At 44.4% G+C, this 72089-nt stretch overlaps 2 protein-coding genes across 2 annotated transcripts; both read left to right on the forward strand.

The window, feature by feature from the left end:
- The first annotated feature begins 1539 nt into the window (after positions 1–1539).
- Positions 1540–38342, forward strand: nphs1 (NPHS1 adhesion molecule, nephrin). Its single transcript, XM_029260099.1, has 29 exons — positions 1540–1684; positions 10950–11144; positions 11934–12056; positions 17055–17177; positions 17878–17959; positions 18794–18897; positions 19539–19660; positions 21396–21567; positions 22204–22361; positions 24471–24612; positions 26317–26441; positions 26795–26963; positions 27239–27368; positions 27728–27900; positions 28245–28385; positions 28844–28978; positions 29451–29572; positions 29934–30096; positions 30186–30342; positions 30604–30755; positions 33110–33221; positions 33748–33929; positions 34103–34153; positions 34255–34377; positions 34910–34955; positions 37357–37480; positions 37709–37790; positions 37895–38064; positions 38182–38342. Exons 1-29 carry the CDS (start codon positions 1540–1542, stop codon positions 38314–38316), a joined length of 3858 nt encoding a protein of 1285 aa, XP_029115932.1. The 3' UTR covers positions 38317–38342.
- A 3471-nt stretch (positions 38343–41813) lies between these two features.
- Positions 41814–50948, forward strand: fxyd5 (FXYD domain containing ion transport regulator 5). Its single transcript, XM_018745496.2, has 10 exons — positions 41814–41975; positions 43891–43936; positions 44944–45042; positions 45414–45521; positions 45634–45687; positions 46373–46435; positions 47266–47295; positions 47456–47530; positions 49761–49806; positions 50261–50948. Exons 1-10 carry the CDS (start codon positions 41892–41894, stop codon positions 50283–50285), a joined length of 630 nt encoding a protein of 209 aa, XP_018601012.2. The 5' UTR covers positions 41814–41891; the 3' UTR covers positions 50286–50948.
- Positions 50949–72089: the final 21141 nt, after the last annotated feature.

A 72089-nucleotide genomic window follows, 5' to 3' on the forward strand; every position in this document is an offset into this window, starting at 1 on the left:
CCTGCAGAGTCATTTAAATAACCTTGATTGCTTTATTCCTTTTCAGGCACGCAGGCACTTAGTGGCGAGGCAACTGTTTGTTTCCACGGTTTTAATTTCTGCAAATGATGGCTCTGTGTGCGGGCCTGTCTGTTTATTATAATAGCCCAAGTAATGAATGGCACCATTAGACCGGTGAGTGCAGGATTGCACACTTGCCGAACAACACTGATTGTCTATTGAAGTTTCCCCTCTTGATTTTTTTTCTTGTCCTGCCTTTTTTTTTTTAAGACGCAACCTCTAATTATTTTTTGTTACTCTGTCTAATTCAAAGACACCAATCACCCAGGCCTGGATTGCTGCTCCTGTTTCTTGTTTCCTCTGGGGGCATATACGCTGAGAAGGATCGCCATTTACCCAGTCTGCCGTGTTTACCTTTTCAAAGCCATGCAAGAATGTCCATGATTAGTACCGCATTCCTCTTACAGCCAGCACACCGCCACGTGAAATGCCAGTCAAAAGCTGGACTAGAGGCCCAGCGCTTTCTGGGGTGGCTTAACTAGTCCCTGCATGGAGTCCAGTAAATTGGATAAGTCTTTTTTCCCCCCACGCCAGTATTTTAAGTCCTTTAAAGATTATTATTTCAAGGCTGCCGCTTTAGATCCACAGCAAGGCTCGCACCTTGGTCTGATGAGCTTGTGTTTGATTTCAAGGCATAAGACCATTTCATGGACTGCAGACGTGATACTTTTAATTCGCAAATCTTCTACAGTTACAGAGTGAATAACCTCAGCAGCTGCCAGGTAAGCTGGAATCATGTTTGAAGTTAACTCACCCTCCTTCCACCCTTTCCCTCCAGCTCTGCGTTCCCCTAATTTAAATACACACATACCATCCACGCATTCCGCACCATACTGGAGCCTCTGAGTTTATACTACGCTATAGAATGTAAACAAAACCTGCTTAATTAGAAACGTGGCAGTTTATTAGTGTTTGACTCACACACTCCTGGTTCTTTGCATGGAGACTAGTGTTATTTAATGATGAGGCTGTGCTCTCAACAAAGGATACTTGAGCTGCTTTGAGTTGAAAGGAGGGATGTACGTGTGCCTTAGGTGGGTGGGGTGGCGGGGGGGGGGGTTGGTTAAGTAGACTGGTTCTGCCAAAACACCAGCATTCCGCAACCATCCCCTTTTTGTTTGGATCAACAAAGAGCACATTGGAAAATGCAATAAAGGGAACTAGCCACCCCTAACACACACACACACACACAAACTCAGACAAAAGTGTCCTGAAAGTCTTCTGATCAGCTTTTTTTTTCCTGACAGCTTTGGCAAACACCAATTGAAGCCCACCCCTGTTGTCATGGAGACCCCTGGAGGAGTGTGGGCTGCAGGGGTCAAGAAGGGGGATGTGTTTTGGCAAAGGCAGCACGGTTCATTAAGCCTTTGGTGTGGGGTTCATTAAAAGCACGGATTACACATTCCAGGGGACTCTATTGAGCGGCTCCCTTTCCTGACTCCCTGTCAAGCCAGCGAGACTCCAGCATCATCCATAACCATGCCCACGCTGCCCCTTCATGTCACCCTGATTGCAGACAATAAGCCCCATCTGCCTCCCTGCTCGACCTTCCCCGGCCGCCCCCTGAGCAGCGTGACTGGGTGCGGGCGGAAGGGTTACAGTGCACCCATCACGTGGTATGGGGGTGTGGAGGGAGGGCACGCTGCAGGCAGTGGGATGGGGACACAGCATAACCGGTTTATGCGGCCACTGCTGAAAACGTGTGTGCGAATCTGTGGATCTGATTAGAGCCGAATAATGGGCGCACACTCGCGCTCCTGCTTGATCTACAGCGGTGCTACTCACAGCTGCACACTGGAGCCTGGCAAGCAAAGCCTATAAGTCATGCTACATAAACCACACACACACCGTCCTCTCTGGTGCACCCGGTATTCCGCGTCTGAGTGTCCATGTATGTCTTTAGATAGGGACAGTGAGCACACATACAGTGCTTTGGGGTGAAGAAGTAAAAGAGACAGCTGTGTGAGCGTGTGTGTTTGTGTGGTGTGTGTGGGAGAGAGAAAGAGACAGAGGTAGAAGGATGATAATAGACCGCAGGGATTATGTTATTAAACCATCATTTTACAACTTAATCTCTCCTGTTTTAAGTTTCGCTGGATCCTTTTCGTATCACTTTTGTGTGTTTCCTTTATGCATTCCTGAGAGCCCTTTGTGGATTTCGTTTGGTGCTTTTCCTAATCTGCTTCCCCCTCGGAAACTAAAATAGCGGCAGACTTTATTGCGCTGCCCCCTTAGTAACCCAGTGTGAAATGTACAAACTGTTTATACCTACCCTATTTTTACTCAACAAAAAAGTGCAAATCTGTTTGGCATTATAAATGCGACCGTCATGCGAGCTGCACAGTGTTGCATGTTTTCACTCTCAAGATAGGTTGGTGGCATTGGGCTTGTAAATCCAAAAATAGGACACACAAGGCTTGGCATAATAGCTGCCTGTTTGACCTGGAATTCCAGTGTAAATCTCTCTATTCCCCACCACCGCTGCTTCATTCTGATAAATGGGGAGCTGGAGTTGAGGCGTAAAACTTTGTCGGCTGCTGTTGCCCGTGGAAATCGCGAGTGTGAAATAAGCGCCCGAAGGATGAATGTAGGAAAGTGCTGAAGTGAAAATCCCAGTTTTGCTCAGTTCTACAAGGATGAAAAAATACCTACCTGTACAGACACAGGCCTTGAAAAACTATCATGTACAATGTCATTTGACAAACAGCATGAATGACAGGCTTTATTGCATAAAATCTTATAATACTCCGTTTGCTGCCCAAAGGAATGCTCTGCATTGCATCAGATGTGCCGAATGGCAAGAAAGTTGACAGCATCCCTCCGGTTCGCACACTAATGGATTTTTTTAGCATCTAAATAAACGCAATAAATAGGCATTATTTACTTTTTGCTAGTGACGAGTTAAATGGAACAGATTTGGGTTTAAACCCTCCAATCTGGTCGCCACATCTGGTGCCCCTCACATATCCCCCTTCCCCTCGAGATGCTATCTGTGTCAGATGGGACGGAGTGGAGAGTGGGTGTAGTTCCAGCGAACTCTGGTGCCCAAATCCGCCTTAACCTAGATCAGCCCCTGTCCACCTGCTCCAACATGCTGTATTGCCAAGGGACGTCACCCATCCTTGATCCTGCTGGCCTCACATAGTCCCGAGGGTATGTCAACTTTTTTGGGTCTTCGGTCTCTTTTGACGTCTGTGGCTGCAAGAATTACTTTTATGTTTTTTACATGGGGCACTTTAGGTTTGATTATCCAGTTTTCAGAGGTGGTGCGGTGGTGCGGTCGTGCTATGTCGTGGGTCTGGGCTTCAATTCCTGCTTGGGGTGCCTTGCGGTGGACTGGCAACCCATCCTGGATGTGTCCCCTTGGACTTGTGCCCTGTGTTGCTGGGTTAGGCTCCAGTTTGCCATGACCCCCATTTAGGACAAGTGGTTTCAGACAGTGTATGTGTGTCTGTATCCAATTTTCATTGCATTCTGTCTTTTCCAAAAGTGTGGCTCGATGAACGTTGCGCTCAGTGCCGAATAAAATATGTTGACTTGTTTGGTGGTTTAAAACGGGAGACTCAGATATTTAAGCTCGGTACCGTGCAAGTCTGACTTCATGTCCATTAATGAGCACTATATTTGCTTTAAATTGTTCAGGACTGGGATGATGATGATCACTCTCTGAGACTGCATCTCCTTAGTGCCAGTTCCAACTCCTTGACCTTTTTTAAGGTTGTTGGGGTTGTCTTTTTCATTAAATGTATTCTATTAAAACTCTTGCTCTGGAAGAGTTAAGTCCCCAACTGGTATAGATCAGATGAGGAAACATCTCCCTGCCACGTGCACTCCATTAAGCTGCTAACCCCAAGCTGCCATTCCCATTTTATAATTAAACTCCCCCCTTTTTTGCCGTGACAAGGAGCACGTTACATGCTGTCATGTTCCCGACACTGATCCAAACTTGGATCCAAATCCTCTCCTCCCACTCATCTTTCCATGCTTGACAGTCTCCTCTGACCCCCCACTTTATTCACTGCCCTTCTCTCCTCTCTGTCAGTGTTTGGATTTTTTCCCTCTTCCCTCTGCTTCCTTCATCACATTCCTTTTCATCCAGCTCCCTTTGTTTCTGCCTTTTTGGTGCAACAGTTTTTGTTTTTACCATTCTTTTTTATTGTGACTCCTTTCTATCAAGCCTTTGTTACTGCCTTCTCTCTTTCTTTGTGTGACTACTTTCCCTTCTTCCCTTCATTCATATTTTTGTTCCTCCTTTGCCCTCACTTTTTTAAATGTCTTTTCTCATTTTCGTTTTTTTGTTTGTTTACAAACAGTCATTTTTTCCCCTCTTAAAATGCTTCTCTTCCCGTTCAGCATCTGATTTTATTGCTTCCCTGATGCCCCCTCTCACCTTGCCTCTCTCATCTTCTCCTCATCTCCTCCTGCCCTGAATTTAGGGGCAACTGTTCATTTTCTCCAGCTGCTGACAACTTTGTTCATAAGTGCATAGCTCTGCCCACACCTCCATCCCCACCCCCCCGTACAAGGGGAATTAACCTTTTAGCTCTTCGCCGTTGTGCTTAATGGCTGTCAGCAGTCCGGCTAGAACAACAACATCCAGCTGTTAGCATCTGTCTCCCCCGCACGCACTCGCTACCCTCAGTGTTTACAGCATTCTTGTGATCAGGTTGTGCTTATTTATGATCCGACCTGCTGTCTGTGAACCTCTGGAGCGTTAAAACATATCCATACCTCCTGTGATGCTCGGTCGCCGTGCATAATTATGCGTGCGGAACGCAATTTTTCGAATGTCTATACACACACATTATGTGCGGTATATTTTCATACGCTGCCTTTTCTCGGCTCAGTTTAAGCATAATGAGATCTGTATTCACATCGGACTAATAAGCTTGAGTCAACTTTTCCTTTTCCAGTGAAATTATTGACAAATGAAGACATTACATTGGTTTTTGCAATTGAGCTGGCGAGAAGGAACTGATGCAAGTGCTTGTTTATCACACTCTTTGGTACGAGGCCCCCAGCCTGCCAAGGTTGGCACATTTAACACAAATAGCTGTAAAGTAATGTCCATTGTTCCTCAGGAGTGCTTCACTTTGTGTTTCACATTTCATTTTTGTTTGTAGCTCCTAATGACTGGAATGTGCTGAAACAGCCTCTGAAAGTTTCAGGCCTGTTGCCATGGTATCTTTTAAGAATAAAATCCATACACTTTTATCACACTCGTGTACCTGTTTTTTTGAATTATGTATTTAGGACATGAATGTCTGTTTCATTTTACATCTGCTTTTTACTTGTATCGATTAGTGTGTTCGTTATTCTTTCTTTCTTCTCTGTGCCCAGTGTTTGGCATACACTGTGATTCTTTAACAGCAGTACCATGTTGACCAGGCCATCACTTCAAAGGGGAAGAGGTTTCTGCTGATGTACCTTGTCACATGACATTTACATATACATTTATTCTTTTAGCGGACAATTTTCTCCAAAGCCACGTACGTGTCAGAGAAAAAAAATGCAAAGAGTGCATCACATCAGCAGAGCAACAGATTTGGATGTAGACATGTGATTCTAGAGTGCAGTCAGTTTGACACATTCCACCATAGATTAAAGAAAAAAACAACTTCAGAAATAACGTGGTCGTGGAAAACTCGTGCAAAGCTGTCTTGTGCATTCATATTGTGGTAAGGATTCACCTTGTGGCACAAGGTAACAAGTCCAAGGCGACCTGCATGCACGTTCCAGCAATTACCTTTCAGTTAGAGGCACAGAATGGGAGAAATGTTGAGCGTTCTGCTGAAAATGAAGCACTCTACCGAGAAAATGAATTCTGCATAAAGTCTGCCCTGTGAAGTGGTACGGAATCCCTCAGGAGTATTCAACACATAAAACAAAATGAAGAGGGCACTTCTTGTTCAATTTATTATGTATGAACATAAATGTTACAAACTGGAGGCTGTGGTAACAACTATGCGGCTCCTATTTTTGAAGGTCATTGATTCTCAGCCCTTAAATTTTGACTATGAATGATATTCCCTTTAAAAAGATCATGGGGAACCCGTAATGTTGTCATACTGCCACAGTAATGAATACACCAGCAAAAAAAAGAGACTTTTTTCTATTCTGAGCTCTTCTGATAGAGTGAACGGTAAATGTAAGGCATAAAAAAATCTTTAACTTTCAAATGATCTGATTGCCTTCCTGCGCCATTATCGGAAAATTGCTTTCGAAGGGGAGTGTTGTGGTTTCAGCGTCAGCTTTTTCTGTTGTCCACTCCCTTAAGTTCACTCCCTTCTTCATATCTGTGGTCTTTCACTGGTCAGACAGGGAGTGAGAATCCAAGGGTATACTGGCTTCCCGACACCTACGAGCAGAACCCTTCTGTCCTCGTTCACTGCGGAGAATGTGTCTTCCCTGAAGACTTTTCAAGAGGTAAGGCCCACATTTCAGAATTGCAAATCCTCCAACTTTTTTTTGCACTTTTTTGATGAGATGAGGTTTGGTGAGAAGTTAGGATACTGATGCTTTTCCCCAGAGAGACCCATATAGTGTTATGATCTAATGTTTACAGTGATTGATTGTATGGGAGTGTGCCCCCTATTCCCCCTAGGCCTGACAATATTTTGGTTTTCGGGAAGCGCTGTTATCCATGCATATGCATCTTCAGGACAGTGTGACAGGGAATGGATCTATTGTGCAAAATTTGAATTTAGCTACAGAACATCTTCAGCTCACTTTGAGGATGATGAAGGTCTCCAACAGAACCCTGGCAATCTTCTGATTGTTTTACGATGCTGTTTATGGGAAACGCTAAAGACTGGATTATGATATGCAGATTCGTCTTCGTGATGCTAATCAGAGAGTGTTAAAAGGGCAAATTGCTATCTTGCATCATTGAAGATTTGGTTGGAATTAGGCTCTGGGGTGACTTGGTTTATACTGGTTAACTGAATCTGAATGTTAACTTCTGAACTTTTATTTTGCTTAAGGAAAAAAAAACTGATTTAATTGGATACAGGGTAAGTATTGTAGGCCAAAACTCCGGAGAGCACCGAGATGTACAGCTACATCAACTTTGCATGGTTGCATGTAGTTAGAAAATAATTTTCTGCCCCTCTTGTGATTTCATGGGGTTTCACATCCATTTGGGTTACCTGATTGCAAGCCAGGGCAAGGATATACAGTAGTAAGCCATTTGATGTTCCAGCAAAGGAATCCATTAAAATTCCCCTAACATGGCGACGTTGAATGACTTTTCCTCTTTTTTAATGTCCTGGTATGGGTAAAAAAGGCATCATATCTCAGAGCTTCACATGTGAAGTTCAGCTTCACCACATACACTTGTATAGCAGAGCTCAACCAGATTTAAAATGCAAAATGCCCTTAAAAATAAAGCTTATTTTATTTCATAAAGGGCACCATTTAAAATGACTTGTTATGTAAAGAGAAATATGGATACAGGAAAAATAGGACAATAATAGTTGAGCAAAACCAACCCGGAGGCGAGTGGAGGAGGAAGGGTGGTCACTTACAGTTGCTCCTCCACTGACACATGTGTTGGTGCTATGCAAGCTCATGTGGTTGGAGATGACAACACTGGAGTTTTGTTGACCCTCATTTGCGACCCCTTTCACTTGTACTCCTATATGTTGTTTTACTTGGGTCTCTGAGCATTTATATACACACATCTTTGCACATGCTGGACTGTGAGAGATCACTTCAACACCCAACTGCGGAAGGGAAAAAAAAAACAGAAACAAAAACGAAACAAAGACCTAATTAATTCTCCTCTGTGAAGCTGCTATATTTTTCGAGCAATTAAGGAGCCTGTTTGCCTTTCACTCTTCAGGCGAGGGAGGTCAGGAAAGGCTGTGCTTTTCTCATTAAAAGCCTGGCGGAGAATCGCTGACTCATCCCACTGGTAGGCCTCTTTCTCTACCAATTTCACCCATCTCCGGTGCAGTTAGGGCCTCGCAGATAGAGCGCCCATCGCCCCAAATTGGATACAAAACCTTAGATTTTAACCCGACAGAAATGAGCGCTCTTGGCCTAGATTTAGAATGCCTGGCATGAAGTTGGTAAAATATGAAAACAAATTTACATTTATTTACATAGCAGACGCTTTTCTCAAAAGCGACTTCCAACGAACTCTATGTAGTGTTATTAGCCCACACACCTTATTCACAAAGGTAACTTACACTGCTAGATACGCTACTTACAATGGGTCAGTCATCCATACATCAGTGGAACACACTCTCTCTGTTACTCACACACAATGGATGAACCTGAACAGCATATCTTTGTACAGTGGGAGGAAACTAGAGAACCTGGAGGAAACCCATGCAGACACGGGGAGAACGTGCAAACTCCACACAGACTGAGCGGGGATCGTTCGACCATGTCCTTTCGCACCACCCAGGCGCTCTGAGACAACAGACAAATTCTTGAACATTCACAAACTGAAACATTTATAGTATTGACAAAAATTAATACTAATGTTAACAAATACTAATCCTAACTGGGGAAGCTTGACATATAATAGTTGGAGTTGCTGCCTTTGCATGTGAAGGATCCCACCTATTCAACACGTTCACCTGTTCAAATCCCACCTACTGCTGTACGGCCTTACCCAAAATTTCTCCAGTCAAAATTACCTAACTGTATAAAGGGGTAAATCTATGTAAGTTGCTTTGGAGAGAAGCGGTTACTAAATGGATAAATGTATGGAGAAAAACCTACCAAGAAATAAGGAGAGGCTTGTTTTTCTGCGGTAAGAAGCTAGGAATGGTACTTGATGTGTTCAAAGGGTTCGCTTAGCCTGGGAAAAACAAATGTTTGTAAGCAGGAAATAGTAGCACGCATGTTAATTTTTTATCAAAGCCTGTTATAAACTCCAGATAATCAGATGGAGTTGCTTGAGAGAACCATTGCATTTAATTTATTTAATTCTCTTAGTCGAGAATCTGCCTCATTTTCAATTTAGCAAATCGCACATTAGTTTCAACGCAGTAATCTTAAACTACCTCATCTTAAACTGCATCGGCCTGGAAGAGCTGATGTTATTGGTTTTTTCCATTGAAAGGTCTTGGAGGTGCTCTGCTCTTGTGCTCTGTGCCTGGATCTTCCAGCTGCTGCTCTATGATGAGTCAAGTGTCCACTGAAGTGCACAGTAAGATGGGCTTCAGGTCAAACCCACACATCTGGTGTTTGCTGCTTTCTTTCATCCATCTGACAGGTGAGAAAGAGCAAATCAGTCAATACCATTGTGGACACAATGTCAAAGTTATGACAGCGCTGTCCTCCAGTTTCCTTTCAGCACATGCTTGAGCCCATTTTTAACTGTATAAACACAAGTCTTTTCATTTTTGTGTTAATTTACTTTGTAAGGCACCCTTATGCATGGAAACAATCCAGTTTTTTTTTTTTTTTCTCCCATTTTCATGTAAAAAGCTAAAAAATTGACAACAGTTATTCAAGTTGAATACCCTGCTTCAGGATATAACAACAAAGTTCCTCCTGGGGCTGAACCAGCAACCTTCTGGTCTGAAGTACAACTCCCAATTCTGCCCATTAGTGGAAGAAGCTATCGAAAATAACAAACAAATGCCTAATGTAACTCAGTTCATTGTCTTATGCACATAAGTATCATCAGATAAACATTAAAAAATGAAAGCTGAAAGAATATTTCCAAAATACATCATACATGGATAATCAAGAAGTATCTGCAGTAATCTATATTCCTTCGAATATAGATTGATGTGGATACTTCTTGACTTAGACTCATATAGGGTCATTAAGACAACACATTAGTCCTATATTTTTGCAATGTATTTTCACTCTGATGATATTATTTGCCTGTTCATATACATACATACATATATGTACAAAAATATGAGAACAGGCATATATATATATGCTCCATGTTATTTTTAGTCTGATTTAGGTATAAATTGTAAAATGCACTTGTGCGCAGACCTAGTCTGCATTACTTAGTGTAAATGTGGTTGAGATTGAAGAGCTCAGTATTATAAAAGGAGTAATGGCACATGTGTTACCTGCATTCATAAAAGAAATAGATTTGACACCAAGGCCTTATACAGTTCCTTTCAAAATGCGGTTGTCTTGATCGTACTGAGCCATTGTCATGTGGTCATGACTTCGATCCATGGGGAGCCTGAATGAACTGCAGTCAAGGTAAAAAGAGCTGGGTGGAATGAAACACTTCAGCTGTTTTTTTTTTTTTCTCCCCATCATAGGTTTTGCAGCATACTTTATCCCTTTCATTCTACTTTTGGCAAGGTCCCCCTTCACTGTGAGGTGGCTTGCTTTTCAATAGGAATTGTGCACACTTCAACAGCACAATTGAAAATGCTGCTCAAGGCCGTAGTGCTGCGTTCCCCGTGTGCCGCTCTGATAGTTGCGCATGTCTTGACCAGCAGGGTCCGTCGGGTAATTGCCGAATTGAGATCGATGAAGGGCACTGTCCTAGAACAGAGAACAAAAGTCAAGGTGACCAGTGTCTCTACAATCAACTGCTAGTCCTGGTTAGGGTCACAATCTCAGAAACTTTAATCTTCATGACACCTGTAGAGTGATGAACAACGAGGTTCACATTGTCATTCATGACAAAGAATCAATGATAAAATGCAGAGGGTGCTTTTCAAAGATAGACATCGTTTAAAATTTTGGTATGCTACCATTGGTTTTCTATAACCCCATATTTCCTTTGCACAGAAGCCTTTTAATTTGCAGAAATTACTATATTGACTGAACTGCAGGGCTGAGTGGATCCAATTTCCTATTAATAAAATGTACACCGTGGTTATTGATGTGAGGAGCAGCTCTGTGTTTTCGGTACCTGATGACCCCCAACTGATGTGTCTGCATCCACACAGAGGTGCATTCTCAGCAAGCCTTCAAGACTCAGCCCAAAAATGTGACGGTAAAAGTGGGGTCCACGGTGGTGCTGAAGTGTGCGGTGCTCAGACTCTCCGGAACCGTACAGTGGGTGAAGGACGGACTTCTTTTGGGTCCTGACCGTACCCTGCCTGGCTTCCCCAGATACAGCATGGTGGGCAATGAGAAGAAAGGTGAGCATAATTTTACAAGTGATGAGTGCTGAGATGAGTCTGTTTTTAGAAGCATCTCACAACCATTGACTGACATCTGACATCTTGGTTGAAGGACCCGATGTGTTCCCAGTTGGACAACCAGATGAACATTTATTGCGTCCTCCTGATTTTTTTTTTTTTTACAATCCACACCTATTTTACTTGTTTGCTTTTATTATTTAAAACATAAGGTTATGGGTCTATATCTCGGTTCATTTCCTGCTGTCAAATGTCCAAGCTAGATACTTCTGTCATTTGTTTCAGTAAAAAAAATCACACTTGATCTAATGGGCCACAAGTTGTTTAAGATGCGGAAAATTGGATCGTAAATAGAGGGATCGTAGAACGATGTCTTCTCCTCTAATTGTTAATGTGACATTTATGTGAGAGAATTTGGCTGGTTTGCAAGACCACGAACTGGTGTGAAAAGCTCTGCTGATACTGCCTGGTAGGGAGGTGCTGTGACAGACTAAATTGGTATCTCGCCAAAAGACAGGAGGTTAAGCAGAGGAAGAACCGGAGCCGCACCTTTGAATTCTTGCTCCCTGCACTCAAGAACAAGTCTGAGTTAAGCCCACATCCCCTTGTTAGACAAAGCAATTTGTCAAGCCACTGACACTCCAAATCGTTCAAAAAGCGTTCCGTTCAAGTTGCAATCGCCTCTGTTTGATACGATCAAAATCATAATTATCGCTTGTTTCCGACTTGCAGGCAGTTTTATTCATACAGATGAGCACGAACTGGTCTTTCTGTCTCTGTCGTCTCCAGGAGAGTACCATCTCCAGATTGAAAATGTTGCACTGGAAGACGATGCCCCCTATGAATGCCAAGCGGGCCCGTCTGAAAGCAGCCAGCCAATCGTCTCTCATTCCATATGGATCAATGTGATGAGTGAGCAAACCCATAACCGCTACCACTGAAGAAACATGGGGCGGGGGGGGTGACCTGGAGTTGGCTGAGGTTGGGGTGCTGATGTGTGTACGGAAGTTCCAAGTTCCGCTGTTCGACGGGAGATAAGTCAGGGTGACCCATCAGTGAGGTAACAGTTTTTCCTCTAATCTTCCCTAAGACCACATTTCATTTTGCTCTAATGGGATGTAAAATCGAAGTGTGCAGACTCTAAGCAAACGGCCACGGACTGACAACACCGCAGTGCTATTTACCTTGAAATCCGCTGGCAAGCGGCAAACAGCAGGTGTCTGACAGGTTCTTAGGAGGCGCTCATAGTGGGCTGCCAAGGAACCCTGCCTCCCAAAGCCTGCCCTGCACAGCAGAGTGGTGCCAGTGGTGTTCCGCTTTGACAAAATGCCAGAAGAGAGTGGGCTAATGGAAAACTCCAGCTCAAATAAGAGAGCACAGGGCCCAGCATGCTCTCAGGAATGAGCCCCTTCGCTGGCTGACCTGCAAGCGAGCCCCAGCTTTATGCATATACAATGTTATATCCACTGTTTCTCTATGTATATGCTAATTCATACACGAGAGCTGAGCTTCTCGGCAGTTATTTCACTACATGCATCTCTGTGTACGTGTGGAGTTCTATGATTTTCCAGCACGAACGAAAGAAAAAAATTGCTTGCCCTCTCGACGATAACCGTGAGTTGAGAATGCTCTTGTTTTTTTTTCTTTTTATATCAGGGAGGCTCATTCTAATTGCTCTAAGAGGAACGGATCAAAATAGCATGGGAGTGAATGGGAAGTCCCCAGCAAAGCCAAGAGCAACAATGGGTGTAATTGTGTGTGCACCAGCCTCCTGGTCACTGTATGAGGAGCTGCTGACTTCTCTCTCTCCCTCTCATTTTCTTTTTTCTTCTGGGAGAGCGTCCATATGCCTCTAAAAGAGCTTTTTTGTTAATAGGCTGCACTTTTCCACCTTTTCTTTCTCTTTTCTGAGCTGAAAAATGTGTGTGTAGTTGTGGGAGGTGTGAGGGGGTGGTCAGTTGCTGTGGCGACATGGTCTGGCTGTCTCTCTCCTTTCCCAGACAGTCTGAGACCAGAACAGGTTTTCCTGACATCTTATGAGAAGGAGGGAAAGACCCGGAGGGAGTAACAAAAGCCCCCCCCCCCCACGGCCCCCAGCCCACCATCCAACCTCGTGCAGACCTATTATCCAGTCAAACCGGCATCAGGGCTCAGTCCCACATCCATCAATGAAGCTGTCCAGACAGACGGCAGCCAACATGTTTGTAGACACATGTCTGGATAATAGGAGGCGGCCTGGGTGTGGTGTAGCACCAGCTACAACATGTGCAACTCGCGCTGCCTGGCAGGGTGCGTTAAGTACACCCCTGACCACCGCCAACCCCCTGACACCGCTGCCTGGTCGCTTCCACCTCCCCTGATGCCCACAATTTTTCAGGCAGACCCAGTCCTGGGGGCTTACATGAGTATGGTGCGGGTTTTTGATGATGCCATTTTTCATGTCCGTTTACCCCGTGGCCATTGATTTCCAAGGCTGGTGTCCACAGGGCATGTCCTGACCTGGCCTGGCCTCCTCTCCTGGCTCCTGGCAAAAGCAACAAATTTGCCCTAGGAGCCTTCGTCGAAATCAAATGAAAACAAAACAAGTCCTTCACGGAGGATAAGAAGAAAAAGATAACCTGGGCTCTTAATTGGATTCTCCCGTCAATTTGAGATATATTATGACCTGCTAATTCAAGATGGATCACCGGAGGCACAAAGTAGCCAAGAGAGAGGTGAAATGTCAATAAGCCTTTTCTGTGAACCAACAAAGAGAAATTCTACAGGATGCCGAGTGTTGCTCCTTAGTTTTCTGTGGCCCCACGCAGCTCGAAAAGGAGATTACAGTACTGCAACGGCCACATTGCAAGCGCCCTCATAATCCATCACCGTAGCCACCTGACGGATTTTTCCTTTCTGCTGGGCCCAAACCCAGAACTTCCCACAGTGCAGGAGATCTGCTCAGAATCATTCTTTGTCCGCAGCATTTTCCTCCAAAAGGTATAACGTGTTTTACACTATTATGCGCTACAGTGAGGCTGGAGGAAAGGTAGTGTTTAGGGGCACGGTGTTACAAACAGGCTGTTGTCAGCGAAAGTCTACAAGGTAGCTCTTTTTGGGTTCCTGCTCTGGATCTCCCTCTTGTTGCTGTACCCTATCCAGTTCTGGGTTAACAAAAACACATTTCAAGCTATGTGAATGGGCAGGGGAATTAGTTATATAATGAAACAGTATCATTGGAAAGTACTGCAGGTCAAATGATAAATTATATACTGCATTAGTAACCAGGAAACAATCAAATTTATAATTAAACGGGGGGTTGGGTGCAGTGGCGCAGCGGGTTTGGCCAGGTCACACTCTCTGGTGGGTCTGGGATTCGAGTCCGGTTTGAGGTGCCTTGCGACGGACTGGCGTCCCATCCTGGGTGTGTCCCCTCCCCCTCCAGCCTTGCGCCCTGTGCTGCCGGGTTAGGCTCCGGTTCACCGCAACCCCGCTTGGGACAAGCAGTTTCAGACAGTGTGTGTAAAAGTAAACAGCATAATCTGAATTTCACAAAAATAGATGCTCAGGATAAAAAGGAAAAGATTCCCTTTTGTTTAGTCGTTCTGTCAAGCAAAGAATTAATATTAAGAATCTGACAGCATTTCCCTCTAGACGACACATTTTTTTGTACTTTACAGTAAGCGCACATAACTATCCGCAGCACTTTAACTTGATCTGACGAAAAGTTGGTCAGGGTACCGCTGTGCTTCCAAAGTGAAGCAGTCCAAGGGGAGATCCAGAGCAACAGCAATAAAAGAGGGATGAGGACCTTGAGCTGCTGGGCTTGGTGAAGCCTCATTGCCAGGCACACCATCAGAGGGAAAAGGGCCGACACCATATTGCCACCTACACGGTCACAGAGAGGCGCAGGCATTATTGCAACTTTTACCATCAGAGAGCAAGAAGAAAGAGAGAGAGAGCAGCCTTGTTGCCACCTTTACTATCATAGAGAGATGTCTTACTCCCACTGAGCTTGGCTGTGGTTGTGCCTTGCTTTTGTAAAGCTCACACTGTTGTCCACAGTTGACGCAGAGCGGTTAAGAAGCCCAGTCTTATGTAGTGCATCCGAAATTGGGCAACGGAGATGAGTGCAGCTGTGTTTAAGTCCCGAACACCTGCCCCTGTTCCTGGCTCTGCACTGGGGAGCTCGAGGAATCAAAGAGAGGTGCCTGCCCTGCTTCACTTGCCCCCCGCATCCCACCTGAGCCCTTGAGCACAAAAGCCACGGTGCACACGCACACACATATGTGTATGCACGTGAGAAAGTGTGTTTGCCAGCCTGCATGTGTCTATGGATGCGGGAAACATCCCATGTGTGTACTTAGGAGTTTATTCTGCTCTGAAATAAATGGTTTGTATCTTTGTGTGGGTTTATCAATTTTTTTATGGATTTTTGTCAGTAAATTGTTTTGATGAGCGATTGAGCTGCCTCGGGCCTCTGTGTGTGTCGGTAAGTGTGCTGGTGGTGATAGGTACCGTTATTTATCGGCTCCCATGCGCCTATATAGTTTCCTAATGTTTGTTTGCTTCCCAGCTTCCCACCTGTATTTGCCCACATCAGCCGGGTTGCCTTGCTTAAGAGAGCAGCTCTCCGTGCGTCTGGTTTGCACTTTACGAAAGCTGCTCTCCCACAAGAACGGCGTGTGTGTCTTTGTCTTCCTCTTGGTTTTAGGCAGGTCTCAATGCGAGTCTCTGTCTGGATCCTCTTCTCTCTCGTTTTCCTTCACTTGGCCTATCCCCGTGTCTCCGTGTGCTTGCTTGCAAATTGCTCCGCTCTCCCTAATCAGCCTGGCCTGTCCACTCCTCCATATTTGTCTAATGAATGGAGCTCCTTGCCTTGCTGAATCTCACCTGCACGGTAGCAACAGGGGTTGTATGTGTGGGTGGGTGTGTGTGCGTGAGGGAGAGTGCATGTGGGGAGGGGGGCTCAGGTAGGCTGGTGTGGGTCACGTGGCTCACCAGAAGAGCACTTATTTGCAGGGTTCCGATTGCCAGCCCAGGCAGCAATACCCCCTGCACTGCTGCTCTGCAGAGCTCAACCGCAGCGAGGAAGAGGGGGGGACAGGGGGAAAGAAGGAGGCGAGTGAAAGCTCGAAATGGAGGTAGAGGGAAGGATGAGATGAGAGAGGTATGGGGAGAGAGACTGTACAAGGAGAGAGAAGGCAAAGCGTGTGAGGGAGTTCTGGGAGTTAAAGAACAAGAAAGAAAGCGATGGAGGAAATGAAAGGCAAGGTGTGAAAGGAGAGCAACTCCTTTCATTGAGTGAAATAGTGAGATGAATGTTTAACATCTAAATTGAAATCTTCCATGTTCTGGAGTCAATTTCCTGTTTTTTTTGTGCTTACTTCAGACTTCCGGTACAACAAGTGATGTGTTTGCTTGTTATTGTTGAGCGATGCGCTGCGGTTTGGCTTCACCAAAACTCTACTAGGTGTCAATAGCTGCACAGTGATGGAGGCAGTTTAACAAACAAATGCATCTGATTATTTCCGTCTTGGGCTCTGCAGTGCTCGCTCCAACCCATCACCGTCCAGATAGATCCAATTGCCTTCTCTAAATCAGGTTGAAGTCCTGGCCACGGCTCATCTGCTTCAGTGTGAAGGAATAGCTAATGTTCTGGACACAACATGACAAGATCTCCCCCTAGTGGTGCTCTGCAGGCACCTTGCTCTGTGCGTGTCCATCGAACCCTGTCCGTCCTACTCACGGCATGCTTTATACTCTACCCCTAGAATATTTCAGTACCTTATTCCTCTTAGCTGCGCAAAAAACAGCACTCAATCTTTGTGTAAGGAGAGGTCAACGAACTGCATGAACAGATCCCATCAGACTGGTGGAGACACGAAGTCTGTCCACACAAGGTTCACCCCAGACCTTCTGTCCCCACAGTTCCCCCATCGAGCCCCATCATCGAGGTAGAGACAGAGGAGCCTTGGGTGGCAGGACAAGAATACATCGTCACCTGCACTGCTCCCGATGCCAAGCCAGCAGCCGAAGTCACCCTGTTCAAAGGTAGGTGGCCCTGGCAGGTGGGCCCCCATTCCGGTGTTCCTGGGATGCCCCGCCCACCTAGTATGGAAACCCGCGCATGGAAAAAGATCTCATCCTGTCGCTGTTTACACAGGAAAGCAGCAGCAGTTCTTTGCTCCTAAGTGCGGGATGTGTGAGTGAGTGTCAACATGTTGCCGTGCTGGGGTTAAAGTACAAAATGATCAGTTTGGGAAGGTTGCCCACAGCAACCGGTCGTCGTGATGGCCCAGGAGGCAAAGAAGTGCGCCAAAGGAGACATTAAACATAATGAGATTACCCTGTCCTGCGTTGCTGAGCATTTTGGCGGCCTCATTTCACAAACGTAATGACCACCTTCCCTGGAGCGGATGCAAAGCAGCGCCTCGGGAGCGAAGTCGCTGAAGTGATGGAAGTTCGTTTTTAAGGGACGTGCGGAGGAGGTGTCACTTACGAGAGCGGCCCAAGAACGCGCTCCTGCTCGCTCGCTCGCTCTTGCTTTGTTGGTCTGCGCAGCTTTATTTGGGTGCATTTGGTTTGCCTGTGTCGAAAAAAAAACGTCCGATTACACTGATTGCGCAGGTACGCAGGTGTAGGTAGAATTAAAGGCTGGAGGGAAGATGATTTCATTAATGCTTTGGAAAGTTATCAATCCACAATAAACGTATGTATTCGAACTCCCACCTCCGCTTGTGTCTCTGAGCAGATGGAACGGAGTTCACTGAAGTGGAATCCGTCACCATGCCCGGGTCAGATATGAAGCTCCAGAACACCAAGGCGATGGTGAAGTACGTGCTCCTGCGGTAACACAGAGCATCCCCCCCCAAGCTCCTGAAAGAAACGGTACCGATGCATCATGCGCTGCATGTTTTTTTTTCAATCCTCACCAAGGTAGACTGGAAATTCTTCCGATGAGTCACCAATATTTTAGGCAGATCAGATGAGATGAAACCCCCCAGAAGTCTACTTTCCAACACGCAGACAACCTACACACCCTAATAAACAGGGCATGAGGCAGGTAACCCAGAACCTGCAGACCCCATGGACACAGATCTCCTGGACGCCCACTTGAAGGCGTTTAGCTCAGCTCTATCGCTTCCAGAGCAGAACTTCTGTGCTGGATAGAGAATTCAGCTTCATTTAACTAATGATTCTCTCTCAATAAGTCTGGCACACGTTCAATTGTTGCTGCAAGTCTGCAAATCTGGTCAGCTCTTTTTCTCGATGAGAATAACATAAGGTATAAATTTGAAACCCAGAGTACATGTGGTGACAGAGGGGCATAAATCCGAGACATACTTACGCCACACTTAGCAGAGAACTGCCTTAGAGTCTCAGAGACCAAACCGAACGGAACTAAATCAAATCAGAAACGTGATTCCTTCGCTTTGATGGGTTTCACTCAGCCGTCGCACCCATGAGATGGGGAACAGTGATCTTTCCGGTGGAAAAACTCAGACAAACTCGGTGGAAGGAGATCCAGGTCTTGCCACCCAGTTTCAAAGACCCAGAGAGACGCTTTGTTGCATCTCTCAGTGGGTATTGCAAATCACGGCCAAGTGATGCAAGCAGGACAGTGATGTGACTCGAGGTCTTCCTCCAACTATCCTGCCTCGCTCTAGATTCACGGCCCAGAGCTGGGACAACGGCCGGGAGGTGGTGTGTTGGGCGAAGAACCCAGTCCTGGCGCAGCCCCTGGAGACCAGCCTTGTGATGAATGTTTACTGTAAGTGCCAGCTTACCCGTTCCTTAGCCCCGCCTCCTCTGGAAACGGTATTAATATATCTCTGCCTATTCACAGCATATCAGGGCCAGTGTGTGTCCTCTCATCCAAGCCCTCCGATCCCGTCGTTCGGTGGCCATGTTAGCATTACGGCACCATAAAACATGACAGTCCAGTGCGTGGAACACTAGCTCCACACTCCTCTCCCTGACTGATGGCAGCAATAACAAAGGCCAGCCTGTCGTAATTTATTTTACAGCACATATTTTATTCAGGGCTTGTAATTTATTCATATTCTGCGTTGCCTTATTACTGTTTAAACATCTGTTATTTTGCTTTATGGACTTCAGCCAGCTTGCAGATTCCCTTAGCACTTAATTCTTTGATCAAAAGCTACCCCATATTGGGCAGTCATGTTAAATGTCTGCAATTTAGCAAAGCTATCTCAACAAATTGTGCTTCTGTGGTCAAACTCAGACACTCTGTGTATCTGTCAGTCAGTCCTGTTGTCTCCACCTTCTCTGCCTCCCCTTCGCTCCTCTGCCTGACCTGTTTGTGTTGGCATCTCGCTGACACCTCCCGTCCCCACAACGCCTGTCCCGACGTCTCCTCACCCGGTTGCCATTTCCCCACTGCTGATTCAGTCCCATCCCAGCCTCCTGTGCTCCAGGGACTGGAGAAAGATGAAGTGACAGCGGGAACCACTCTTAAACTGGTCTGCACATCACATGGGGGCAATCCACTGGCCACACTGCACTGGACCAAGGTGAGCAAGCCGGGGCTGTGGTGAGCCAGTGTTGTGTTCCTCTCTCTAGGGTTCTTCTGAGTCCCTGGGACACCCAGGGGATAAACAGCCAGTGTGTCTCACTTGGGGGGTGGGGGGTGCAGTGGCGCAGCGGGTTTGGCCAGGTCCTGCTCTCTGGTGGGTCTAGAGTTTGAGTCCTGCTTGGGGTGCCTTGCGATGAACTGGCGTCCCTTCCTGGGTGTGTCCCCTCCAGCCTTCTACCGTATGTTGCCAGGTTAGGCTCCAGCTCGCCGTGACCCCACTTTGGACAAGCAAGTTCAGGAAGTGTGTGTGTGTGTGTGTGTATGTGTGTGTGTGTGTGTGTGTGTGTGTGTGTGTCTCACTTGGTTCTTAATGATACAACTTCCGATCATCTCATTTACCCAAATTTTATTAAATTTCAGCAAGTATTTAGAACACACCAAACACAAGAGGGTTCCGCAATGCAGACATGTCCATGCGCAACACAGCCAACACAGGCAAAGGAGATACTCCAAACAACACAAACTTAGAACTGAACAAAGAACACAATCAAACACAAGCACATTCCATTATCTCAAAAGTAATGGCAGATACTGAAATGTGAAAGCAACAAACCCACTCTCATCCGCCAGCATATAAAACTGCAGGGCATACAAACATTAAAGCAAATTTATTTCATTCATGCAGCTGACACTTTTTTTTCCAAAGCTACTTACAACGTTAAGTCACCTGCAATTATTTACACCGGTAGGTAATTGTGCTGGAGTAATTTAAGGTAAGCACCGCCCTCAAGGGTACTACAGGCAGAGGTGGGAGTCAATTCTATAATCTCAGTGTCCAAAGACGGCAGCTCTTCGCACTACATTACCAGGTGCCCTGACTTACTAAGATGTCAGATGCCATGCAGGTTAAAAATCTTGAAGACTTCACATTTTTGAAATCCATCCTGTCTGTTATCCTTAAGTTTAAAATGTCAACATTTAAAAAAAAAAAATATATATATATATATATATATATACATATACGATAAAAAGTCACTCAGCAAAAAAAACATATTTTATTCTAAAAGTATTATTAAATATTCTCAGTCATTAACATCTAATTAAAATCAACAATAATATAACTCGAAAAAAGTGAATCTTAAAAAAAATAAAAATTAACATCTTCTGCTTAATCTAGAAATTCATTATTAATATCTGGTCATGGAGGGGGTGCGGTGGCGCAGTGGGTTGGACTGCAGTCCTGCTCTCCGGTGGGTCTGGGGTTCAAGTCCGGCTTGGGGTGCCTTGCGGCGGACTGGCGTCCCGTCCTGGGTGTGTCCCCTCCCCCTCCGGCCTTACGCCCTGTGTTGCCGGGCTAGGCTCCGGTTCCCAGCGACCCCATATGGGAGAAGCGGTTCTGAAAATGTGTGTGTATGTGTGTGTATCTGGTCATGGCTGCTGGGGTTAAGGAGCCCCTTCTGGGAAGCGCAGCAGAATGTGTAGGTTGGGGTAGCAAACTACTGCAAGATTTTGCTCCTAGTGCATTAAGTCAAGATTTGGAAATGCAGAGATGATTAGCAGGGATTAAACGTTGTATGGAGACGAGATTTAGGGTTTAGTCTGAAGTCACAGATGAAAAAGCTCTCCTCTCCTGTCTCTCTTTGTCTTGCCTCCCTGAGCTTTACACCTATTAAGCTGATCATCCTTCCTGTGGGTCTTCCCGTCTTCACCGCCACCTTGTCTCCTGCTCCAAGAACGGTGAGGTGGTGTCCACCAGCTGGGAGGTGGACAAGCTCTCCCAGAAGGCCAGCAGTATCCTGATCATGCCAGTGAAGCCGGAGGACAACCAGGCTGTGCTGTGCTGCGAGAGCGTCAACCAGGTGTCCAGACGGCCCTTTGTGCTCAGCCGCACCCTTACCGTCCTGTGTGAGTGGCCCCCACGTTTGGGCTGATGGCGCTGCCGCCATTCCAGCATCCTGTTGTGAATGGAGCCAGATGACTTTAAGTATTGTTCCAAAAGGAGCCGTAATTAGAGTGCCCGCAATGAAGGACAACCCTCGCTGCAGCTCCACTTGTGCCAAGAAGCAGCGACTGCTCACTGACACCTCTTGTTCGTTTTACTGCTGTGCTTAGGCTGCTGGCACCAATTGTCAGGCTCTTCCTACGGCCCACCACCACTCATTTGCATTCCCACTGAACACGTGTGAATGCAGGGCAATGTACCAGTGTCTATCATTGCATATGATATGATATCACTGCACTCCTCTCTGCGATGCACCCATACATCTTACCTTTATTCATCAAGCTGACACTTTTCTCACTAGCAACTTACAATGTTTTTACCAACAGTGATTTACCCCTTCATACAGCTGAGTAATTTTTCCTAGAGCCCTTGAGGGTAAATACCTTGCTTAAGAGCGCTATAGCAAGTCGGGGGGACTCGAACCAGAGATCTTTGGATACAAAGGCAGCGGATGTAAAGTCTACGCTCCCAGCTCACCTTGTTCCTGAAGGCCCCACTCCTCACCTGCTGCCCCTATCCCTCATGTCCTCATCCCACAGTTGAGCCAGCAAAGATAAACGTGCTAGGCTCTTTCGAGGCTGTGGAAGGGAAAGAGGTGAACCTGTGCTGCTACACCACATCAAGCAACCCTCCTGTGCACATCCGCTGGTGGCTGGGCTCCCGTGAGCTCAATCAGACCGTGGTGACATACAATGAGGTGAGACCAACGTAACATCGCTCCTCTGCCTTGCTACACGTGCATGTCTCTTCTGAGTAGTTACACTTTGCTTGAACTAAGTGTTGGGAGATCATGGCTGATGGAACTGCTGGTGTATGGTCATGGCCTGTAGCAGGGGTGAGAGGGGAGGAACTGTCATAATAAAAAGAAGTATACAAATATCAAAATGTAAAGTCAGGTATATTTTGTTTTTGTTCAGTCCACAGATCCTTAGGACATGTATGCATCCATTGATGAAGTATGTATTACTGATTACACACACGCATATATATATGTATATACACTGATCAGCTACAACATTAAAACCACTGACAGGTGAAGTGAATAACATTGATTATCTTGTTACAATGGCACCTGTCAAGGGGTGGGATATATTAGGCAGCAAGTGAACAGTCAGTTCTTAAATTTGATGTGTTGCAAACAGGAAAAATGGGCAAGTGTGAGGATCTGAGTTACTTTGTGACGGCTAAACAACTGGGTCAGCAGGTCTTGTGGGGTGTTCCCGGTATACAGTGGTTAGTACCTACCAAAAGTGGTCCAAGGAAGGGCAACCGGTGAACCGGTGACAGGATCATGGGTGCCCAAAGCTCATTGATGCGTGTGTGGAGAACGAAGGGTAGCACGTCTGGTCTGATCCCACAGAAGACCTACTGTAGCACAAATTGCTGACCATGATAGAAAGGTGTCAGAGCATACAGTGCATCGCAGCTTGATGCATATGGGGCTGTGTATCCGCAGACCGGTCAGAGTGCCCATACTGACCTCTGTCCACCACCAAAAGCATCTACAATGGCCACATGTGTGTCAGAACTGGACCATTGAGCAATGGAAGAAGGTAGCCTGGTCTGATGAATCACATTGTCTTTTAGATCATGTGGACGTCCAGGTGCGTGTGCGTCCTTTACCTGGGGAAGAGATGGCAGCAGGGTGCACTATGGGAAGAAGGCAAGCCGGCAGAGGCAGTGTGATGCTTTGGCCAATGTTCTGCTGGGAAACTTTGGGTCCTGGCATTCATGTGGATGTTACCTTGACACATATCACCTACCTAAAGATTGTTGCAGAACACATACACCCCTTCATGGCAATGGTATTCCCTGACAGCAGTGGCCCTGCCACACTGCAAAAATTGTTCAAGAATGGTTTGAGGAACATGACAAACAGTTCAAGGTGTTGACGTGGCCTCCAAATTGCCCAGATCTCAATCCGATCGAGCATCTGTGGGATGTGCTGGAAAAACAAGTCTGATCCATGGAGGCCCCACCTCACAAATACAGCACATAAAGGATCTGCTGCTAACGTCTTGGTGCCAAATACCACAGGACACTTTCAGAGGTCTTGTGGAGTCAATGCCTCAATAGATCAGAGCTGTTTTGGCGGCACAAAGGGACCTAAACAATATTAGGCAGGTGGTTTTAATGTTTTGGCTGATAGGTGTGTATAGACACACACACACGCAAACACATAGCAGACATATTATTTAGCAGCATGATGTTTTATGTTAGCCAAAAGTAATTTAATAATGTAACAACCTAAAAATAGTGATTAATTTTTTTGGAAGTTCACTCTCCAGTGCTTTCAAAGAACAGCATAATATTGGTCTCTCTGAGGTAGGGGTAACTTTCAGTGTCACCCACCGTGATGTAAACTGAAATGCAGATGAGGAGATATTGGGCATATCAAAGCCGATTATATTGGGGGAGATAAAGTAGATTAAAGTATTAGGGACGGTATGCCAGGAGGATTTATGTTGCCGTACAGCCGTATTTGCCTTTGAAATCCACAGCAATTTGTGTTCCTGTACAACTGGAGTCATATTTGAAAAGAGTGGCTTACCTTTAGATTTGCCGTAAATGTCAGCCTCTTTTTATATATTTATGCTTGCCAGTGTAGTGTTTTGTCTGTTTACCAAAAGAAGACATTGGTTTCATTGTACTAGTTTCAATCATTTTAGAGATGCCATCAATTTAGCTGGAACGGTGGAGTGGAAACAGAGACGGCTCTGTTGCCAAGGGTAAGGGTAGTGCGCTGTTTTTTTTTTTTTTTTTTTGTTCGCCTCTGCGTCTCCCCATCACCTGTACTTCTCTGCAGGGAGAACACGGGGGGAAGGTGACTATGTCCAACCTAACCCACACGGTGTTCCGGGAGGAGAATGATCTACCTCTCACCTGCGAAGCCTTCAACAACGGAACCCGCTACTCCAAAACCAAGACGAGCCCCCTGCAGGTGTTCTGTGAGTGCCGAAACCTCACCGAAACAGCATTCGCCGATGTGGACAACCACTCCAACCCCTTTCCTGTATTCACCAGAAATCGTGTGCGAGGAGAAATCAACTGTGATGACATATATAATAAAATAAATACTGTAATTAACATGACATATATGAAAATACTCTTTGTCACATGGCAACGATGAATAGTCATGACAGTTTCACACGTGACATGCATTACCGATGTTCTATACTGATTTTAATTAAATCTCTTTTCACTTAGTGTTTATACTACTTAATCATCAGCAAATTTAGTGCATTAGCTGTGATTATCATCAGTCTCCACAGGTAGACATAAAGCAGAGCTAAATGCGATGGCAGGATTTATCTGGAATAATCCAAGTACAGAGCTCTTACACATTCAGCTTTAAAGTGCCACCTAGAATTTGAACCCGGAGCCTTTATATAAATAATAAGGTATTATATATTACTCAGCTTTACTGAAGCAGTAATAACATGAAATTGAAGTGAGGTCATTAAATTAGAAATTCTATACTGCATTTGCATCGTTAAGGGTCCGCTTACGGCAGTTCATTAGCAGTCAGACAGTCACATGTCTTGTTCTGATTGTAATCACTATTGATATGCACACAATTATTGCAGCTGCCAATTCTTCAGAATAAAAAATGCATTCTGGGTATACTTGTAAATATTCATGCAGTAAGGGGACTGGCCGTCACCCAAATGGTTTTTTTTTTTTTTTTTTTTTTTTCTCTGAAGCTGCAGCTCTTCAACATCAACTGAGAGAAAACACAAAGTCTGGCATCTCCATTAACATTCTGTGCCGGCTCAGATATTCTCATCCATTGCATTTTCATGCTGGAATCTTTATATATTTTGAATCTCCCTATAATGACTTTAAGTATTGTTCAAAGAGCTGTTTGCTGGTAATGCAACACCTACGCATACTGTCATTACTTGTTATTAGTTTTTCCTCCGTTAATGTCCTCCTCTACTAAGCTTTCAGTACAACTTTCAGTTCCCATCCTGCACTTTCAGTTTTCATACCTTTCCGTCCCTCGTTCACCTTTGACCTTTCCTTCCTCTCATATTTCTCTCCATCTGCCCATCTACTTTCCTTTGTGTAAACCTTGCTCCCTTACCTCACCATCGCATTTTGTCTGCACCCCCATCCCCACCATCTTTACCCACAGCAGCTCCTCTTATTCCTTTCTCTTGGTGTCCCCCTCCCCATTCCACACTGTGCATCTCTTTCAAACTCAACTTCAAACAGCTTTATTTGCATCATAAGTTAACTTCTGCTGGAACAGCTACTGACTCATATAAAGCACTTAAGGAAGAGCACAGCAGCTCTTCGATGTACTGAAAAAGTAGGGAAAAAGGTCTGAACAAAAAAAAAAAAAAAAACTGAAAGCATAGCTGTTTTCTCCTCATGCTTACATTTAAATTTATTTAACAGATACTTTTCTCCAAAGCAACTTACAATTAATTCTATTTAGTATTATCAACCCACACACCTTATTTATCAAGGTGATTTACACCGCTAGATACACTACTTAACAATGGGTCACTCATCCATACATTTTTGATTGTCATGTGTTGATTACACACTTGATGTTTTACGCATTAACATGAGGTGTTCACCCCAGGGTGGTGGATTCCAAATAATTCTTACCTATTCAAATCCCCCCCCAATCTGCCTCCCAGACCCTCCTCAAAAGGTGTGGATAGATGGGCCCCCCAAGGGAGTCCCCCTGCGTGCGGGGGCCACGGTCAGGCTCGTGTGCTTCTCGGCTGGCGGAAACAAAATCGGCCGCATAACCTGGCTCAAGGTTTGAGAGTGAACCACGAACATGTATGTGCGTGTGAACGCATACTATGATCCTCATCAGTCCTTAATAGATGTTTTTTCATAAAGGGCCTTCAGCTGGGCTGTGCTGTGCTGTCACTCTGCCTCTGTTTAGCATATGCATTACAAATAAGCTGCACATTTGAGAACGGAACATGCTGGCCTTGTGTTTTGAATGACATCCCGTGTGGGAGTAACTGTTTGTAAGAAAGCATCGCATTTAGTCCGTGTTGTACTTTGTGTACGTGCGAAAGTGTGTGTTACGCTCCAGTAACATGCTCTGAGTGCTTTCCATGCTGTTCCCTCTTTCCCATACCTGGCTCTGCCCTTCACCAGGATGGCAAATCCGTCTGGGATGTCCAGAAGCCTGTCGTATCAGAAAAAGGTGTTTCTAGAGAGCTCATCCTCGTCCTTCAGCCCAGCGACAATATGGCCACCTACCGTTGCGATGCCACCAATGAAGCTAAGAAAGTCCGCTCCGCTCAGACTAAGCTGCACGTCCAGTGTGAGTTGGCGGCAGACAGGACCAAAGCGCTTGGATGAGTTACTTTCACTTACCTGATGCCATTAAACCAAGGGCAAATGCTTGAGTGAATGTGCAAAGTCTTGAGCTTCTCCAGGGGTTTGACAAATGATTTCTGACTCTCACACAATCATACTGATGGAATTAGAAGTTTCTTTTCAAAATTAGTAAATTCTTAAGGTCTTCGGTATGTTATGTAGAAGAAGCATGCGCTAGCTGAGGAATGTAGATGAACTGCGGTCTGACTGCCCTCTCAGTTCCAGCAATCAGTGTGAAGATCGTGCCCAAGGAGAAGGAGGTGCGCAGGGGCCAGACGCTGATCATGGAGTGCATCGCAGGCAGCAGCAACCCCAAGACCAACATCTCCTGGAGCCTCGGAACAGAGAAGTAAGGAACTAGTTTGAAGTTGCTGGGGCAGAGGAAGTACAGTCAAAGGGCAGCCCAATCAGAGGATTGTGGGAGTAATCTGACGGCTGCAGTCGCTCCAGAGCACGCTGAGCTGCAAGCCCGGCTGTGTAATTAGAACCTTGCCGAAGATAAGCAGAGTTACACAACATCTACTACTGGTTGGCAAGGTAGGAAGGTTCAAACCTGACGGGCTGAATCTCGATTGCCAAAACCTGAGGGTGGAATAATGAGGCTGCAGCAGTGAAGACAGCTGGCGCTGGGAGACAAGACATCGGAATACGTTAGCGTGACTTCCGTGTTGGGCTCTCGCACTCTCTCAACCTCTCCTCTGCCCACAGGTTGAAGGGGGTGGACCAGGCCCCCAAGAAAGCTGAGTATGGGGGGGTGTCGGTTCGCAGTAACCTCTCACTCCAACTGAGCTCCCAGCACAATGGCGTCAGGGTCATCTGCCAGGCGTACAGCGACCTGCTCTCCGAGGGGGCCAGTACATTCTACACGCTCAACGTTCTGTGTGAGTGCACTTAGTAGCGCCTGTCTGCGACCATGTGCCTCTACATGCGTGGTCGTATTCCTCAGTAAGTGACCTTAACTTCTTCGTGTGTGTCAGTGCGCACATGGGCTCGCGGTCCCGTGTACCTCAGCCCTGTGTGTATTCAACAATGAGAGATGGGTTGGTCCAATTTATCAACATCTGTTAAAGTTGTCTGCGAAGGGGCTCTTTCAGCTGCATCGTCAAGTGTACAAGTACGTTCATTTGCATATTCATGTGAATCTGGGAATGTTCTTGCATTTTATCATTTAAATGTTTTAATGTGCTTGTGTTCTCTTGCGCTTGTGCGTATTTGTGTGTTCCAGACCCTCCCGAGTTCAGCCCAGACCAACCGGAGGGGGTGCAGGCTGTGGAAGACGACGTCGTCCACCTTCCGCTGATGGTCTCAGCCAACCCAGACGACGTCACCTGCGTGTGGATCTTTCAGGGAGAGGAGCTGGTCAAAGGTCGCCCGGTCTCCTCTGACCGATCAAAACGACATCTCAATACATGACCGCCAGCCGCATTCAGCAGAGCACACTGCCGCCGGCGCACAGGCTTTGAATAAAACATGGAAAAGTTTGTAGCAGAAAAGCTTGCCAGATGCGATTCTCATTACGCTCTAATGTATGCAGCCTAAATGAGGATCGCTGTCTTTCTGAATACAACACAATGCCTCCATGTTTCCAGCACTGTCCTCACAATCATTTTAATCACCGCAGAACTGCGCTCCCTCCGGCTTTCCCCTCAAGTCTGCTTCAAGCCCAGAGGGCAGCAGCAAGGAGCATCTTCATGCATTAAACTCCTCGTGGCCCCCTGTTTGTTAGAGGAGCAAGCTGCCCTCCCCGGTCATTCAATTATTCAGCCACTAATGTGCTTTATGGAAGCTGTAACTGGTACCGCCATCGCGTGTGTCCCTCGACAGAGAGAGATCCACGGTACCACTGGAGAGATGGGCTCGAGATCTGGAACGTGACCAGGAAAGATGCCGGGAAATACAACATCCGCTGTGAGAATGCTGAGGGGGAGGAGCGCACCGCAGTCACCCTGGACGTTCAGTGTAAGATGCTGCTGCCAAAAAGGGGGCTGCTGTGGGGACAATTTCGAGGCACCCCCTTCTTCCAGCGCATCACAAAACACGGTTTTCCCTAAACTAAGTCCTTGATGTTATAGCTCACACTCGCCCAGCGCCCTTGATAATGCAGAACATGCAAATTGCACGCATCTATAATGAATGGGATTCAACTGAAAACAGTTGTAGTGGTTTGAGGAGCTCTTCAAATGTGTATGAAAGGAACAGCTGGAGATCCCGGCACGATGCTCCGTTGTCCTCAAACGCATTTGTGTGCCACCTGTGATTTTCCTGTAATGATGCACTTTTAGTCCTGAGTGTAGAGATCATTGGAGCCTGGGTTCTGACCACTTTCGATTTAATGACAACATCCAGATAATACAGGCAAGTGACACACACGAGGGGAAAGATTGGCACAAATGTAGCAATGCCCTGTCTGTGATGGTGGACACTTTGTTAGATGCCCCCAGCGTGAGGATCGAGACTGACCCCGTCTACGTGGATCTGGGCCAGACAGCTGACCTGGTGTGCAAGGCGGATGCCAATCCTGTGAGCTCGGGCATGTTCTCCTGGGAGAGGGTGGTGAGTGCCCCGGCCATTCCACTCCCCACCCATTCTCACTCCTGCTCTTTTTTACCCCATGCTGTTTATCATCCATCCTTCTAAGTGCAGAACCGTGTAATCTTTCACTGCCTTAACGACCCCCCCCCCCCCACCACCGACCCCGAACCACCCTCCACTTTTACCTCTTCCTAAATGGAGAAAAATAGGTTTCATTAAAACAGTGTTAGCAAAGGGAACATTTGTCAGTGTTCGCTTGGATTATGTAGTTCTTTTGCTTTTAAGTGCATGGCTACTCCTCTTGGTGATCTTCTCTGCCTCAGTTGATCAGACTGGGCCATCAGAACCTTTCTCGCTGAGGTCTTCCCATCGTGCACTTCAGGGGGAGGACGAAGACGAGGACCCTGGTTCACAAACCGAGGACGAAAACATCAGCTGGTTGACCATCCCCGAGGTCACTCGCTCACACAGCGGTCGTTACAAGTGCACGGTGGACAACGGCATAGCGCCGGCCGCCAGCACAGAGGTCCAGCTGATTGTGCGCTGTAAGTGTCTGAAACCCTTCGTGATTCAGGTTAAGCAACATGGGGCCATGTGGTCCAGTCCTTTTTCCAACCTCCCACCTTTTGCGCAGTTAAGCCTGAACTCCAGAAAGGGCCCCATTGGAGCAAGGTGGCAAGTCGGGGGGATGGGAGCAGCATTGCACAGGTGGTCTGTCAGGCTGAAGGGATTCCAAAAGTGGAATTCTCCTGGACCAAAAACGGCATAAAAATTGACTTTAACAACCCCAGGTAAGACAAGAGTCCAGCTTCGTGAAGAACACTGCTGTACTCAGTACATTTCCTCCGATAGCAAAATTCTTTAATACATTTACATTTATTCATTTAGCAGACGTTTTTCTCCAAAGCGAAATACACGTAATAGAAAATACAATGTGTGCATTACATTAGATGCAGACGCACCGAGGGCGGTTGGTTCAGGGAAGCAGCGTCTGGTTTGCATGGTGGTCCATGCTTGGTGTCCATCTAGCTGTATGATGCTCTGTCTTCCAGGTATTCGGAGAAGATGGTCAAGGAGGGCTGGGTCCACACCAGCACGCTCACCATTGTCAATGTGAGCGCAGCTCTGGACTATGCCATCTTCACCTGCATTGCCCGCAACACCCTGGGCGAGGACCGGCTGGACATTCAGCTCCTAAGTACCAGTAAGGCGAGACAGGGACCTGAGTACAAGCAAGGGGGGAACATTAGTCATGAAGCTTCATGACACAGTCAGACGTTAATATTCCGTTTTCATGACATTTACTCATTCAGCAGAAGCTTTTCTCCAACTCAGAGTAAACAAAAGAGCATTTCACTGACAGGCGTAGAGATACAGATGCAGACACATGATTCCGGAAATTCTGTTGATTACATATTCAACCAATATCACCATTTCTGCCAGCATACATTACACAAAGTAGCTGCATATAGAACTGAAACAGAATATTTTTTAAAATGATAATATGGTGAAATCTTATGGAGCACTTTCCAAAGTGTTTTACCAATGTATTGTTTCTATTTACCTATTTCTAAGGTTAACTAAAGGTATTTAGCCCTGTGTACAGCTGGGTTCCTGGGGAGCATCTTAGGCAAACAATCTTGCTCTGGGGTTCTACAGCAGGAGGTGGGATTCAAACCCATGAATTCTGGATCTGAAAGCAGCAGTGCTACCAACCATGCTATCAGCTGCCCCCTGTTCAAATATCATGTCAATAAAATGTTCAGTTTTTACTGAACAGAAAGGGAACAAGTGACAGATGGCGTCAGATACTGACGGAGAGACAGCATGAGGCAAAAAGAAGGAGAATGTTATCATGATTGGATAAAGAGAGGAAGAGTGAGAGGGTTATTCATGTAGAGTGAAGGGTCGGCGAGTGATCGAAGTGAAAGAATAAGGGTTGGCAGCTCAGAAAGAGGTACATAGATGGAGGATAATCACTTTGCAGATCCCAGAGAAAATGTTGAAAGCAAGACAAAAATGCTAATAATACAAGGATTTTAACAGCCAGTGTGCTGATTGTAATTTAGTTTGTTTTTGATTTTGTCTGTCTTTCTCTTCATCCACAACGTTGAACTGGGTGCATATAAAAAGACTGCAATTAAAGAGGAGGTCAAGAGCTCCATGTAGAAAGAAGTCAATTTCCATGACAACACGTGGATTGTTCTTTGTATGGCATTTGCAGGCTGGTTTTGCATTAAACTGCTAAGAGGGAGCGGCAGGAGTAGCCTGTAGACCGGAAGCAGCCGTCTTCGCCCGCTAATGTAGCCCCCCTGACGAAAGACCAGCAAATAGCAACAAAGAGCACGTGATGCTTAGGACAAGCCGGGGCCTCCATCCAGTTCACCCCAGTTGATCCCTGACTTTGGCTCCGTTAGACGAGGGGACGCCACCGAGGCTCCCCGTGCGAATAGGAGTGGCGCAGCCAGGCGAGGTGCCCTGTTTCCCACTCCTCCTGGACCCGATACCCCCCTCGTCCAGCCTCTTGCACACCGCGTGCCCTGATTGTAAGAAGGCGAAGCCCCCTGGCTGCCCTGCCCTCTGGCTGTGAAATCGGCATCCGCCTGCCGTGGTTGAGCCCCGCTTGCCGAGTCCCCAGCGGCCCCCGGCAGACACCTTTAATGTTTACCATAAAAACCATGAAATACAATCCAATATCCTTGCTGTTTTTATTGCCGCAAATATTCATAATTAATCTGATGCAGTTATAATAAATTATATATGCTTCTTATCATCAGAGGACTGGAGAGAGAGAGAAAAATGCATAGTCCTCGGCATGGCTGCGGTGCGGACTTAAAGGCACAGGCACGCCAAATAGGGCTGAGCGGCGCAGTCATTGGCGTCCTTGTCAAGGCGGCTGGCAGCTCTGTCACGGGTGTGAAGGGATCTTTTTCTAACCTTTTTCTTACCTAACTCGCCACCGACCTTGAATTGATAAGGTACACAGCCTACTGTGTATTCAGTTATGCATTATTTATTCGACTGGCTCGTCCTCTTTCACACGCTCTGTTACCCATTTGCAGAGCTCACATTATCACAGGTGCAGTCTTGTGAGGACAGGAGGATTACAGAGGTGATCAGAGCCCACATCCTCATGGCAGCTGACCCTTCACCACACTGCTGCCCTGTCACCCTGCGAACAGTGTAAAGCTCAGGCAGAACCACACCCAGACACTTGAGCATCTTCTGGGTGTGAGAACGCTGCAATGGTGTCCAAGCAGCAAACTTTCGAGTTGTATTATGCAATGTCTTCTTCTCTAATTCTCTAATTTCATCTCAAGTCAGTGGAATTTACTTTATTAGTGTGACCTTTTGCTATAGCAGATATTCAAATATATATGGAAAGGGAGATTGTGAAGAAGTAATGAAAATAATTACATTAAATCACTGGGACATAGTTATATATATAAATAATATTTATTTATAAATCATATATCATATATACAAATGATCGTATATACTGTATATATGTCTGTATTGCACTCACACGTTATCTCTGCCTCGATGTAACTTGTACAGACCACCCCGATCCCCCGTCAGATCTGAGGCTGGCAAGTGTTACCCACCACACGGTCACGCTGCAGTGGAACGCTGGCTTCGATGGTGGTTTACAGCAAAAATTCCGCATCAGGTGGGTGTGTGGTCACCACTTAGTCACCTTTTTTTCAGCTACTTAGCAAAACAGTAGTAACGGACAACACGGACAACACGCACAACCCTGATAGCCCATAAGCACTAAGTCTGGGTGCTGAAATCTCTGCTGGGAGCTTGTTGTAACAGAGGATAGCACTCATAGACTTATTTTTCACCAGTGTGTTTTGGCTCACAGTTTTCTTCTGCTTGTGTGCTGAATGAAACTAAAGAAATATTCATATAAATATGCAAGCAAAGAACACCCGTCATATTTGACTTATTATGACATCATAGGTGTTAACCATTTTTGGTTACTGAAAAAATACGTATATCAAGAATATTGATTAAGAACTGCCGTTGTAGAAGTGTACTAATATATAAATGCGTGAAAACAGAGTGGAGATGCTGATAACAGCTACACATCACCCATGACTCTGGGATAAATCTCTGAGAGAGGTGCTGGGCAACAACGTTACGTTTTTGACGTATTTGCACACCTGTGCTGGTGGGATGCTGGATGCCAGGTACCGCAGGCCTGCTTCTACCAGCTTCCTGTACGTGGATGTCTTCCCGCCGATGGCGACCTCCTTCACGGTCGACGGCCTGTCTCCCAAGACCACCTACAACTTCTCCGTGAACGCCATCAACAGCATGGGAGAGAGCGAGTATGCAGACAACAACGCGGTTCTGACCGTCACCACCAAGGGTTCGTTCATTGCAGGAACGTGTAAATTCGTCAAGCTGTCGATCCCTCACGGAGGTTCTTGAGCAGTTACCCAGGCTATGAAAGAGCGCATCAGTGCCAATAAAAACAGTTCTATATTAAAATAACATAATTAATGGAAGGAGTCTTTTCTTCTCTGATGCCTATCTGAGCAGAATGGCAGCCTACTGAAGAAGAACAGCCAGAAGATGGTCATGGCACCACAGGTAATGCGGAAAATTCACTTTTCCACTTTCTGAAAGGTGGGTACTGGCACTGGTGTTGCCATGTGACTGAATATTACTGTTGTTGTTGTTTCGGGTCTCAGATCCCTTGCGCATGCCGCTCCACTGGGCGATAACTCTGGCCGCAGCCGGCGGACTCCTGCTGGTCCTCAACGCATCTGGATGCTTCCTGGCACTGAGGTGGAAAAGGAGGCGGAGTTTATCAGGTACTTGCAAAAGGCCTATTTGACATGATGGTGCTTTTTTCCCTGACACAGCGTCAGATAGCGTTTCAGAGAACGTCTGCCAACCAGCAGCTTAAAGCACAGGGGAGAGGTGTCTGAATTCTAATGCGCCTGTCACTTAAGGCTTCCATCCTTCCCCTCTCATCTCCTTCCACTTGTTCTCCTCCTCCCTGGTACCTGCATCGGTATGGCCCCCGCTCACTCGCCACATCCCTTCCTCTCCCGCGACTGTCACTTCCCTCTTCCACCGTCGCTCTTATCTCAGTCCATCGCTTTCGCCTGTCCTTCTCCCATTCCATCTGTCTTCCCCCACAGTTTCCCCTCTTTCTACCTGTCACGTCTGCCTTGCACTGGCGCGCCTTTCTCATCTTGCCCGTCTTTGTCTCCCTCTCTCGCAGTCTCCACCACCGATCTCCCTCCTGTTTTGCCTTCTGGTTCCTCCTCTCCAGTGCCTCTGTCCCCCCACCCGCCCCCCATAATCCCCCTCTCACAGTCGTCTTCCTCTCGTCCTCAGAGGAAACCAACAGCATCTCCAAGGCGAAGGAGAGTGAGGGAACACGGTGAGTCAGCCTGATCCGAGTCGACGAGCCTTCGCGAGTAAACGGCCTGCTGCAAATCCCCATTAAACCTCGAAACGCCACATTTCGCCCTAAGACACACACTCAACTCAAACGGGGCACTCCTGTAAAGATACGGGGGTGCAATGAACGCATGTTAAAGAAATCGCTTGGAACGTGGACTTCCATCAGGACTCTGCCGTTACACTTCCATGAAGTCATGGCTCACAGTGTTGTGAAGGAGGGTTTCCTCTTTCCTGATTTCCTCTATCATTGAAAATTTCTCTGCTGAGTGTTTTCAGGTTTTCCACCAAAACGAAGAGTAGATACAAGACACCTGCGTGGAAAAAATACCACCTTTTCTAAATATATTTATTTAATGAACAAAATTACATTAACATCGAGCAGCACTGTGTGAAAAAATAATTCTGCTACTTATATGAGCTCAGTTCAAAGGGTGATTGGAGTCAGTTGACTGAACACAGGCATAGCGGGTGGTGAAAGTGAGTAAGAGTGATTGAACACAGCCAGGACTGATCCCAACCACACATACACACACATTTTCAGAACCACTTGTCCCTTACGGGGTCACAGGGAACCGGAGCCTACCCAGCAACACAGGGCATAAGGCCAGAGGGGGAAGGGGACACACCCAGGACGGGACGCCAGCCCGTCACAAGGCACCCCAAGCAGGACTCGAACCCCAGACCCACCAGAGAGCAGGACTGTGGTCCAACCCACTGCGCCACCGCACCCATACATACTCCATACACACTCAAAAACAAACTGGGCAAAGATGGACTTATTGAGAGAGCAGAAAGGCAGAAGCCACTGCTTACCAAGAAGAACATAAATGCTCATCTCTCCTTTGCCAAGAAACTCCTGGATAGTCCCCAAGCCTTTTGGGAAAATATTCAATGGATACATGAGTCAAAAATAGAACTTTTTGGATGACACAGGTCCCACTGAGCTGTAAAATGCATTCTGCAATACATTTATCCATTTAGCAGATGCTTTTCTCCAACCAACTTGCAGTGAACACTATGTAGCCCACGCCCACAGCTTATTCACCCAAGGTGACAAGCAATGCTAGATACACTGCTTACACTGAGTCACACTCATCTACACACCACTGAAACACTTTTCTCTCTGTCACTCATGCACACTATGAATGGTTTATAGTCACCAATCCACCTGAGCTGCATGTCTTTGGGAGGAAATCCAGACAGACACAGGGAGAACATGAAAACTACACACAGACTGAGTTGGGATCCAACCTAGTCCTCTTGCACAACCCAGGTGCTGTGAGACAGCAGCGCTACTCACTGTGCCACCCTGGTAAGGCTGCCAGGGTAATGGTCAAACAGGGTGGTGATGGTGTTGGGTTGATTCAGGACCTGGACCTGGACAACTTACAATAACTGAAGGAACCATGAAATCTGCTCTGTATTAGAAAATTATGAAAATGTTCGTGAGCTGAACTGTTGTTGTGTCATGCAGCAAGACAATGATCCAAAACACAAAAAAACAAGTTCACATCAGAATGACTGAAAAGAAGCAAGACTAAAGTTTTGGGATGCCCTTGTTGAAGTCCAGACATAAACCCAATGCAGATGTTGTGACAAGAAACAAGCAGTTCACGATTTAACACTTAACAGTGTTTCTAAATTCAAGCAGTTCCGCAAAGAAGAGTGGGCTAAAATTCCTCCACAGTGGTGTAAAGAACTGCTATTGAACTATAGGAAGTGTTCTGTTGCAGTCATTGCAGCTAAAGGTGGCAAATACTCTTTCACACAGTGCTAGCTGGTGTTGGATAACATTGTTAATTAAATTGGTCTAGTAAGTAAAAGAAAATTATTGGTGCCCTTTATCTAATATTAGATTTTTGTCGAAGACCAGAAAATATCCAGGTTCAAAAAAATCGCAATGACAGAGGAAATTAGAAAGGGGCAAATACCTTTTCACGGTACTGTAAGCTAGAGAATGACTATTAGATAACGCTAATGGATTTTCAGAAAGCCCTTACTGTGGCTGCAGTTCATTTCTGAGAGACATTGAAACCTGAGATTTAGGAGGACTGTTTGCAGGCGGTAAGTGGCGTAGTGGTTTGAGTTGCTGCCTTTGGGATTGAAGAATCTGTGTTTGAATCCCACCTCTGGCTGTAGTTCCCTTGATTAAACTGCTTGAGGAAAAAATGACCTACCTGTATACATTGATAAGCCATTGTTAGGTGTTTACCATTAAGTCACTTTGGAGAAAAGCATCAGCTAAATAAGTAAATGTAAATGTTTCTTGATTGGGATGGGATGTGTGAGCAGCTGCTTCCCAGCAGACACCTCAAGCTATAATGTAGAGTAACAGAAGGAGAGCTCTTATCATTCTGTTGCCTCCCTCTGCCTCGCAGCTCTGTGTCGGCGGAATCCAACCGGTACGAGGGACGGGAGCCCGTCAACGTGGCCGCCCGACGCACCCTGTTGGTTGACAGTGCCTCAGAGCCCGAGAGCACCACTTATGAAAGCTATGGAGATGTGAGTACCTGGGGAGGACACAGAAGGAAGGGCGGTTGAGGAAGAGGAGCAGGAGGTGTACTGGACTAGTGGGGGGGTTGCAGTTTTGCACATTTGTACATGTTGGCATGGGGGAAGGAAGGGTAGGGAGATAAAGATTAGATTTTTGGTTGGACAGGTGGTGTTTGAATGATCAACCTGCACAGCTCACCAGGTCGTTGGAATCTTTTTTTATGCATTGCTTCCCAGGAGGGCAGCCAGCACTACTACTTCCCCACCGGCCATTATCACCCTTCACTCTACCCCCATCCAGAGGGAGCAGAGAGGCATGGTAAGGAAAACATCGAAAGAAGCTCGTTGAAAGCAAATTGCATGTAATGTGATAATAAAACCAAGGAATTCATTAAATCAGTTTTTTTTTGACATGGTTTTCAGTCCAAGATGGACTTTACTCTATGGTCCCTGAAGTTCATGACTATGAGGAGGTGAGGGATTGGAGGATGTATGAAGATGTGGGGGAGCTGTCCCTTCCACCTCCTCCTTCCTTATATTACCCTCCTTTGCCAGAGCTGCACACATCATGGAGACAGGCGCCCACCCTCCATGTGAGTCAAATTATTAATTAATCCTCTTACAAACACTTCTTAAGGATCTCTTCCTGTACTTGCAGAAGGTTAGTGTCACTAGTTTTTGGTTTCTTCACACCGATCCATTTTCCCCAGGCACCTCATGAGAGAAGAGGAGAGGTCATGACCGATTTGGAGCCCCGAATCAAAGTGTATGATGCAGTAATGGAGAATTACCTCTCCAGGCAGGATGGCGAGCTGCCGTTCGAACTGAGAGGAGAGCTCGTTTGAAACAATGTTTAATGGCTTGAATATGAACGGCACAGTGGCACAACGCCTGGGTGATGTGAGGGACATGGGTTCGATCCCCTCTCAGTCTGTGTGGAGTTTGCATGTTCTCCCCATGTCTGCGTGGGTTTCCTCTGTGTGCTCTGGTTTCCTCCCACAATCCAAAGACAAGGTTCACCCATAGTGTGTGAGTGACAGAGAGAGTGTGTTCCACTGATGTATGGATGAGTGACTCACACATCACAAGCATCTGCTAAATAAATACATGTAAATAATGTGCATCCTAGCGTAATGTATTCAGTGTTTACGTTCTGTGATTTTCCTTTCTGCCAAAAATAAATGATGTAATTAAAATCCATTACATTTGCTACTGTAATTTTTATATACCCTGTGTTAGCTCCCTTCACAAATGATTTTGTTCTCACAACACAGTACAGTACATGGGTAGTTTGGCTCTTCGGCACACGTTATTGAAAATGCACGCGGCTGCTGAGAGCTCGTCCACTTCTGGCAGTGTAAAATGTGTTATTCTACTGCTTATTCTGTGGATGTGGCTCTCACTGGTTTGCAGAATGCAGGAAACACCTGCGTGGATGTGATCCTCAGAGTTACGCTCAGCCACGCTGAACTACGAGAAGTCACTGCTCCCCCTGGTGGACGAGTCTGACGAGCGCATTCGTCAGAATGAAGGGCCTGCATTGCCGAGTAGAACCCTGAACCGCACAGCTGCAGTCAAGCGGCACGGAGCGCAGCCCCAGATGTGTGGAAGGGGATCAGTACCCCAAAAGGGCTGGCCCAAAAGACCACAACCACAGCTGTTAGCATGGGGGGGGGGTGGAGGTTCTCACCATCAGGTGGGTCCAGGCGGCAGAGTGGCTTTTAAAATGGTTCGCTGGAGAAGAACAACACTCTGGGGTGCAGCTGCATCAGAGATAAGCACCCAGCTCTGCACTACTACTACTACCAGCCCCCCCCCCCCCCGACCATTTTCAAGCGTGACCACAGGGCCCTCTGGGGGGCACCATCCACGCCCAGGGTGCTGCTTAATAAAGTGTTGAATATTTACTGCTAATTGACCATGGCACTATGTCCTAAAGGTATCGCTATTGCTGGGGAACTTTTTTAATCCTCTGTTTTCTTTTGGACTTTGCTTTAATTTACAGCATCCAGTCGAATTTGGAAAGCTATCAGAGCGATTCGTTACACTCAGCGGCCTGACAGCCAAATACACAGCAACACAGGTCCAGTGCAGCGAGCGGAAAAGAAAATGCTGCCATTTGGGGGAAGTTGCCTAAATTAAATGCTGCGGATGATGCGGGGAAGCGAGCCGATGCTGAGCGGTTCAGAGGGATGCGTATAACAGCATGGTCACGTTGTGGGTGTGAGTAACAGCAGGCGCCGTTCGCGGTTTCCAGTCGGATGGACTGCCACTGAGTCATTGTGCTGGCTGGCTGGAGGTGGACTCATTCTGAAAGAGGATTTACAGCATCTTACCATAGAGGAGAAGTGAGCTCACAGCATAATTGCCATTCTGGATTTCCCAATATCTTTTGTTTCATTAATGGTGTCCTGTTGACCATTATGTAAAGTAATAATCAATAAACCGCAGGGATTTAATGAGTCAGCTGTGTCATTTTCGTAAAAGAGGCACTTTACTAAAATGTACAGAAAAATTAGAATATTCGGTGGGTGGCATGAGGGCACGGCGAGTAGCACCAGTGACTCATAGTGCCTGGGCTGTAGGTTTGAGCACTATTCACAGTGTGAGCAGTTTGCATGTTCTCCCCATGTTCATTCTTCTCTCTTCCCACAATCCAGAGACACATGTTTGAGGTACACCAGGGAATCTAATTGTTTAACCCTAAGCAGTGCTGTGTTTTTCCAATAGGCTCTGGACCACTGTGATCCTGGATTAGGGCAGACAGTAATTGGTAGGGAGTAAAACATGGAAAAAATGTCATTTAGACCCTCATAAAATGACAAGGATAGCTGGTAGTGTAGCAGTTTGAGCCACTGCCCTTAGACCCCCAGGTTGTAGGTTCAATCCCCACCTCTGATTACAGTACCCCTAAGCAAAGTACTTACCTTAAATTGCTCCAGTAAACTTACCCAACTGAATGGGTAAATAATTTTAACAATGCATTGGGTTTTGGAGAAAAGTATCAGCTAAACACACACGCTTTCTGAACCACTAGTCCCATACAGGGTTGAGGGGAACCAGAGCCTAACCCAGCAACTCAGGGCATAAGGCTGGAGGGGGAGGGGACACACCCAGGACGGGACACCAGTCTGTCGCAAGGCACCCCAAGTGGGACTCAAACCCCAGACCCACCAGAGGGCAGGACCTGGCCAAACCCACTGCGCCACTGCACCCCCCTATCAGCTAAACAAATCAATGTAAAGCATGGTACATTTTTTGGTTTACTTCATGGGTGATTTTCACATACCTGTGGCCCAAATCCATTTTGCTTCCTGACACATTGACAGAACACACACTATGTGCACAGGGTAAATTACTGTTCACAACTAAGCACTGCTCTGGGACCGTGCTGCTCCGGTTTAGTACACATGGAGCATAGTTGCATGAGCTGTTTTTAATATGGACAGATATGACATGTGAAAGAGCAAGGTTGCCCTTGGGTTTGGCAAGACACTCTTTGGTCCTGCTGGAGCAAAACAAGTGCAGAATAAACACAACTGGGACAAAGCATTTTGCAAACACCCACGGGCTCTTCTGCGGAGACTACATCCTCTGTTTCTCTCCCTCAATGTCCTGCATTGTCCATTGTGACGGGGCGGCGCTGGAGTCTGTGCACCGAGACACAAGGGGCTCTGGATGATCTCCGTGGAGCCAACGTGAGCGATGGGTTTCCTGTTGCTCTTTCGCAACACGATTCTACGGGTTGCCGCACTTCCGCAAGGTTGCATAAGGTTGGAGTCCAACAGCCAGTTCCCCGCCCAGCTCATGCAAAACACTCAGTGACGTGTGACTGTGCGGCGCGCTTTCAGGAGAGGAGTTATATGCTATGCCGGTACTCACGGAACGGCATGGGATTGAACTGTACGATACGGTGTGGAGTCCGAAAACACGAGGCTCAAACCCTGCAGAACAGTCCCATCCACAAGCTTTAATGATCAGTAAGGGGGGCGGGGGGTGCAAAACAAAAAGAAAACAGTCCCTCCTGATAATTTCCATGCGTGTCTTACAGTACTGAATATATTAAATAATAATGAAATGACACTAAGTACGATTTCATAAGACAAGAATACAAAGAAAGTCAAGTTTATGAACAGATGTAGTATATGAGAACTATACTAAATTAATATATGCTAGCATATGAATAATATTTCAGCAGTTATGTAGCTTTAGAAATATTCTTCCAATGAACTGTTTGTGTGTATTGCTGTTTAGAAAGGAGGGGGGGGGGGGGGGGTCTGAAGTACAAAGCAGGAAGGGAGGGGGGCTGAGCAGAACAGCAGCACAATGTAGGGTTAGGGCCCACGAGTGGTGCCGTGCCGATGAATCGAGAAGGAAGTGATGAAGGGAGGGGCGCAAACGAAGCGCTGCTCTACAGCGCATGCCGCTGACACACACGCAGGGAGTGCGGATGTTGCTGCACGACGGTGCCCGAGACCACCAGAAGACCAGCATGGGGCTCAAGGTAAGGGCTGATGGGCTGAGCGGACTGCTCCGAGCGGCAGGGGTCGGGGCCTCGGCCACAGGGCCGAGAGGGTTGTGGGCTCAGAAGATGCTGAGGAACAGAAAACGGAGAAACAGCAGAGAAATATCAGTAGGCCACACAAAGGCCCGTGTGGTCAAGTGCCCCAGGAGTCAATAGGAAGTGAGATCCTCCAGATGGAACCGACACTGGTAAAGGTGTAGCAGATGGTCCAAAACTTGGGAAATTCTTCTGAAGGCCCTCGATGTTTAACTGAAAATTAATTTGCCGTAATGCTTCTGGCCTAAGTGAAAATTCACAGCCTGTGTTACTGTACTCTTTTCCAGCATTTTTGGCACAATTTCATAAACTATGCTAATGTATCAGCTAAAAAAAAACTCATTTAAACGCAATTTTATATACACTCCACTCTTATTTTTAATGGTTTCATCATTTTTATTAAATGAGCAGCAAAATTTCAAGACCGCGGTATTTCTGTAAAGGGCACTTTTAGGAAAAAGGATGAAAATAAACCTTGACTAATGTTGTTTGGCAGAGCAATGAGAACAACGCGTCTGTTAGTGAATATTTTCTGCGTGAGGACGTATGGAAAGTAGAGCATTGTAGGCGCGCGCAAAAGAAGGAAGTGACGATGATGCTTGTGGCTTCAGTCAAAAAGTGGCCGGATAGCGTGCGAGAGATATGTCAGCTTTGCGCGGCCCCGGAATGCGGAATGCGTGTCATCCGAAGGAGATATGAAAGGTTTGAACTCAACTGTTTGGAAGTGATATTAAAGAATAAAAAAAAAAAAAAAAAAAAAGAGGAAAGAAATGGAGGTGGAGGAGGACTGCGCTATCTATCTATATTTAGGCTCGAGTTACATCTGTGTTAATTGCTTTGGCAAAGCTTGTCTGCTTGTCATGCTGGCAAAGCGCATTTTCAATTTGAATTTAAACGGAGGAGGAGATGATTTCGGATGGCAGAGTGTGCTGCCATTACAGAACACATTAGGTTCACGCGCCCTTTGTGTTGTAAGCATTGTCTTAGGAACACGCTCGTTGGCGTGGCCTCCGTGTGCTTGGGCTGATGGCGGATCCGTGCTCGTCACCCTGACGTCTGAAAGCCAGGTAGCTGGTCGTGGTTAGAGCTACTGCATCTCGACTCAGGGGTTATAGGTTTGAATCCCACCTCCTGTTTTAGCTCCCCTGAGCAAGATACTTACCTTGAACTGCTCTGGTGAAAAAAACCACACAGCAGTGTAAATGAGGAAATACAGATGCCCCTCGACTTACGATGATGAGCTGGCGATAGACATTCAGTAGAAACCATACTTCGAATTTTGATTTTTTTTCCCAGGCGAGAGATATGTGGAGCGACACTCTATCGCGATTCTGGGCGGCGGCTTTGATCTGCATCTCCCACTCTGTCAGATGGTTGTGTTTTGCACTTCCATAACGTGACAGAAACGCCCATCTGTGTCTCCCGCTACTGGCGTGACGAAAAAGAGGAGGGAGATTACTTTTGAGGAGAAACTCAAGATAATTGCCCAGCATGAAGGCGGCAAGCCCGTACCGGCCATCGCTCGTATGCCCGGCTATGATATTCCGTAGGTTAGGTGTATTAAACGCATTTTCGATTTACGATATTTTCGACTTACGACGGGTTTCGCGGAACGCAACCCTATCGTAAATCCAGCACCACCTGTAATTGTAAGCAGCTTAAAACTTTGGAGTTTGGAGAAAAGCACCAGGTAAATAAGTGACAGACAGACACACCACATGCCATAGAGATGAACTAATACCAGCCTGTAGTCCTATGACTCTTCACCGCACCCTTACAGCCTCGACATGTACTGTATCTCTATTGTGCTCGATTGTTTTGTTCATTTTTTTCCTTTGTTTGGTTCTGTTTTTTTCAGATACATTTGAGCTTGTTTTCCCTCTGTCTGTCTGTAATGTTCGCAGGTGAGTCATTTATAATCCCCGTTCCCTCTCCCTCACGCTCTCCTTCCTTTCTTCCCCATCCCGAGCACATAGCATTTCGACAAGGCATTTTTGGCTGCCCCAAAAATATTTATCTGATGCAACTTTTGATGAAAACGGTGCAGCGATTGGCATCAGGCCCAGTCAATCATTTGAAGCTAATTTTATGATTAAAAGACACACAGGACAGTATCCAACAACTGAGGCTTCCAGCACTTCTCAGGCTTGCATCATTTCCCACTTTCTCGTACTGGAGTTATGGAGGGGTGAGGGCATTCGCAGGAAATTTCCACATAAAGATCACCCGTTCTCTTTCCTTCTTTTTATTTTTTTTTTGGGTACGGAAAACACAACGGAGTCCTGTTCAAGCCAGGGGTTTATGAAATGAGTGCCCTTATTAGCGCGCCAGTTCCATTTGCACACAACACTATCATTATAACTGCTACAGAATAAATTTACATGAACAAGCAGCACAACAGTTTGGACACACAGGTCCTGCTGCTTAGGCTCCGTCGCGTCTCAACTGGAAATTGACTGCTATGAATAGCTGGCGGGGGCGTTTTAGCGGTTTCGTCGCACGAAATGTACATTTTGTAGGCTTGCCATTGTGCAAACGGGTTCCTTTTTTTAAATAAAGGAAATGGGAAGCATAGAAGTGCTCCAGAAAATCCAGGCCATTTATTGTTATCATTGCGCTGCTTAGCTGGTGCTTTTATCCGAAGCTACTTATAATTTTACCCATTCACAGCGCCGGATATTGTACTGAAGCAGCTTGGGTTAAGTACCATGCTAATACGTACAACAGCAGGGCACCACCTGGAAATTTAACCAGCAAACCTTCAGGTTACCAGCCCATGTTGTTCAACACTAAATAACTCCTGTCCAAGGCATTTAATGTGTTGCTTAAAATTATATAACCCGCCTTTGATAAAAATATCTGTTAAGCAAGGAGGCAATGTGCAAAAACATGATTTTGTGTGTTTCTGTAGGCTGCTCTGCCGAAAGCACCAGTCCTTTTAGTCTCATCACTTCAGGTTATTCCCATCAAGCAGTGACGGCGACGACTGGCCCGACTCCAGCGTACATTGGTACCCGTGCCGCTCTCTCATCTCTCAAAGGAATTGAATCATGACATCATATTTCTGGAACCATCCTCGGCAACTTACCTCTGCAGCTTTTCCGCAAAATGAAAGCAATTGATCTTAGTGACTAAACTCGTAAAGATTTCCAATGTGCCAAGATGTGTTGAGACAAACTAACGCTGGTCTTTGCATAACATGCAAAATGCTTATGCTAATGACCACAGCCTCCACTATAACTTCAGATTTTGTGAATGTAATTAAGTTGAGGACTTATTGAAATTCTAGTCTTAATCCTGCAATATCGATCACTATTCTAGGGGAATATGGAGCTGTCGTTCTGAAATGTGATTGTTCAATTCATTATTTCTTTTCTCTAGAAAATGAGACACATGTTGTATCCAATGTATCAATGTCGGAACTGTACAACGATACGCTCCCAGAGGAAGATGTTACCAGTGCGTGGACAACGCAGGAAACTTCTCCAGGTGAAGTCTCAATGCTGAAGGCAAACATTATAAAGATGGTTTTTCAAGATACTTTTCCCACTTGAAATTAAACGAACGCAGAAACCTCACCCTACACTTTTTTCCTTCATAGCGAACCAGAATGAAGCAAAAACCCCAGAAGAGACAACAAATACCCCGACTCAAGGTAAACCCAGAGCTTATTGATTGCAGACCTGCTCAGTATTCAGCGGATAGCTCTGGCTGTAGTGTTCGTCTATATAGACGCCAACCTCCTGTTCCATAAGAGCTAAGATCTGAGCAGGAGCAGGACAACACAAGCACCTCCAACAATTCGCATCTGCATTTCTTTAGACGTGGTCCATACCGGTGGTGGTCAGAAATGGATCAATAATGGCTAGGAGAGCATTCAGGTTCTGTCCAAGGTTACGGTGCCCTATGAACTCGCCAGTGAACTTTAGTGGATATGCTGTATGTATTTCAAAAAGTGTCATAATATACGTTTTACATCCTGGTATAAAACTCACTGGAAATTGGCTCAGCATGTGCTTACCAAAGGTGTACTCACGTGCCTTAATGCGGTGCTTACATATAATAAAATTACCATTCAATATCTTTGTTTGTCTCATACAAATACATCAGGTTATTTTCTATGTGACTTAACATGTATGGTATGAAGTCATATGGAAAGTATCAGATGTATCTGAATCTGTATGAGACATACAAAGGTATTAAATGCTATTTTTAAATATGTAAGAATTGTTGGAGGCAAATGAGTGCACCCTAGAAAGATACAGAAACCAGATGCACTCTTGGTCATCCTTCATAACAATATGATCTTGAGCTCTGTCTTTCTTCAATCTTTTCTTCAGCGCCATCTCCATCCTCTGTTACACGGCGCGCAGGTCGCATCCCTGCAAGGCATTCAACCTGGGGTAAAGTATTCGAAAAGGAGCTCATGTGCTGCTTTTATAGTGCAGCAGTGTGTAAATTTCAAAACGTAGCATTGCACAAAAATGTCACACGATAAAAGAGTACACGCTAAACCGCTTGCGCGTCTCATCAAATTACTGCATCTGGATGCTTATCATTTGGAGATAACATCAAGGCATCGCCATCGTTCAGAAGCTTTATATAAAGTTAAAATGTGGAGGCCGGATCGAGAGTCCAATCTAGCAGCAATTCAGCGAAAGGTTCATGGTGGTTACATTTATTTATTTAGCAGACACTTTTCTGCAAAGCGACTTCCAGTGAACTCTGTGTAGTGTTATCAGCCCACGTACCTCATTCACCAAGGTGACTTACGCTGCTAGACACATTACTTACAATGGGTCGCTTATCCATACGTACATACATCAGTGGAACACACTTTCTCTCTGTGTACCTCACACACTATGGGGAATCTGAACAGTATGTCTTTGGACTGTGGGAGGAAACCAGAGCACCCGAAGACTTACACTGCTAGATACACTACTTACAATGGGTCACTCATCCATACATCAGTGGAATACACTCTCTCTCTGTGTCACTCACACACTATGGGGGACCTGAACAGCATGTCTTTGGACTGTGGGAGGAAACCCTTCTTGGGTTAGAAAACTGGCTGCAAATTGAGTGATACAGGCTGTTAATATGTGCAGAGTAAGCATCTAACGCGTGTGTTCTGTTCCTACTACAGCTGTCGTATGTGTTGTTTTGACATGAAATCTTGGAAAGAATACTACGTGAATTGCAATTACTGAAGACCCATTTTTTTTCTCCCCAGATGAATCATGGGATACCCCCTTTAAGTACGGTATGTACAACTCTGAAAAGGTCCAGAACTGCAAATAATTGCAGTTCTGCCATAATAAATGCAGCTGCCTTTCCTTTCTAAGACCTTTTACGGCCAGGGTATTTTTTTAGCACAATCCTCCGCAGTAAGGGTATGATGATGTGCTGCTGTCTCTGCTCAGATTACAACGTCCTCCGTCATGTGGGCCTGTCGCTGGCTGCCGCTCTCTTCTTGATGGGAATCGCAGTTATGACATGTGAGTACACTTTGTCGCAGGCATCGCCCGCAGGGAATAACATGCCCACTTTGATATTTATGTGCTACTGATGTGACACGTGGCATGGGGTGTAGTTATTAATCTGCTATGTTTGTGTAGACAAACCGAATTCCACTGCAATCGGGTTAAGTTAGGAAGAGCAGAAAAAACGTTGCTGCTCGGAGCTTTAATGCATCGTACAAGTAAATGACATGAACTCATGCGCCTTCGTCGAGTCGGCTGTGGATTTGAAGAACCGTTTTTCGGTGCTGTGAAAAGTTTGAAGGGTCTGCAGCACTTTGTTTCAGTAGAGCTCACATGTTGTATCATCTGCACCCAGTCACTGAAGGTTCCTGACGTTCACGTTTACATATTTAGCAGATGCTTTTCTCCAAAGCAACTTCCAACGGATGTAGTGTTATCAGCCCACACACCATATTCACCGTGGTGACTTACACTGTAAAATACACTACTTACAATGGGTCACTTATCCATACATCAGTGCAACACACTCTCTCTCTCTCTCTCTCTCACTCACACGCTATGGGTGAACCTGAATAACATGTCTCTGGACTGTAGGAGGAAACCAGAGCACCCAGAGAACACATAAACTGAGCAGGAATCAAACCCACATCCTTTTGCACCACTACTTGCTGTGTCACCATGCCACCCAAAGAGGGTTATCTGCAGATTACATTTATTCATTTTAACTGATGCTTTTCTCCAAAGCAACTTACAGTGTTAGTCTACTTACAATTACACACCCATTTATACAGCTGGGTAATTTCACTGAAGCAATTTACAGTATGTCCCTTGCTCAAGGGTACTACAGCCAGAGGTAGGGATTAAACCTGCAATCTTTGGATCCAAAGACAGCAGCTGTAACCACTATGTTACCAGCTGTCACCAGGACCACCAAAACCTGCAGTTGGTAGCCTGTACAGCATATTAAACAACTGCTCACTAAACAGCAGCCAGGTCACCCATAAAGCCATAAAAATGGATGATAATTCTTACATCCACTGCTGCGCTAAAAAAATATCTGCAACTGCTGACATTCCTTTACGCACATGACCAAAAGAGTGTGATTATGTCTGACTGTTTGTGAAAGTCCTCTTCAAGTACTTGTGCGTGGTGGATGGGAAATATGTCACACTGTGCATTTACATTTATTCATTTAGCGTATGCTTTTCTCCGAAGCAGTCTGCACTGATTATTAACTAGTATTTATCTAACACTTTTATTTGAGGTGTTAGATACACAACAGCAAAATCTTTCCAACCATTCACTCTTCTGCACATCACACTTTTCTCACATTCAGTAACCACTTGTCCTGGTCAGGGTGACGGCAGTTCAGAGCCTATGCCACAGTCACCGGGTAAAAGGCTTGGAGGGTACATTCTGGGCAGGATGCCAGTCATTGCAGGGTAAGCACACGTGCACATTTACACGCTATGAGCAATTTAGAGTGGCCAGTTCGTTTGGATTGCATGTCTTTTGACCGTTTAGGAAATCACAGTACCTGGAGGAAACTCATGCAGACACGGAGAACACAGCAAACGGGTGACACAGGAAGCAGCGCTGCTGTCTCACAGCACCTGCATGGTGTGAGAAAACATGGGTTCGGTCCCTGTGGAGTTTGCATGTTCTCCCTGTGTCTGCATGGGTTTCCTTCAGGTGCTCTGGTTTCTTCCCAAAGACATGCTGTTTTTTTTTTTTTCTGCATTAATTCTTTTTACTCCCTAAATATGTTATTTATTTATTATGTGTCTGTGTCAGCTGTCTGTCTTGCCTATTGTCTGTAATACTGAAAGCACCAAAGCAAATTCCTTGTGTGCATCAGCACACTTGGCAAAATCAAACCTCATTCTGATTCTGATTCTGTAGTGTGTGAGTGACAGAGAGAGTGTGTTCCACTGATGTATGGATGAGTGACACGTTGTAAGTAGTGTATCTAGCAGTGTAAGTCACCTTGGTGAATAAGGTGTGTGGGCTGATAAAACTACACAGAGTTCATTGGAAGTCGCTTTGGAGAAAAGCGTTAGTAAGTAAATAAATGTAACATGCAAACTCCACACAGGCTAAGCAGGGATCGAAACCCTGTAACCATAGTATTTCTGTCACATTGTACCTGTTGGCAGGGGAGGTATTGGATCAGGAGCAGTTCCTCACTCGCAGAATTTTGTTGCTGGCATCCGAGCGCTGACTTTCCCTCTCCTTCCTGACACAGGTGGCCGAGTTTGCCGGAAGCCCCGGTGCCACGTAAACCAGGGAAAGTGAGTACTTGCCATATTTACACCCAAGTCCCTGCAATATCACCTCACACGTTTTAATAATATCCTCTGTACACACTTGGAAGGGGTGCGGTGGCGCAGTGGGTTGGACCACATTCCTGCTCTCCGGTGGGTCTGGGGTTCGAGTCCCGCTTGGGGTGCCTTGCGATGGACTGGCGTCCCGTCCTGGGTGTGTCCCCTCCCCCTCCGGCCTTACGCCCTGTGTTACCGGGTAGGCTCCGGTTCCCCGTGACCCCGTATGGGACAAGCGGTTCTGAAAATGTGTGTGTGTGTGTACACACTTGTTAGGTACAAGAACACCAGCAGGTGAAACTTCTTGCATTTTACAGGCACACAACTTTCATTATGTCCCGCGTCACCAGTCTCCCGAAAAGAGGAGAGAGGTGTTGACCACGTGTGATTGAACATCTAACTAGGATCTGCACTTCCCTTTTAGGTCCTACAGCGTGACTAGAGTCTAAAGCAGGTTGGATGTTCACCTGGCCAGTCTGCAGCTGCAAGACGCTGCTTGGCTGGCAGCAGGATGGATCTTGTCACCTACCCATGGTTACACAATTAACTCCCAGTTTGCTACCTCAGGGACAGCAGAGCAGAAGTGCCATCTCACTGCAACAATTAATTATTCACAGTGATGTGGCTAGGAGAGCAACTACAAACTGTAACGCAGTGAAACACAGTCTAAACGAATCGCTTAAATTCCCACCCTTGGCTTTCTGAAGCTCAGCACATCAAATTACTTCATCGCATTGACTCAAAGGTCCAGTTGCTTCTTTTCTCACCCAAGTATATTTTTCAGCACCAAAGCTGAAAAATACTGACAGTTCATTTATGTTCGTAGGGAACTTCGTATCTAATAGAACACATGCTGTTCAAAACGCTTAGGGATCCACTTCTAATACATATTTGCCCAGTGTCTAGAACGAGTGTAGAATATTACACTAAACAATACATCCTGGCTTGTTAATCATTTACGCTTATTGTCAATGTTAAATCAACTCTTACACAAGACTCAAACGTCTGAATTTTCCTGTGCTCTTTGTGTGTTTGTATCTTATAAATACTGTACTCACAGTCATGTTTAGACTTTGAAATTTGCTGTTCTGGTGTCAGTTATTCTAAACGAGTCAGGCTATAATAAATTTGAAAACAAAAACAGATCAATTTGTGTCTGCCTTTTCTTTTAAAATGCATAGAAAAATAATGCAGATTTTAAGAATTATCTTGCAAGGACACCTCACATGTTTCAATAATACCCTCTGTATACACTTTAGTAAAGGAACACCATTACTGATTACATTTTATGAGGACAGCCACAGTTTCAGTGCTCTGTGGTTATTCCAGAACATGATCAATTTTCAATCTAATTTTCAGTTTTCAGCTTCAAGATTTACAACAGAAGAGACAGCTTCACTGTTCCAGGCAGTCGCACTGCAAAGCCAAGACCCTTAAATGTATCAAAACAAAAAATGAGTTTATTCAAGTAATAAGGCATTTTAAGAAATTTTCAGGAGAAAAATCCTGGGTGAATGTCACTGCACAAAATTGAACATTTTCTCAATAGACTACAGCACCAACAGAAAAAAGTACAGCAGAAGGCATTTATTGTCAAACAGTAATCATTTGGTACATAAACATTCAGAAGTGTTTATAATATATACAAAACCCAAGTAATCCCAACCCAGTCAGCAGTTATATTAAACATTACATTTCGTTTGCACTTTACGCAGTGCACTGCATCAGTGAATAGAGTGTGAATGTTTATATTTATATGGAATGCTAGGATAATATGAAAGCCCCTGAACTACATATGCACATAATCAGGCTGATCAAAAACTTATCTGTTGTTCTATCTGAAACATGATGTCTATACTTTGTTTCGTACCCGGGTGTTATCCTTCAAATGCTTGACAGCTTGGTACGTAGATCAGGCCCTGTAAAGCACTGACAAAAAGGGTCAGGGCGGCAATAAAACCACCCGTGGCTCACAATAAGACTTTTCTGCTTTCTGCACCTTCAGACACCGTTCATCTCCCTTTAGTGCATTAATCACCCAGCAGTGGCAGTTGTGCTCTTTGGCCTTCTAGCAACGAAACATGGTAATCATGGCAAAGTAGAGCTGTAACAAGTGAACAATGTTTACTTCTCACAAAGTATGTCAAAAAAACCAACAGCCTCATTGTATCCCTTATCTATTGTTAGAAAACAGAAAAAAATACATATTTCAAAGTGATGAAAATAAAGATGGTGGGAATATAGTGTCTGTTGGATTAGTACAACATTTTTAGAATAAGAAACTGCTTCCTTTTAAGCATTAAAAAATCCAGAGAGCTATGGCTTTTTTAAAATGTATTTCTATGTATGGATAAATACAAAAGGGGTCAAATAAAGTGAATATTCCTTTGCCATTATATTATTGTATTAAGACCAAGGTGTGCAGCACAGCTATATCAAAATAAAATGTGTGCTTATGTTATTAGGTCTTTTGCAGGGATGGGGTAGATCAGTGAAAAGATTTGCTTTTGGGCTAAGCACTATTTAACAGAGCTGACCATGAAAAAGTATTATTTTTAAACAGGAAAAAAAGAAGAAAAGTCCTCATGGACTTAAGGCAAAGCTGTAGAAAGATTTTTTTCCCCCATTGTTGGATATTTAAAAACCACATTTCAAAACCACAATACTGTTAATCTACTATGACAAAGACGTACAGCATTTGCTACGAAAACAAGCTCCAGGAGGAACAGAAAGTGCATTTTTGACATTCACAAGAAAAAAGGAGGGGGGAAAAATGATCCTGGTACAATTTTATAAAACATACACTACGTTATGAGGGGAAATGGAATAAGAAGCGCTGAGAGAAATCCAAGGACATTCATTTTCAAATAGTTTCTATGGCACAATGTGAACCCTCTATAAATGGTATACATGAAATGTGCAAGGCTTAGCAGTAATGTTTACTACAAACCTTACCATGACTAACACTCTCTGTGGAGTGCCACAGTGTACTGCTTGTGATAATCTTAAGAAGAAAACAAAATGTCCTTTAAATAACACAAGTCAGAATACAGAAGAAATAAAAGGGAAAATTAAAATGCTCCTGAAATGTTCTTAATGTCAAATTATCTTATTGAAATACTTTCAGATTTTAAATTTTTGCAGCAGGCTTATTTTAATTTATCAGTGATGTGCATTTTCCACAAACACACAAGAATTCCCATTTTGCAAAAATAATTCCTTGGCAACTATTTTTTTAGTGAATGTAATAAGGAAAAAAACAAGCCCGAGCAAATGTGGTACAAAAGAGACACCAGCAAACAACATGAATCTGAATTGGTTCTCTGTTGGCGTTCAGCCATGCTAATCCTCGCTTGATGACATCAGAGCTCCAAGGTTGAGTGGAGTCAGACAGTAAGCATTCTATTTCACCAGCCAAGATTGTTTTTTTTTTTTTATATGAGATTGACTGTTTTTACACAGGCTATCTGTTGGTCAGCGATTCACTCAGTCTCCATGTAATCCTGCACTGCATCCATCCAAACTGACAAAAAAATATTACATTCTGCTCATCTCTGAGCAGAAATAATTTTGTTTTTAGAATTTGGAGCTAACTTAGTATTAAAAAAAAGTTACATGCCATCCCTGTGGCTTAGGTTCCAAGGGCGAGATTGATTTCCATTTAAATGGAAAGGGGGGGACTGATCAACACCAAATGTAACCTGTACGAATAAAATGTACAGCGTGGTGTGTTTTCCATTCAGTTGCCCACAGTCGATTTGATTCTCTTTCACCCTGTCCTCTGAAACATATTACCATTGCTAACCTTCAGAGATATTTACAACAAGTAATACAGTTCTGAGTCAGGCAAATGAATGGTAAAAAATATAAAAACCACACTCAGGGCAGCAATTTACAGCAGTATTTTCAAGGGACTGTTCAAATAGCTGTTTTACACTGGTGTTTTTTTTTGGGCCCCCTTTCAGCTTAGTGAAGTTGTGACTCTTGGTTACGCTACACAAAGAAACAGGAGCTGCCAGAGGCACGAAATCGGAGAACTAAGATACCTCTGTGGATATACGTGCAGCCATACTTCTGTCACAACAGCAACAGTCTGGCTGTTGCTAGGAGACGTGTGTGTATGTGTGTATATGTAAGAAAATTATGTGTGCCTCTGGCAAATCCTGACCTCGCTGGGCATACTGGCTGCCTGTTAAGCACAATCTATGATTATTTATAAATGATTAACATGCAACAGGTGATGCTGTAAAACATTACATTTCTACAGCATGCTACATAGTCAATAGTGGCTGTAAATAACATGCTCTTGGAGAAACTGATGTGTGTTTTTGCTTTTTGTACCAAAATGGGTTCTAGTCACTTCTTGGGCTTGATTGGGCCTCATCTTACACAGTCCTGGCAAGTTCATCATCAAAGAAAGAATGGAAAAACTAATCCTGATTTCTTCAGAAAACCAAGAGGTTGCATAGTTGTTGAAGAGAAGAAGAGGGGAGGAGTGATTATAGAGCAAGTTGCAAAAAATAGGGAGTGTGTCTCTGGCGGTCCCAGCAGGTCCTTGACTTATTCATGCTCATTGCTGGTGGGAAGTGGAGGGCGTTGCGTTGAGAATCCCAAAAGTAAGAAGAGCACGGGCATGGAGGTCCAAGTTGCCCACACTAGCTCCCATATAAGCAGGGCCAGAGTGGAGCCCCATTGCCAGGTGCACCATGAGGACATGGTCTGGAGACTAGACGGCACCTTTCAGAGATTGCTCGGCTGGGGCGGCATACATCCTGGACAGAGAGAAAGAGGGGATCACCAGAAGCCTTCATTGCTCCTAATGAGGTATTACATTTCTTCACTGACTGAACAGTTCATGTAACTGAGGTATTCAGCAAACTGCACTTTAATTGTTAAAGGGAGACAAAAAAACAATTCAGTGGTACATTTGCTCAAACAGGCTGACAGAAACTAAATCTTAGATAATGTGGAAAATGCATATAAAATAAGGAACACCCATCAGTCTTCCTAGAGGGCTGACAGGCATTTTTTTCCATTGCCATTAAAAATGTAACATTGCTTCCATGATTAGTTTGTCAAGAAGCCTTATTGATAGTTTGGCCATTTGTTGCTTTTTGCAAAATTTCCAAAACACTGCAACCAATTTACTGCTTAGACACTAAAATACAGGGCAGGCTTCAAAAGCAGACAACCAGCACAAATCAGCAGGCAGGGCACTGATGTTTTTACAGTGATTGCCCCAGCTAGGCTTAGAACCATTATTAATACTGTTATTATTAAAATAATATTTAAGCAGTGGCAAAGCAGTGTTGATCTAAGCTGCTGAGGGGTTACTGTGTGATTATGCCTGTTAAGTCGACGTGTCAGTCAGCATGTTGGCCTCCGCCCTGCTCAGCTCTTGCCTCAGGGGGCACCTCTAAGCCACCGAAGGTGCTGCACTGTGACTCAAACACAACTTTCCAGCATGCGTTGTCAAGCAAGAGACTGCTGCCTTTGTGCATGCTGACCTTACTGACCCCCGCCTGTACATGGCGGAGCACGTAGCCAACGCAGCAGTGGAAACTGATTACTCTGCAAAACACCAGTCACAGCAATCGACGCCTTTATATAACACAAGGTGTTCCCTCCTACCCCCCCGCCACCTGCATGCTTCACCAGCAGGGCACCATTGTGCAGGTGCTCCCCCCCCCCCCCCCAATTTTTTAAAAAAAAAAAAAAAAAAAAGAAAAAAAGTTGTGTCGTTGAACTGGTTGGGGCAGTTGCTTGTCTGTTTACATCAGCCAGAGTGTGGCAATACCAGCATCTGCTACCTGTTTTGCTGCCTTTCTCCATACAGTGAGCATAATTTCTATAGAAAGCAATCTGCAGAATGCATGTTGGGTCTTGCATGTTACACAGGAAATTTTCACCCTTTTTGTCGTTTGTTGGCAGGAGGGGCTGGGGGTGCTGACAAAATGACTCAGACTAGTATGTGATGCTGGTGCAAGTACAGACCAGTTTGAGTTCAGGAGGTGGATGTGCCCAATTGGGTTTGCTTTCGCAGCAGTTGTTTGGTTCTGACGATGACGCGTCCCTAACAAAGGGCACAGAACCAGCCCAGAGGGGACTGTTACCAATCCAACTGGTTCATCACTTTTCAGGACTGTTGACTGAAATCCCTTTTGTTTTGTGTCCTTTGCTTAATTCCATGATCAAAACTCGAGAGTAAGAGGGGAACGAAAATACACAACGTCATATACATATGCATCATCAAAAATTTCATCTTATGCTTCTCAAAATATACATAGTTCTGCAAGCATATGGAGCAAAAAAAACAAGTGAAAGCAATTCAGAATATATTTTAGAATATATTCAAAGTGATGTGATCTTGCATACTTAATTTTTGCTTAATTTTAGTCTTTCAATTTAAAAGGAGTGAAATCGGACACTTGTAACAGCCCTTGCAAATTTCACCCACAAAGACAAACAAGAAGGAAAGGTCTAAACCTTTCAGAGACTCTTGATTTTATTTATATTACTTCTGGCTTCTTGCCTCTTATTCTGTTCATCATAGTCTATAAATAGTACAATAACGGAGGACAAAATTCAGTTAATTTTCCACAAACTGATCTCTTGGAGAAAGTCCCTAGAGTTTAAACACGAGTTGTGTTTGACTTGCCAAAGCATTCTCATGTATCTCCCCTACTCATTTCTCTGCAGTGGCTTCCTATAGCTACCCAGATCAAATTCAAGACCCTAGTTATGCCTATAAATGCATCAACAGAACAGCTCCTAGCTATTTACAAGACATGATCAACCGCTACACCCCAACTAGACCGCTTCGCTCATCTACTTCTGCTCACTTGGTGGTCTCATGCATGAAAAGCAAAGTGCGGAGGTTTTCGGTTCTTGCTCCGTTGTGGTGGAATGGCCTCCCCCTCTCACACAGAACTGCTGAAACTCTGTCTACATTAAAGAAGGGTCTAAAAACTCACCTTTTCCAGACTCACTTTGTCCATGATCTCTCAAGCTCATATATGGTGTAAATGTTCATGCATCTTGACTTTATGATCATACCCAAATAAGCATTTACATAGCTACTACTCCTGTATTGTATGTAAATACTTGTGTACCTTTTAAAAAAAAATTGTAGGAAGGTGATCAGGAATAGTCTATCCTGAGTTTTTGCACCTATTCATGCAATGAACACTGGTGCATAAAGTGGAAAGAAACTAACTACGTTTACTTCAGAATCACATGTCTTCAACTATGTCTCTCTTTCTCCTAATGTAATGCACAAATTGTATTTTCTCTGAGATGTACATCACTTTGAAGATAAGCATCTGTTAAATGAATAAATGTAAAATGTAAAGAATTGGTCTCCTCAAGAAGGTTCAACCTTCTAAAGCTAAGCCCAGTAATAACGTTAGCATTTTTGTCAACTGAGATCAAAACAAAAGCTTTCCTCTTACCCTTGCTGCTGACTGAGCCTCTGGCGTCTGACCAATAGAAAGGCTGAAACACAAGCACAAGGAGACAACATAAGTAATCTGCTACAAATGTAACATGGATGCCTCAGCTATGATGACAGACCTCCCTATTATACTGCAGTTTAAAATCTAACTCCCTGCTGTCACTTCCCCACCATGATTCCCCTTCATGAATACAGTCAAGTTCAGTTGTGCTTCAAGTTAGCAAGGCTTGTTCCACCTCAGCATTATCTTAATGCCAGGACTGCATGTCCTCTGGATAGGACAACATTACAGCCAACTAGCCATGCCAACCGTCCGCCACTGCCGCTGGGGCACCATGTTCCCAAAGCACCAGACTATTTTTCATACTCTGTGCAGACATGCCAGTTCATGCAAATGGCCTGCTGCTGTATAGCAAGGACAAAGTCAGGAGACAATATCAGCCTTACCTACGGTTGCAGCAACTGCCAACAGCCCTGAGCACACGGCTGCTACAATGATGACAGTGGAGGAGCTGTCTAAATGAAGTAGAGAGAAAAGCAGTCAGATTATACGTAAGCTTAGAAAGGAGTGCTGAACAAGTGCCTACTTGAGCTGAGGGTTCCACGTATTGTAAGACAGAGCAGCCACATGGTTAAGATCGTGGCACTCAGACGAAATCATTGCACTTCAGTTGCACAAGTAAAACCCCTTTTAATTGCATGGTGAATTCACTGTAACTTTGTTAACATGCAACTCTGCATTCGTTTTGCATATTTCCTTTCTGAGTAACTTTAAATAACATTGTGACGTGCAGCAATGCATAAAATGTGTTTTTTGCAGCACTCAAATTTGAAATAATCAAGGTACCAAACATACAGATATTCTGGTTAGATTTATAAGTGTGATCTAAGAGCAGGAAAATTACTGTTATAATTTTAGCCATTATAAAAAGGTTCCTGCTTGCTGTATAGAAAAAAGGTAATGGCACCATAACAATTTTTTTTTTTTTTTTTTTTTTTACCTTTACCATCATCTCCTTTTGCTTTGCCAAAATTCCCAGGAGCAGCATTGTTCATTAATTCCCTGTCTTGATTAATAACTGAAATTGAACATGATTACAAATGAAAATCAGTGTCACAGAACTGGTAAAAACTGTTTGCAGCTGCTCATACTGCCCAACAAATTGTATACATTCTTAGGATGACTTTGGGCCTCACATTTAATAAATGAATTCTATAAACATCTATGAAAAACAGATGTGCAAGGGATGGGAAACAACACTGAAAGTGGCCCCAGGACTGTGAACAGACAGGCCAAGTCATGGAGGAGCTGGGTATAAGGTTAAATTATCTATTACTGATTGCAACATTGCTAATTCTTCAGGGGAATAACTGACTTCTTGTAACAAATGGTGGCAATGTACTGGAAAAATGTGTGATGGACATGTACAGGTGTACCCATAGCCCATAATGTTGGACTGATCTCTCAAAAGGGGATGAGTGAGCAGCAGTGCACTTACAATCTTCATCGTCACCTGTGGGAGAAGGGAAGTTTACTGCAGTTTTGTACGTACTTACATGTTAAGACAATGCAATAAACAATGATGCTGCAGTGGCAAGAATACAGCCTGTCATGAAAAAGACATCTATACAGGGTTTATTTATATAGACATTCATCAGCAAATCTATTTATGTTATGACCAATGACCTTGAGCCACCAAAAAAAAAAAAAAAAAAAACTATACAAGCAAACACTAAAATATTCTTTTAACACAAATTCTTCCAGCATCATACAGTAGGGAAAACACGGCACATACATTTATGTTTTGTAACAGAAGATTGAGAAAATGTGCTGTATATCAATCAAGAGAATATTATACATTAATAAAGACATTTCCTCGGTCTTGGTCTCTGTGATGCAGCCCTTACCGAGATCCGCAGATCCTTCAAGATCCGGATTTTCTTCAAGATCCTGAGATAAAGCTGTGGAGGACATTTAAAATAGTTAGGGTAAATTCCACTGCAGACCCACGCAAAATCCTTTGTTGCTGACCTCCACTAAAAAACTGTTGACAGTCAGGAACAGCCTCTGCTTTAATTTAATATACCAGCAAGAGCAGATGCAATTTACAGTAATTATGGTGGCAGGTGTAATACAAGAGTAGATCACTTCTCATTGGGGACATCTTTTGGACAGAGGCAAAAAGAATGACTTGACCACAGAAAACACTCAATAAACAACAAAGCACAAATAAGTGTCTGTGTTTAAAATGCATAAAGGTTTAACTGCCACAACTCTTTGCAGAGCAGCACATTACCACTGAAACACTGTAATTTTTATTTGTCTCCTTTAAGACCGGAGGAACTCTGTGAGGAATACTGCAATATGTGGTGAGAGCAGGTTGCTTGAAGTTAGTAAGATTTGCGCTTGCTTTGTGGACTACTGGCACACCTTCAGAAAAGAAAGGGTAAGAAGGTCAAGCATTCAATTTCAAGGTTTTGTTTTGTAGAAAAGCCAGGAAAAATGGAAGCTGCTTAAGTACACTTATTGCATAAACGCTCCTAATCCGCAGGACTGTTAGCATATGGTGCTAAAGGCAGTGTTAACAGGGGCCAAGTGTGTATTTTCAAATCAAATTTCCCAGTGCCAAATGCTGTGTTTCTCTTAGGCATTCATCAGGGTGGCAGATGTAAAGCATTACTTACCTCCAGCTGTAAGAAGCAAAAAAAGAAACAGCACTTTAAGCATCTTTAAAACCTGTGGGTGAGATAGGAAAACTGGTTGAAGTTTTCATTCGCATTCAACTGACAGTGGGAACAACTCAGTCTTAATCTTTTACTACACCATTCTCTGCCAAAGTGGGAACTAGATGTTCTGCTGGCTTTGAAAAACTCAGCATTAAAAAGTTGCACAAAAGAGTTCCATTTTTAAGTTCTTTTTTGGCCTTTTTCAGGGTCCAGCATTACAGTAGAACCCTAAGTCCTTCAAACTCCCTGACTACAGGGGCAGCGCGGATTACAAAAAAAAAAAAAGAGAATATGCCAACATTACAGCTCTGGCCCAGTTTTTTGATTGTATCAGGTGCACAACAGCAAAGTGTTGCCCTTGTCCCACATGAAATCTCTATCTCAGTCTCCACAGAGGGAGAAGGTGACCCTTTTCCCACAGAGCTCAGCAGAAACTTTGACATGTTATGCTTTCCTTTATGTCAAGTGCTTGGGTCAGGGCCATTTCAAGAGCTTCACCACACTACACTCAGTACTGAGACATCACACACACAAACTCCTGCCCACTGCAACCACACATTCAGGGGAGACGTTACAGCAACACACTGTATTCAGGTTCAATCTTATGATATGACTCAAGGAGCAATGGGGACACAGATCTGAAGTTAGCAGGTGCAGACTCCAAAAATACACCCATTATTATTGACTGATGTAACAAACTAATTTATTTTTATAAAAATATCTGGTTTAGACAGAGGTGACTTTGTGATGGTACCAGCACAAGTAAGGATATATGGAAACATACTTCCTGGTGAGAGACAAAAGGCATCGTTTCCTTCCTGCAATGACAAGTGGAGCTGGACCTATTGTCATGATGCATATGTTCACTGGGTGAGGGTTTGCCAGGCCTTCCTGAAGCTATTGGTCAAACTGCATGTACATGCCCAATGTCTCCCTTTCCAGATGCAAAGCAGAGCCTCCATGTTGCTAAAGGAGAATGCATTGGTGCAACTTCCTCCCAAAGCCCATAACAGCTGGACATGTCTACAAGCTCGGGCTTTAAAAATAGAGTTTTGTTCAGGCAGGGACTATGACGGAACTCCAGGGGGTTTAAACTCAGAGCAACCCCATCCCCGCATCAGACGTCCTTATCGGTGCCCATTGTCTCCAGCTGCTGCTTCCTCCCACTAATGACTCAGATGCCATGCAATGCGCCACAAGTGAGGGAAACAAGTCATGCATAAAATTTACACGGGAAACTAAAGAGCTTGTACATTGTGGGTTCCAACGTCGATGAATGTCCGGCTTGCATCCAGCTGTGATACCTATTACCCACGTTTGTGGAATGGGAGGAAATCCCAAAACGGGAATGGCAAATCCTCACAGCTTGTCCTGCTCCATGGGGGTGGGCTTCATGCTTCGACATGGACTTGGGTGAGGGAAATCTAGCTCAGTTGTAGCTTGTACTTCTTTACAGAGTAGCCACAGACATGATGGCCAAAACATGACCCTGCAAAAATGCCAGTTTTGAAGGGCCCCTGACAGAAGCTGAGTATTTGTCTTCATGCTCAACTGTATTCCCTGCTTGAGGGTCAAGATGGCAAGAAAAGTGTCTGACTTACTTTCAGTACATATCAAATAACATATGCTACAAAATCTAAAGGAGCTCAACAACACTGCTCAAACAAACATGAAAAGGCATCCACAATTCTATTTGTAAGCTGCTTTAGGTTAAACTAATATGCCAATCTAATTTAGACACATTTATCCACACAGCACACAGCCTTGCCAGCTAAAATGTTATCTTAACCTTAAGGTATTTTACAAATAAGGTGATATATTCCTCTCTATTTGCATAGAAATTTAATTTGTGCTCTTTTGCTCCATTTCTACACTTAACTTGGGCTATATTTTCACCTTTCTCGTTAACAACACCTAACTAATTAAAGGAGGGGAAAGATGTTCCTGGAGGCAGTCAAAAGAAAAACCAAATTATGATGTGTTTTTGCCCAGTGTATCAAGGTGAAAGCAATACAAGGAGGCAGCAACTGGGCTGGTTTTTCTTCCATTTTCTCTTGTTTTGTTTCCCCGTGCTGGAATAACCCCTGCTGAACATGCAAATGCTCACAATGCTATCCTACCAGTGGCTGAGTGCAGTGCCAGCAGCACGCCAAACATCCACAGGCCCAAAAAAAGTTTTTTACAAGGATTCTTTTGGGTATAGTTTCACCATGCAAAGTCCCAAATTCCCTGTTTCTATGCAATCATGATTCTGATTTCTGACTAAACACACTTATCAGTCACTGCTCTAAATTAGAAACATAAATGTGGTTGTAACAGGAGATTTACACTGTTACAGGCAACTTATTCCTACAGTTGAGCCTTAATTATGACTAATATGTCCAGTAACAGAAATACTGCATATTAATCACAGCGTAAACATCATTTGCAAATCGTAAACTGATATGCAAAAAGAACGTCTCTATTGCGTTGTTTAAGCTGTAACCTCAGGCAGATTGACTGGTCCCCGAGCAAATGAATAATTTGCAATGTTTGCCCTGCACCTCATTTGTTTATAACAATTGTAGATCTGGTACCCTTGCACAGTGCATTCTGCTTCACACATTCAAAGTCTGCAGAAAATACCTAAAGCACAGATTCAGTGTGGAATCCAGACCTTGGCCGATGTAGAGATGCACAGAGTTCCTCGGATTGTACAGCAAGGGAAGGGTGCCAGAATGTCCCTTTAAAAAGGCCAGCAGAGACAGTCGTCCTCAAGATGAAGGACAGCCTTAGCGTTCCTCGCAGGGTCTACTTCCTCTTCCAAAGATGGCCTGTGGACTTCACATGGAATAGACGGTTTTCATGCCACATGCCCAAGACGTGTCTACCATACCGACAAAGTTGTGAGTGGTTCAGCTGCTTGCCCTTGTCTACGTAAGCAACGCACAATGTACTGTAAATGCCAATCCACCGCTTGAAACCCAAAGCAGCAATAAATAAACTTTCAGGAGCAATTCAGTAACATGGCTTTATTCTAACTCAGTTTACTTTAAACACCGGAGTAAGTTCAGCAAGAAGGACTCAAGCACGCACATTCACAGCTCAAACAATAAAACACCTGCACTCCACTATTTTGTGGGACATCACATATTTTCATCCTGCACATCATAAAATGCCAGGACATGCTGCCAAAAAATACAGAGGAACAGCTGGCATCTTCAAGTTCAAGCATTAATTTCATGATATTCTGGTATAAACATTCTGTGAGGCCCTATTGGCACGATTTTATTTTCTAAAAAAAAAAAATAAAAGAACCCTGGTGTAGGAAGGTGTGCGAAACACATGACCCCAGAAGGTCAGCTGAAACCCAACACAACAACAGCTGCGTGAAAGAGACGGATAAGTGTCCGAAAGCGAACGCTCGGAAGGTCATCGCGCAAATAGACGCACGATTCCTGTCACATTCTCCTGTCAAAGTTCAAGTCACAATCCGACAACCACCAAAGGCGTGCAAAGCATATCTGTAGTCGAACTACATTCTAGGATGACAGGAAGACTATTTATATTACAGCCACAGGTAGCTAACACATTTCATTCACTGCTGCAAGTTCGAATCCCACCTGCTGCTGCTGGTACTTACCCCGAAGTGGTCCAGTAAAAAAAATACCCAGAACATAAATCATAAGTTATGTTCTGCATTGTATTTAAATCCGGATGCAATGAAGTAATTTTTAGGCATATTCACTCAGAACCAAACGCGACCGACTGAACTGCTGTCAGTGTCAATCATGTATGGAGCGCGTTTCAGGGAGCGTCGCGCGCACTCACTCGTCACCACGAGCCAGTAACTGAAGAAATACTTCTATTATAGCACATTTCGAAGTTTACGTGTCGGCCGCTTTCTTTTAAATTCGCGGGGCGCCGAGGTGTGATAGCTCGGGTCGGGAAGACCGTACGGTACGCTTACCTTAGGCAAAGAGTCAGGTGCCATCCGAACCCGCGCACGATCTGAAAGCCGCGAGCGCGTCGGAGACAGGAAACGTGCCCTGAGCGCGTGGAGGTTCGTTTGCGGGCGCGCGCGCGACGGCGGACCTCAAAGTATAGCGGGACTGGACGCGCTGACTAAGAGAAAGATGTCCGTACGTCACTGGCAGTTCGCAATAACGAGAGCTTTTCCTGTTAAACATGCAAAAATCCCCGGCCCCCTCCAGTCCGACCACAAGCACACGTCTCTTTTCGTTTAAAACACACCACGTGATTTTTCTTTAACTGAGAAAGATGGATAGGAGGCAAAAAAATTGGGGGGGGAACATACTTTCCATTTGCATTTCCACGTTAAATAAAGAAAAACTGTAAAGTGTGTTGCACGAGCAAAGTGGGCTAGTACAGGGCCATTATAGTGCTCAAGAACACACACTTAGCTTTAGTGCTTGCAGTGAGGGCTTCAATAAAACACCTCAGGTTGCGTGTCCAGCACCGGTTTTCCGTAGCAAAGAGACACCCTCAATCACTCATTCAAACATAAGTAGCATGTAGAGGAGACTTGACACCCTTCCACTCCTTAAAAACACAACACTCAACCTATTTCAGTGAAGTACCCTTATATTATGTAGCTCTGAGCTGTTTTTGTTGATAAACACATATGTTTGAAGTGAAATTTGCTGAGCCACCTGGAGATTTAATCATCTTTCCTGTCATGGAGCCGTTCATAGGACTTCACTTCTCGAACCACGACACTTCCTGTTGTCTCTCTTGCATGACCCACTTAACACACACATGAGTTACATGAGTCTTTTACTGGTAAGCACGGTGACTTTGTGTGTATCAATAATCACACACACACACACACACACACTTTCTGAACCGCTTGTCCCATACGGGGTCACGGGGAACCCAGCAACACAGGGCGTAAGGCCAGAGGGGGAGGGGACACACCCAGGACGGGACGCCAGTCCGTCGCAAGACACCCCAAGCGGGACTCAAACCCCAGACCCACCGGAGAGCAGGACCCGGTCCAACTCACTGCGCCCCCCTATCAATAATCAATTATTTTTAAATATACACACACACATTATCTGGGTGTTATGCAATAGCTTTGTAGTGCAGCACCTTCTCCAAAGGGTTAACGTGGCTTTACAGGGGTAAGCTTTTCAGAAAATATAGATAGATAGATAGATAGATAGATAGATAGATAGATAGATAGATAGGGCAAAAGTCAAGACATGAATTGTTACGTGTTATTTTCAGGTTGCAACAGGAAATGTCCTGACGCCATCATTCTTTCCCACGATGCTGGAAGCCCACGTGTTAACTATGACATGTACTTGAAGCGGCGGGGGGGGGATGTTTGTGTATAATTTCTCAGCATGAGAAACCATCTATTGCATTTTCCTTAGACCACAAATACATTGCTCTCTTGACGCCGTAGGATAATGTCATATTTGCAGTGGATCGTAAACTCCATTATACAAGCCCTTTCTTGACACAAGGGTACAGTCGATCCGAGAAGATTGATAAACACTGGACATTAGTTTTGAAAATGAGTAGATACATGGACCATGTCTGACCAGATCAATGCTAGATGATACATCTTCAGCAGCCACAACCTCCATGATGTCCCATCAAGGAATTATATTAATTTAATTAGCCTAAATTCAGCAGAACAGAAGACTTACTGTTAGGTCTCTAGCTAACCAGGACTAATCCCACTTTGCTTCTACAAAGCGTTGTCATCATCATGGACCTGCAAATTTGTTGACTTTGAGTCCACATCCCTTTGTGCCTTGGTGTCGTTTCAAAAGAGTCTCAGTTTTGCCTGAATGTACCTGTTTCAGAGCTGTATTCCATGGTTTACTTGATTTCATGAGAAACAAAGCGCCCATAATTCCTGGTATGACTACATATTCTTTAACTACATAACTTTTCTACTGACCCCAAACATAGTATATGCAAATTCTGAAACATGTTCTGGCTCGTATATGATTCACAAAACAGGTGCATAAAAATAAGCTTCAAGCTAAACAGAAGTAACTTGAAGGTCAAAATCAACCATTTTTTTATGTTTTGTTGTTTTGTTTACATGTTTTGTTTCCCATACTCATTCTGGTAGAAATTCACATATAATATTACCAATTCTGATAAAAATATTGAAAGATTAATAGTTGCTCTATGGCAAATTTTTGTACATGAGGCCTCATGTACATTTCCGTTATTCATCTTTATATTCACAAATTTACATCAGTGACTGTTCTACTTGATGTTTAATGGGATTGTATAAAGAACTGTTTGAATTGTCTGTAGCAAAAGAAACATCTCAAGGCTTTACGCTCCAGTTGTAAACCTCACATGAGTCACAAGCATTCACCAATTTTTGTACTAAGCTTTCCTCCCAAGATATGAATACCTCCTCCATCGCATTACTTGTATAGCCTGCTGTTTTTAGTAGGGTGGGCTGGTATCTTCCCACTAAAACTGATCTAATCAGCTGTTAGATGGTTACAGTCTTCTGACATTAACTTCATGTTCAGCACAGACCTTACATGAGAATCACGCTGTGTTTTACGTATGATTACAGCCCTCCACAGTAACGCCTATCACTGTTTTCTGAAGTATCGTCAGAATGGTTGTTTTTCATCAAATTCGGCAAGTCTGTATATGTCATTGTGCATGGACTTAATCTGTCCTGTCCTGAGTCTTCTGAGCAGGTTCACCCCAGCAATAAACCTATAAACTCTTATAACAGGAACTGAGAAGCTTCAGTCAAGATGGGGGAGGGGTGCCTGAGTGCCTGCACACTAAATGGCGTAGTGAGCACTGTGAAAGTACAATATCGGTGCTTTCGCAAAAAAAAAAAAGAAAAAAAACTCTGCCTTGAATAATTGGTCGTTAAATATGTGCAAACATTGCACCTCAGCAAGTTAAAGAGATATTTGAAAAACCTTGGCAACTATGCATTCGTCAATGATATCCTCATCTAAAATACGTATTTTTATATACAGTAACAAATCCAAGAAGTGAACTTTATAACCAATATAATCCAATATACAAAATTTACCTTGAAAAAAGTTCATGTTGCACAAACAATGTAAAATCTCAGAGTTTAATGTCACAAAATTATGTTTTCATTATGTGTTCATCATGTCTATCCCTCTCATTGCAAGGTCTTAACTTGCACAGCAATTTACAGGTGAGGAAGGAAGGCTAGAGTTGTTAAAAAGTAAATGCCAAGGTAAGTATTAATTACAAAACAGGATTATGGGAGAACAGATTTAAATTATTATAACCTGTACAATGCAATTCGGCTGTTGCAGATCGAACATTTCTGACCATGTGCAAAATTTTTTGCAGAATATAAGGCTTCTCTTACCTTTTGGGACTCTGAGATTCAGCTCTGCTGAGATCGTGTGAAGCCGCGCTCTCCTGCAGTTTCTTGTACACTCCTGCTGTGTTCCACTCACAATGTTGGGAACTTCCTGTGTGTACAGTATGTACCCACTGGCACAGGTGAAGCTCAGGGTCATGAACTGGGAACTGCGGTGCGGAATATTTATTGGTCTCTGGGTGTGCTGAAACCTGAAACCTACCCTGATAGGCTACGTTGCGCCATAAAGAAACTCCACTGATCTCTTCCAGTCGATCTGACAGTTGGAGCAGTGGCTTTGTAGTACACATAATCTCCCATAATTACAGTGGAGTGCTACTTCAAACAGCTTGCTGTTGAGTATAACATAGGGACAAATGTAATCTGGACTTCTTCTCTTCAGCTGATGGTTGCTTTTAAGTTTATTTAATAGTGCTATAAATATTATTCAAGATTCAAGAGTTTATTGTCATGTCTACAGTAAACAGTTTGTTACACCGTACAATGAGATTCTTACTCTGTGAACCCTCTCAGCAGCCTATGACATAAATTATAAGGACTTAAGGAAAGAAAAACACAAGAAAACACAAGGAGAACAGAGGGCATAAATCACAAATTTACAAAAATTACTATTAGTGCAAGGTCACAAATTACAAAAATTATGTGTTATGTGCTATGTGTTACATATTGAGTTAACTTTTGGTTTTGGATATGTTGCAAGTACCTTGTTCTTCCAGCTCCACTGGTTTTCAGAAGGTCCAACACCACGGTAAAACTGCAGCTTGCAATTTGTTCACAAGTGAATAACAAATGCTACTTATGGACTTGCTTGCAGAAGAAATGGGTGTTGGCAATTGTGGGTAATATGCCTTTAGCACTGCTGCAGGGAAACAACACAGCTCAAGCAATGACAACAGCCAAATTTCTCAGAGTGCTAACTGTATGTTAATATGACCAGATTAGTGGAATTGTGCATCTTAAATGGTGTGTTGTAGTTCTGTCATGATGCATCAAGTTGCAAGTGTTCTGTCATCCATACTAAGGTCTGGTTTTATAAATGTTCAACAATAATAGTTCCATAACTGTCAAAATATGTATCATCAACATCATCATCAACGCCTTCTACCCCTCCTGGGTGCTGCCATCAAGGGCTCTCCAGGCGTCTCTGTCCAAGAGCTGAGATGTTTTGAAGTTTCCTTGTTGGCGTTTCTGTAGCTGGCAAGGTTTTTACGGGGTGGTGTAGCTAGCCCCCACGCCCAGCCCTTCTCCTTTTTTAGCCGGGCTTGGAACCATTCATGACGGAGTTAAAATATGTATAGCAGATTTATATACTATACTGTTTATTGGAAGTATTCGTGACATTCAGAAAGCATGCAGGCTTAATATGCTCTCCGTGATTTTTGAAGGCTGTATTTTGTGAAACTACATGGGGCAGCTGGAAGCATAATGATTAGCACTGCTGTCTTTGGACCCCAAGGTCACAGTTTTGAATCCCACCTTCAGTTGTAGTACTCTTGACCAAAGTGCTTACCTTAAATTGCACCACTTTTTGGAGCTCTATCAATGGGTAAATGTGGGTCTCCACAATCTACACACCTGATACAGTTCTAGTGGCCAAGGTACTTATCCTGAATTAATACAGTAAAAATTACTCAGTTGTATAAACAGGTAAATCAATGTGAGTCACTTGGTGTGTTATACCAATGTTTTAAGTCTCCATGGACAATAACAGCAGATAAATAACAGATCGTGAATTTGTTATGGCTACCTCAATTCTTAGTATAGATCGGCAGTAGTGAAATCAGCCTGAACCAGGAGCTCATTTTGTTTGTATCCTAAATGGAGGTGAACCAGAAACATGGAACCCTTGCTTCCGTCATAGATCTTCATGTCCAAGCCATTGTATTTGGCTTCCCTTTGGAACTGGATATCTGTGATCTCAGTAAAGCCCAGCAATGAGAATTCCAGACACAATCAGGAAAAGCCCTCCAGACAATGACTCACATCAGTAATTATTGCTTCTAAACATAACACACCTCATGGGAGAGGTCAGCTATGAGGAGCATGTGTACTCAGGTTTGTGTTTGTTTATGAGAGGAGGGGAGGCGGTGCCCTGTCTCTCTAAGTGTAGAACCTTGAAAATGTAGAAGTTAGGAAGTTGCAAAGTCCTACCAGTTGTCAATAACTAAGATCTACTCACAGATTCTCATTTTTGCCCACACCTTCTAGAGGGCAAAGCAGTTGTAAAACAAGAATCTGGAACCTGACAAGGAGCATATTCAGAGGTCTGGGGAACCCTGGCTGTTGGTGTATAACGAGACTATGGTTTGTTTGGGCTAGCAGATTGTTTTTGTGCATCCAGCATTTTCACAAAATTTGATAAGTGATACTAAAGAAGCATCTTTTCAGCATCTTTTCAGCTGAACAGCTGAACAATACATTTCTAACACACTCTCACAAACTACTGAAAACACAATGTGCAGTATATTAACATTGCTATCGAAGCTTTTTCCAGTGTTCTAATAAAAATTACCTTTATTTTATATATTGCATTTAAAAACATGAGTTATACCTCTAAAGCGGGGGCGCGGTGGCGCGGTGGCGCAGTGGGTTGGACCAGTCCTGCTCTCCAGTGGGTCTGGGGTTTGAGTCCCGCTTGGGGTGCCTTGCGACAGACTGGCGTCCCGTCCTGGGTGTGTCCCTTACGCCCAGTGTTGCCGGGTTAGGCTCCGGTTCCCCGTGACCCCGTATGGGACAAGTGGTTCAGAAAATGTGTGTGTGTGTGTGTGTGTGTGTGTGTGTGTGTGTGTGTGTGTGTGTGTGTGTGTGTGTACCTCTAAAGTATTATCCAATAAATGTCAACATTTTAAAAATTACAGCAATGAAAAAACTGAATAAAACAAAATAAAAACAATGGCATTTAAAAATCACAGCAACAAAAGAAACAGCAATATTCCAATAGTCCAATATTCATAGCCACTTGTCCAATGCAAAGTTCCAGTTTAAACAGGAAAAAAAAAGAAAGTAGTGAACTTGTGAAAAATTAAAGTTTTTGATTTATGTTTAATTCTAACAGGGGCATGGTGGCGCGGTGGGTTGGGCCAGGTCCTGCTCTCCAGTGGGTCTGGGGTTCAAGTCCTGCTTGGGGTGCCTTGCGACAGACTGGCATCCTGTTATGGGTGTGTCCCCTTGCCTTACGCCCTGTGCTGCCGGGTAGGCTCCAGTTCCCTGCGACCCCATATGGGACAAGTGGTTCAGAAAGTGTGTGTGTTTAATTCTAATATTAAATTTCGGTAAATTGAATAATTTTAATAGTAACTTTTAACCTGTACCATTAACCTTCTTGTGTCTTTCGTGCACCCTGTTCACAAAATCTGCAGCTACACAGATGACCAGTGTTCTTCAAGTGGTGATCCTTATTGCAAGTTTTACAGTTTAACTGTAGAGACCAAGGTCAGATTGTTGATCAGCATCAAACGACCAATTCAGCAGATGTCCATCTCCTTTTGTCATAGCCACTAGTTCAAATGTGTGGCAACCTGCCCTTACCAGGTGATACTGAGACTGAACCAGCTGAGGCAACCTGGCCCGTATTGCCATATACACATACAAAGCAACTTGTCCCAAGCAGAGTCGTGGCGAACCAGAGCCTAACCCGGCAACACAGGGGCAAGGCTGGAGGGGGAGGGGACACATCCAGGACAGGACGCCAGTCCGTCGCAAGGCACCCCACACAGGACTCAAACCTCAGACCCGCCAGAGAGTGGGACCCAGCCAAGCCTGCTGCTCCACCGCACCCCCCATTGTTCCCATGTAGATATATAATAATGGTAACACTCTCCAGTGTACAGAGCTTTCAGAACCTGGGTATTGTTTTAGTAATTTTAAGCGTGGGAGAGAAATGTCTTATCTGTTAATTATAATTTTTGGACTCTACAATGGTTTGGGCCATTTTTATGTTACTAATGAATAAAATGTCAAAGTGCCAATGTGAACTGTAAGTGGATTAATAATTGCATGTTTTTTTTTTTCTTTTTTCTCAGATAAATGGATTTTTAATCAGCCTTCTCTCAGTGTTGAGCCAGGGTGGTGTGAAAATGGATGTAAGTGGTCTCTCAGGTAGTACTGGAACTGACTTTAGTGTAGCGATGACCTGCAACGAGAATGAAAATGCATCACTGTAAGAGCATGGGAGCCTTTCTTTGGCGCCCTCTGTACTGGATGTGGAAACTTCACCGACGACCACAGTGACCCAGGGGGGTCAGCCTCATGAAGGAATGTCTAAATGTTGTGTGATAATTTTATTTAAATAAGCTACCAGTCTTCAACACTGTTCTGAGGACAAATTACTTATATTATGATCCTTCATCTTTTAGAAATAATATACTGTGTATTTTGAAAATTAATGTTTATCAAGTTTTTCACTGAAAATGTTACTTCAATGCGTCCGCGTTTAAACAATTTATAACCAGATGTGTATAGCTTTAAAAATGAATTTTTTTACAGCAATTGAAAACTGAAATATTTTTAAAAATGTGAAATAATATTCTTTAAAATCTCAATAACATAAACAATTTTTTAAAAAAATTCACGTTATGCAGTCTGGATGCATTTCTCATTAAATTTGTTCAACTGTCATAGTTACAGACAAGGTTTAAATAAAGTTTGGTTCTTCCATGATGCCTCATCGATAAGTTAAGACTAAAATGAAGACAAGTTCATATTTTATTT

This window comes from Scleropages formosus, chromosome 18 (genome assembly GCF_900964775.1).
Source record: "Scleropages formosus chromosome 18, fSclFor1.1, whole genome shotgun sequence".
Classification (NCBI taxonomy): domain Eukaryota; kingdom Metazoa; phylum Chordata; class Actinopteri; order Osteoglossiformes; family Osteoglossidae; genus Scleropages; species Scleropages formosus.

Bases quoted from the DNA above. Each gene is read 5' to 3' on its own strand.
- nphs1 (XM_029260099.1), top strand. From the start codon at position 1,540: ATGCCCACGCTGCCCCTTCATGTCACCCTGATTGCAGACAATAAGCCC. The intron at 33,222-33,747 runs GTGGGTGTGTGG...GCTGGATGCCAG, and splicing joins CAGCAAAAATTCCGCATCAG to GTACCGCAGGCCTGCTTCTA. The intron at 37,481-37,708 runs GTGAGTACCTGG...ATTGCTTCCCAG, and splicing joins CTTATGAAAGCTATGGAGAT to GAGGGCAGCCAGCACTACTA.
- fxyd5 (XM_018745496.2), top strand. From the start codon at position 41,892: ATGCCGCTGACACACACGCAGGGAGTGCGGATGTTGCTGCACGACGGT. The intron at 45,688-46,372 runs GTAAACCCAGAG...TCTTTTCTTCAG, and splicing joins AACAAATACCCCGACTCAAG to CGCCATCTCCATCCTCTGTT. The intron at 47,531-49,760 runs GTGAGTACACTT...TTCCTGACACAG, and splicing joins GGGAATCGCAGTTATGACAT to GTGGCCGAGTTTGCCGGAAG.